This window comes from Lissotriton vulgaris, chromosome 4_1 (genome assembly GCF_964263255.1).
Source record: "Lissotriton vulgaris chromosome 4_1, aLisVul1.2, whole genome shotgun sequence".
Lineage (NCBI taxonomy): Eukaryota > Metazoa > Chordata > Amphibia > Caudata > Salamandridae > Lissotriton > Lissotriton vulgaris.
In genome coordinates this window covers 2,071,338,698-2,071,410,786 of record NC_141691.1, presented here as the reverse complement: position 1 = coordinate 2,071,410,786, position 72,089 = coordinate 2,071,338,698, and the positions used below count along the sequence as shown (strand labels likewise).

Genomic DNA, 72,089 nt, shown 5'->3' with positions numbered 1-72,089 from the left:
CTGAGACCTGCCAAGTACAGGCCTATGGGGGAGGGCGAAAGCTCGCAAGGAGGCGCTGAACTGTCGAATCGGCATGGATATTAAACAAAAGGACCCCATAAAAAGGCAGGTCAACAAGGCGCTCCCCAATATTCTCAGGGAAGACGCCATCCCACAGCCAAGCGGCGTAGTGCAACCGAACCAACCATAGCTCGGCCTAAGGTGTCTGAGGTATCCAGGGGCAAAAGGATAGTAAATTCCGCCAGATCACTGCCGCCACGAATAAGATGGAGAAGGTTGTAGGAAGGGGGAGGCTCTAGTTGGCGCAGTGTAGCACTAGCGACAAGCAGGGACTCTCTCTTCCTCGTCAGGGCTGAGGGTTACCTTCCAGACAACCTCTGCTTACCCTCTAGGTAGTGTGGCTTAAGCAGTCTTAGGCTAATCTTTGGGGCACATAGGGTTAAACATTTGCAATATTACACCATCACAACCAACCCACCACACAATGACACCAAACTGTATTTGTAAAAATATATATCTTTATATAAATTTCAAGCAGGCTTGTAAATACAGTTGTCAAACTTTCAATAGCGGTTCCAGTTTACTCAAGTTCAGGTTGCCACAGTTCTTTCTTAGCAATAAGCAATCTTTTGGGCCTTCTGCCCAGGTTCAACAAGGTTCAGTGTCTCGTAGCGCCTCAATGCGCTTTCCGCTGTCTCCGCTCGCTTCAGAGAGGAGATCGGGCCTCGAGGGCCAGGAGCTGTGCGAGCCTCGGTTTCAGAGGCGGCTCGCGTTGGGAGCAGATAGCGCGGTGCGAGCTCGAGTTGCAGGACGCTCGCACCGTGAGGATACAACACAGTACCTTTCAAATTCTTGTGGAGCGGGCGGCTTCCAGGGGAGCTGTCCCACGTCGCGTTGCTTTTCCGGGGTCGCTGTTCGCTGCGGCTCTCAGCCGGTCAGGTCACGGGTCATCCGGGGCGGCGGTGTTCTGTGGCGGCAGGGTCCTCCCTTCGTCGTTCGCTCCGACCCTGGAGGCGGCGGCTGTGTGGTGGCGGCAAGTGGCAGTACGGTCCCCAAGTGCAGGACGTACCCAGCCAAAGTGCCGGTTGCAGCTGTGCGCTCACAGCTGAGCTGTCGGGCAGGCTACCGACCAGAGGGGGGTTATCACAGGGCGGCTGTCCGTCTTCGCAGGTGGATTGACGGCTTGAAGCGCAGTCAATTCGGGAGCTTGGACCGGACGGGTCCTCCTTCACTTTGCTCTCGGGCTCCCGGTGCAGATGCGGTCACGGTGTTCGGGCCAGCGGCGGCTGGACCTCACTTTGCTCTCGCTGTTGCTTTGGGCCCCGGTCACGGTGCTTGGGGGGATGTCGATGCCTTGGATTACAGGGAGCGTGGCAGGCTTGCCCAGCGCTCCCAAACCCCTCTGTCAGTACTGCAGCGATAAGCAGCACACACAGTCGCTTTCTTCAGGATGTAGCGCCCACTGGTCCTGGGGCGCTGATCAGGGGGCAAGTTCAGCAGCAAGCCCATGGAGATCTTTCAGCAGAGTTTGGCACAAAGTTTCATAAAGCAAAAGTCTTCTTGTAGTCTTTCCTTTTCCTCTCCTTCTGCAGCAAGGCACCAGACACAGGCAAGAGACAGCACTCTTCCTTGTCCTTCCTGGTCCTTCTCGTCGGGTAGAGTTCCTTCTGTAGCCCAAACAGGATCTAATTTACAAGGAGCAAGGCTCCGTCTTTTATACTGCATTTCTTTTGTTCTCGCAGGCCAGGGGGGCCTTTGCATAGCCACTTTCAGTCCTTGAGTACTCTGGTGGGTGTAATCCGGCTTCTGCTTTCAGTGTGAGGGGCAGGCGCATCAGACGCCCCACAGGAGGTGGAGCCAGCATTGTGCGGACAGGGGCAGCCAGAGTACCTTGTTGATGGGGCTTCGCCCTTCCTGGGCCAGGTGTCGGCTGAGTCATCAGTCGCTCCCCAGGAGGGTGGAGCCGGCATTGTGGTGGCAGAGCACAGCAAGATTCAGAGTCAAGAGGCACTCCTACCTCCCACTAAGGTTTAATCTGCGCATTCACCACCTGTCATCCCCCAGCCCTGTCACTCACACATCCCAGACAGTCAGATACACATACCAGCAGAGGCGGGCTGAAATGGTTAGGCAAGCAAATGCTAACTCTCTAAAAGTAGCATTTGCAAACACAGGATATTAAAATAAACTTTACTAAAAGAAATATTTTATTTTTCTGAGTTCAGGCATACTAAACACGACTCTCTACCATGCTCCCTGAGCCTGCTGGGATTATAGAGTGTAATAATTCCAGCAGCCCATTCTGGCCTAGCGGAAGCAGGTAGCCTTACAATAGTGAAATACGAATTTAGTTGTAAGTCACTACTAGGACATGCCACACACATCAGGGCTTGTCCTACTTTACACCGACAATGCACCCTGCCCGCAGGCCTACCATAGGGGTGACTAATATGAAGTTAAGGGAAGGTTTAGGGGCTGGCAAGTGGGTGCACTTGCCCAGCCAGCGTGACAGTACGAGACTGCACGCGGGGTCTGCAATGGCGGACCCCAGACACATCTTAAGGCTGGTTCTGTGGGTGGCGCAACCAGCGCTGCAGGCCCACTAGCAGTATTGGCATCTACAAGCCCTGGCACTCCTGCTGCGCTTTACTAGGGACTAACAGTAAATCCAATGCACCAATCATGGACATCAATCACATGTACAATTTACAGTAGGGAGCACTTGCACTGCGGCACGGGTCGGCCGTGGCGCAGTGCCCTGAGTATCGGAAAACCAGCAAAACATCGGAGGCACACCAGCAAAAAGTGGAAGGGAAACTCACGCCAAGGTGCCAGGTCTAACATGTGTCCCCTCCAGCTGAAATGTGGGGGGAACTACCCTTCCCCAGGGAGTTCCACATCACTAAGGCGGAAAAATCTGGACAGACCGTCAGCGTTGGCGTGATCGGTGCCAGGGCGGTGTTCCACCGTAAAGTCCATACTCTGTAGAGAAATGGACCGCCTCAACAGTTTTGGGTTCTCACCCCTCATTTGCATCAACCATCTGAGGGGCCTGTGGTCCGTCTGAACTCGGAAGTGAGACCCAAACAAGTAGGGTCTTAGCTTCTTCAGCGCCCAGACCACAGCAAATGCTTCTCGCTCTATTGCACTCCACCTACTTTCCCGTGGAAGTAACCTCCTACTGATAAAGGCTACGGGTTGGTCAAAGCCCTCCTCAGTCATCTGTGAAAGAACAGCCCCTACACCATGCTCTGAAGCGTCTGTTTGCACTATGAATTCCTTGGAGAAATCAGGAGCCAGGAGCACGGGCGCCGTGCACATGGCAGTCTTCAGGGTGTCAAAAGCCTTCTGACAGGTGTCAGTCCAAATCACATTCCTGGGCTGCTTCTTCGAAGTCAGCTCTGTCAAGGGGGTCACAATCGTGCCATAGCCCTTGACAAACCTCCTGTAATACCCAGTGAGCCCCAGGAAGGCTCTCACTGCAGTCTGGGTCTTGGGGGGTTCCCAAGCCAGGATGGTCTCGATTTTGGGTTGCAAGGGTGCCACCTTGCCACTCCCCACTTGGTGTCCCAAGTACACCACGGAACCCTGCCCAATCTGGCACTTGCTTGCCTTGATTGTGAGGCCTGCTCTGCGCAGGGCCATCAACACTTCCCAGAGGTGTCGCAGGTGTTCTGGCCAGGTGCCACTGAACACCGCGATGTCATCCAGGTAGGCGGCACTGAACTCATCCAGTCCAGCCAACACCTGGTTGACCAATCTCTGAAAGGTGGCAGGGGCATTCTTCATTCCAAATGGCATAACCCGGAACTGGAAATGCCCATCTGGTGTTGAGAATGCTGACCTCTCCTTTGCCCCATCGGTCAAGGCGATCTGCCAGTACCCAGACGTTAAATCAAACGTGCTGAGGAACCGGGCAGCCCCTAGCCGATCAATGAGCTCATCAGCTCTGGGGATGGGGTGCGCGTCAGTCTTCGTGACTGAATTGAGTCCTCTGTAGTCCACACAGAACCGGAGTTCGGGTGTGGCTCCCGGCGCAGCAGCCTTTGGGACCAAGACCACGGGGCTGGACCAAGGACTGCTGGAAGACTCAACCACCCCAAGGGCAAGCATCTTGGAGACCTCCTCCTTGATGCAGGCCCGGACCCTGTCAGTCACTCTGTAAGCCTTATGCTTCACAGGTAAGCTGTCTCCTGTGTCCACATCATGGACGCACCAATCTGTGACACTAGGAACCAGGGAGAACAGATCTGGAAACTGCCCCAACAACTGGCGGCAGTCTTCCTGTTGTTCGGGGGTCAGGGTGGGTGAGAGGTTAACTCCATCCACTGACCCGTCTTTCTCACAGGCCACTAAGAGGTCAGGAAGAGGCTCCGACTCCTCCTCCATTCCATCATCAGTTGCCAACAACATGCCCACTTCGGACCTTCTTAAGTGGGGCTTGAGGCGGTTGACATGCAGGACCCTCAAAGGGTTCCTGGGCGTTTTCATGTCCACCAAGTATGTCACTGGGCTCTTGCGCTCCACAACCTCAAATGGACCTGTCCACTTACCCTGAAGGGCGCAGGGTTCCACTGGGGCCAGGACATACACCTCTTGTCCAGGCTGAAGCTAGACCAGAGTGGCATTCTGGTCGTACCACCGCTTCATCTCTTCCTGGCTGGCTTCCAGATTTGCCTCGGCAAGTTGTCTGAAGCGCCTGGTTTGGTTTCTGAAGGCCAGCATGTAGCTATATACATTCTGGGGAGGTTTCCTGGGAGATTGCTCCCAGCCTTCCTTTACCAAACTCAGTGGTCCTCTCACGGGGTGACCGTACAGCAGTTCAAAGGGGCTGAACCCTAGGGACTTCTGTGGTACCTCGCGATATGCAAAGAGCAGGCATGGTAAGAGGACGTCCCACTTACGCCTCATTGGACCTTCCAGGGCCATGATCATGCCTTTCAGGGTTCGGTTGAATCTTTCAACCAACCCGTTTCCTTGGGGATGGTAAGGCGTGGTGAACTTGTACGTTACACCACACTCTTGCCAAAGGGACTTCATATACTTGGATATGAAGTTGGTCCCCCTGTCGCTCACCACCTCTAGAGGGAATCCTACTCGTGAGAAAATTCCCATCAGTACACGTCCCACCACGGGGGCCGTCACTGTCCTCAGAGGGATGGCTTCAGGGTACCGGGTGGCATGGTCCACCAAGACCAGGATGAACCTGTTGCCCATGGCTGTCTTGGGGTCCAGAGGCCCAACAATGTCAATACCCACTCGCTGGAATGGTGTACCGACCACAGGGAAGGGTTGGAGGGGAGCCTTGTTCTTCCCTCCGCTCTTCCCACTTGCCTGGCAAGTCAGACAGGTCCTACAATGAGCGTCTGAGCTCTTGTGCATTTGGGGCCAGTAAAAGTGGGTGACAAGCCTGTCATAGGTCTTGTCCATCCCCAAATGTCCTGCTAAAGGCACATCGTGAGCCAGACCCAGTAGGAAGGCTCTGAACTTCTGGGGTACCACCAGCACACGGGCTGACCCAGGTTCAGCAGCCTTAGGCTCTGAATACAGGAGGTCGTTCTCCCAGTACACATAATGTGTTTTGGCCTGAACACCATTGGCCTGGTCTGCAGCCTGCTGCCGCATACCCACGAGAGAAGGGCATTCTTTCTGCTCCTTGCAGAATTCCTCCCTGGAGGGTCCTCCTTCTTGCTGCCAATGGGTCAGCTCAGGCAGGTCCCCCAGTTCGGCAATCTGTTCCCCTGTAGGCTCCAGGGCATCCCCCTCAAGGTCTGCTTCCTCCTGGACCGTGGGAACTTCAGGGGCCGGTTTCCCGCGCCCCCTGCGCCTTCTCCCTAAGGCCGGTTCCTGGGCCTCTCCTTCAGGCCCCAGGACCTCTTGATCACCCCTACTGGCTGCCATCGACCGGGTGGTCACGCACGCCCAGTCAGGCAGACCCATCATCCGTAGGTGAGTCGTCTTCTCCACCTTTTCCCAAGGGGAGTGCTCCAAGTCATTCCCTAGCAAACAGTCAACAGGCATGGTTTTCCTCACACAGACCTGCAGAGTACCAGAGACCCCCCCCCCACTCGAAGGGAACTTGAGCCATCGGACACTGACTCTCTGAATTATCAGCATTGATAACCCTACAGTAGGCATGGGGTACAACCTGCTCTTGAGACACCAGGTGCTGCCTCACTGCAGTCACACTGGCTCCTGTATCTCTAAGAGCCTCAGCTTCCTTACCATTGATGATCACCACCTGCCCATATTTCTTAGTGTTAGAGGGCAGGTAGTTTGTAGGGATCATCTCACTGTCTCCTAGTGAGACTAGGGTCATGTGAACGGGATCTCCACCCCCGGGACCATCACTTCTTCTCCTAAGTGAACACTAGTCACTTGACGGGGCGGAGCACCAGTGGGTGCGGGTTTTCCAAACAGGCGACACTTGGGGTCACTGGATATGTGCCCCGGCTCACCACATTTGAAACAATTGAAGGGCCCCTTTGGAACAGATCTACCTGTCGGGCCCCATTCTGCTTTGGGGGTGGGGGAGGCTGAGAACCTTTCTGCTGGTCCCCTTGGGGATTACTTTGGGGGCCTTTTTGGAACCCTTTCTGTTTTCCCTTGTCCCCCCCACTCTTCTGCTGGGGACCCTGCCCACTCTTGGCGGAGTCTCCCACCGGACCCTTGTGGACCCTGGTGCTGAGCCAGCGGTCCGCCTCCTCAGCAAGCTTCCTCGGGTTGGACAGCTTGCTATCGATCAGGTGTTGGCGTAACTCAGGAAAACAGTGATCAGACAAGTGCTCCCATGCAATTAAATCAAAGAGACCTTGAAAATCATTCACTTTGCTACCCTTCACCCAACCATCCAGTACTCTGCAAAAATAAGTCACATACTCCACATACGTATTCCCAGGCCGCTTAGTACATCCCCTAAACTTCTGTCTATACATTTCAGGGGTAAGCCCGTACCTGTTCATTAAAGCTTCTTTCATGTGGGAATAGGACCTCTGGTTTTCAACGGGCAAATCTAGCAGGGTATCTCGCCCTTCGCTAAGGAACCTTCCCCACAACCCCGCTCCCCAATCCTTGTCAGGGACCCGGTGGGAGGACATGGCTACCTCGTATGCCCTAAACCACTGTCCTATGTCATCCCCCTTAAAGAACTCTTTAACTACATCTTTGGGGATGTGCACTCTTGACTCTACCTGCACCGGCGTTGTGCTGCCACCAGAGGGAGGATGATCCAAGTTTCTCTCCTTTAGACTCATCTCCCTCATTTTCAATTCGTAATCCATTTGGTGCTTTCGCTCTTCCAGCGCCATTCTTTTGGTTTCAAGCTCCAGTTGGATTTTTAATTCTGCCAGCTTCCTTTCATGATCCCTCGTTTCCTTCCTGTCTGCCAGCTCCTCTGGCGACAGGCCTTTACCAAAGCTGTGCATGCTGTCTTGCCTTTCGAGATCCACCAGATCCACAGGTGCCCTCTGCTCCTCAGTGGCATCCTGATCCTCAAGGGCATCTTGATCCTCCGGGGGCTTTCTGGACTCTATCCAGGCTTTCAGGGCCTTGCAGAGCTCTGGTTTGTTCTTGCAACCGGCGTGCGGAACCTTGAGTTTCTTGCAAAAAAACTTCAGTTCATTCTTTGAGTATTTGTCCAGCTTTGCTGCATCCCATTCCACCTCCAACATCTCAGAGGTCGTGGACTCCGCTCCATCCAGGCTCTTTGTGCCCGGCATGGTTTCTTCGCTAGGGATCTTTTCTCGGCAAAATTACAACCAAACCTGTGGCCAAGTAACTGGACTGAAATCACTGTGCAATGGTCAGAAGTTAAGGTATAGACACTGCAAATGTAAATTCGAAAAATCCTCACCGCTGCGTCCAATGTAGGAAGGGGGAGGCTCTAGTTGGCGCAGTGTAGCACTAGCGACAAGCAGGGACTCTCTCTTCCTCGTCAGGGCTGAGGGTTACCTTCCAGACAACCTCTGCTTACCCTCTAGGTAGTGTGGCTTAAGCAGTCTTAGGCTAATCTTTGGGGCACATAGGGTTAAACATTTGCAATATTACACCATCACAACCAACCCACCACACAATGACACCAAACTGTATTTGTAAAAATATATATCTTTATATAAATTTCAAGCAGGCTTGTAAATACAGTTGTCAAACTTTCAATAGCGGTTCCAGTTTACTCAAGTTCAGGTTGCCACAGTTCTTTCTTAGCAATAAGCAATCTTTTGGGCCTTCTGCCCAGGTTCAACAAGGTTCAGTGTCTCGTAGCGCCTCAATGCGCTTTCCGCTGTCTCCGCTCGCTTCAGAGAGGAGATCGGGCCTCGAGGGCCAGGAGCTGTGCGAGCCTCGGTTTCAGAGGCGGCTCGCGTTGGGAGCAGATAGCGCGGTGCGAGCTCGAGTTGCAGGACGCTGGCACCGTGAGGATACAACACAGTACCTTTCAAATTCTTGTGGAGCGGGCGGCTTCCAGGGGAGCTGTCCCACGTCGCGTTGCTTTTCCGGGGTCGCTGTTCGCTGCGGCTCTCAGCCGGTCAGGTCACGGGTCATCCGGGGCGGCGATGTTCTGTGGCGGCAGGGTCCTCCCTTCGTCGTTCGCTCCGACCCTGGAGGCGGCGGCTGTGTGGTGGCGGCAAGTGGCAGTACGGTCCCCAAGTGCAGGACGTACCCAGCCAAAGTGCCGGTTGCAGCTGTGCGCTCACAGCTGAGCTGTCGGGCAGGCTACCGACCAGAGGGGGGTTATCACAGGGCGGCTGTCCGTCTTCGCAGGTGGATTGACGGCTTGAAGCGCAGTCAATTCGGGAGCTTGGACCGGACGGGTCCTCCTTCACTTTCCTCTCGGGCTCCCGGTGCAGATGCGGTCACGGTGTTCGGGCCAGCGGCGGCTGGACCTCACGTTGCTCTCGCTGTTGCTTTGGGCCCCGGTCACGGTGCTTGGGGGGATGTCGATGCCTTGGATTACGGGGAGCGTGGCAGGCTTGCCCAGCGCTCCCAAACCCCTCTGTCAGTACTGCAGCGATAAGCAGCACACACAGTCGCTTTCTTCAGGATGTAGCGCCCACTGGTCCTGGGGCGCTGGTCAGGGGGCAAGTTCAGCAGCAAGCCCTTGGAGATCTTTCAGCAGAGTTTGGCACAAAGTTTCATAAAGCAAAAGTCTTCTTGTAGTCTTTCCTTTTCCTCTCCTTCTGCAGCAAGGCACCAGACACAGGCAAGAGACAGCACTCTTCCTTGTCCTTCCCGGTCCTTCTCGTCGGGTAGAGTTCCTTCTGTAGCCCAAACAGGATCTAATTTACAAGGAGCAAGGCTCCGTCTTTTATACTGCATTTCTTTTGTTCTCGCAGGCCAGGGGGGCCTTTGCATAGCCACTTTCAGTCCTTGAGTACTCTGGTGGGTGTAATCCGGCTTCTGCTTTCAGTGTGAGGGGCAGGCGCATCAGACGCCCCACAGGAGGTGGAGCCAGCATTGTGCGGACAGGGGCAGCCAGAGTACCGTGTTGATGGGGCTTCGCCCTTCCTGGGCCAGGTGTCGGCTGAGTCATCAGTCGCTCCCCAGGAGGGTGGAGCCGGCATTGTGGTGGCAGAGCACAGCAAGATTCAGAGTCAAGAGGCACTCCTACCTCCCACTAAGGTGTAATCTGCGCATTCACCACCTGTCATCCCCCAGCCCTGTCACTCACACATCCCAGACAGTCAGATACACATACCAGCAGAGGCGGGCTGAAATGGTTAGGCAAGCAAATGCTAACTTTCTAAAAGTAGCATTTGCAAACACAGGATATTAAAATAAACTTTACTAAAAGAAATATTTTATTATTCTGAGTTCAGGCATACTAAACACGACTCTCTACCATGCTCCCTGAGCCTGCTGGGATTATAGAGTGTAATAATTCCAGCAGCCCATTCTGGCCTAGCGGAAGCAGGTAGCCTTACAATAGTGAAATACGAATTTAGTTGTAAGTCACTACTAGGACATGCCACACACATCAGGGCTTGTCCTACCTTACACCGACAATGCACCCTGCCCGCAGGCCTACCATAGGGGTGACTAATATGAAGTTAAGGGAAGGTTTAGGGGCTGGCAAGTGGGTGCACTTGCCCAGCCAGCGTGACAGTACGAGACTGCACGCGGGGTCTGCAATGGCGGACCCCAGACACATCTTAAGGCTGCTTCTGTGGGTGGCACAACCAGCGCTGCAGGCCCACTAGCAGTATTGGCATCTACAAGCCCTGGCACTCCTGGTGCCCTTTACTAGGGACTAACAGTAAATCCAATGCACCAATCATGGACATCAATCACATGTACAATTTACAGTAGAGAGCACTTGCACTGCGGCACGGGTCGGCCGTGGCGCAGTGCCCTGAGTATCGGAAAACCAGCAAAACATCGGAGGCACACCAGCAAAAAGTGGAAGGGAAACTCACGCCAAGGTGCCAGGTCTAACAAAGGTCAACACAAGCGCCCGCAGAGGTGGAAGAGAGACGAGACTCGGCACAAGTGGCCCGAGCCAAGGCGCACACCATATTGAGTGAGCAAAGGGCCGCACCAGTGGAGGCGAAAATATTCAACTCCAGCCATCTGGAATCCCGGGATGGAGGAAGCAGCAGCTGAGGCAAGAAAGGAATTGCAGAACAAACCCCTGAACATCTGGATGAACAAATAAGCAAGCTGGATCATTCGGGGCAGGGCGGTGGAGGTGCATGATAGAACAAGCCACCGAATCACCTGATGCTGGCTGAACCCAGGTGCCCAGAAAGGCATCATAAAGAGAGGTTTCGAAAGGCAGAAGCGTCTCAACATTCTCCAAATCGTGGTGGAGGACATCCAACTGGGGGTCAACAGGCTAGGGGACTTAGTATGCGGCTGGCCAAGGAAACAACCCTCATAAATGCCGCACCAGCCTCGGGAGCGCTCCGAGTAGGGGACAGTAACTCCTCCGTGGGTGATGGCTGTAAGTTGTGCATCCCACTCCAAGGGGGTAGTCAGATGAACAGAGGATTAGACCAATGTCCAAATGAAGGAAGCCCCATGGAGAAATGAGGGTCCTGACTGGGCTCTTGAGGAGGCGGAGTCCGCCTTATCCACAAATTCCAAGGGGGGGGGAAGAGGCAACCATGGATCCGACGTCGACGGACGTCGGGGTGACGCCAAACTCCCTCTGGAGAGGAGTCAATTATCCGGCAGCGAGGCGGCACCAGGGTGTCCTTGGCCGGTACCGACTCAGCCTCGTCTGGTGCTGACTCGACCTCAACAACAACTGGCTCCGGTTCTGAAGAAGGGAATGGTGCCAGAGCGGCAAGTCAAAAGCGCCACACCGGTGCAGACTCAGCCTCAACTACAACAGGCTCTGACTCCTAAGTAAGGAACGGAGCCGGAGCCAGGGAGGCACCAAACCGGCACCGGCTCGGCCTCAGAAAAGGCAGCCGCCTGTGCGGAAGGCCGAGGTGGACTCGGAGACGAGCTGCGAGTACCAGCAACCACCTGCGGCGCCACAGGGAGCCCCACTGGACTATGCCCTACTGTAGGGGTGCTATGGGCCAAAGAGGGGGACCCAGCCAGGCCGTGCCCTGACAATGCCATACCTCCATAATCCCTAGAGGCAAGGGGCACAGTCAGTGCCGGGGGCGAACCCACTGGCGAAGCCACCGGAGCCCTCGCACAGAGCGGAGGGTCCAAGGACACCCCAGGGAGAGGGTGGACCCCAGGGAGGCCTGCAGGGCTGCAGCATAAGCTGCCATATGGGTCCAAGTTGCCCCCGTGCCAGGAAAAGGCAGATATGGGAGGGACGACCCTCGGTGGCGCATGAGAAATCCGGGAACTAGTGCCCCTGACAACAGGAGGAAGGGAGGTCGATGACCTCGGCGACAGGACTTACCAGGAATGGGCGAGGGACACACACAGGAACCAGAAGGTGACTTACACCGCAAACGGAACCCGCTGCCAGAGGGACCTGCCACCAAAGAGGAGGCCGGGGGCTGTGACAAATCCAACCAGGACAGGCGAGCCGAAAGTAGCTTTTACCGGCGCTCCCGCCGGGACTTTGGCTTGAGTTGTTGGCAGACGTTGCAATCCGCTGAGTCGTGGTGTTCGCCCAGACACCATATGCAGATATAGTGTGGGTCCATCGCGGACATTTGCCGCGAACAGGAGGCACACGTTTTAAAGCCCGAAGGCATCGCACACTGTTCTAGACTCGAAGTGTCAAAGGGGCCTGAAAACAGGTCAGAGGAACCGCTTACTCTGGATCTGTGTTGCATGCGGAAAAGAAGAAAATGGACGTCGGTGCACTGGGAGGGACTTATATGACCTCGCTGTCGTAACTTCCGTGGATGAAGTCAGGGTGGGGTCGTGTGGCGCCGTCCCCCGGCACGCAGAGGTGCAGCAAACATTTTTTCCCCGGATACAGTCTAACGCTTGGGGATAATTCTAAGTTAAGGAATCTGCGGCTAGATGTCTATCAGATTATCAGCCATTTTGGTTTCTCACTACTGTGGGGCTGCCCTCCCATAGGAATGCATTGGGGATTCACTGATAAGTGTTTCAGTGGTAATTCTGGATATGAGCGGCGCAGCGTGGTTAAGTTTGGTATATTTGGAATAGTGATAATAAATGCTACGCAATGGTGTGCGCAGATTTATTAGAACTATTTTAGAAATGCCACTTTTATAAGTTGGCATTTCTGTGTGCTATGTGTCTGCCTGTCTGATGTGAATTGCATGCCTGGCTTCTGAGTGTCAGGGGCTGGGAGGTGTGTGTGGCTCCTGCAGGGGCAGGGTGAGTCAGCGCTAGGCTGAATGGAACATATGCATTTGGAGTAGGTGGGAGGAGAAGTCCCTGGTCCCTGAATAGGATGGTGCCTGCCCTAGAGAATGCTGGCTCCGCCCCCTGTGATGTGTCCAATGCCGAGCCCCCACCTAACAATGAGGAAGAGGAGACCTGTCAACAGAGTGCTCCAAATCCCCCTGAACCAGTTGCAACTGGTTCCCCCAAAGCCCTGTGCTGACGCAGACAAAGAGAAAAGGTGTATAAATGCTGGGGCTGTGACCCCATGAAAAGGTGCTGTTTCTGGACTGCTGGCGTGTGCTGCTGCTTCTGAGGCCCAGGAGGAACCGCGCTGGGGGCTTCCCTCCCTGCTGGAGTGCCCTGTGTGCTGGCCTCCCTGGGCCCAGCATTGCCCCCTTAATCTTTCAGGACTTTGTGCTGCATTTTTTATTCTCCAAGACAAGGAGCACGAGGGCTCCGTAGTGCTGAGCTGCTGCCTATGGAGGAGAGACTACTGGCGTAGGGATTCCCCCACGATGCAGATGAAGCGGAAGTCCACCCTGCATTTGGATTTTTTAATTGCCTATTTTGTTTGGAGAGTGGATGCCCACCCCGCTCTCATGCTATCCTAAGACAGGTGCCTACCCGGCTTTACGCCTATTTTCAAGGCGGGTGCCCACCCTGTGCTTTTAAAATTGTTGGATGCCTTAAAAAACGAGTGGGAGCCTACCCCACTTTGGTGCCTTGCGGGAGCCCTCCCTGCACTTTGAAATTCCTTTGTGAGCCTGGCTTCTGAAAGCTACCCGGAAGCCAGGCGGCCTGGTTGTGGGCGGGGCTAAGCTGCCGGCCAATGTCAGCACGGCCGAAGGCCAGAGTCCGGAATTAGGTGCAGGCGTATGCGGGGCTCCCGTGACCTGGTGGGAACCCAGGGAGTAGCAGAAGCCAGGCGGGACCCCACCCCGCACTGGCAATGAGCAGAGAGGTGCAGATATTGTTGGGGGGGCTCCCTGAACAACGAGGAGAGTCCTGCGTGTGCAGGCCAGCAGGAGAGTGTGGGTCCAGCGGGAGCCCACACCGCCTTTGTGGTCCTGCCCGCGAGCCTCCCGTAAAAGTCCCGGGTCCCAGGAGGGGGCCCAGGTTAAGTCAGTAGAGTCCTGCCCAGAGCTGAGGAACAGAGTCAGAGGACCAGCGCAGAGAGAAGTACCCGCCCAGCAGTGAGTGGGGGCTGCCTTCCCAGACGTTCTCAGCGGGAGAAGAGCCTGGTGAGTGGGGATTGGAGTTGCTGAAGGAGGGGGTGAAAATCACCCCAGACCCCCAGTAAATAGCATAGTTGGTGCCAGTGACTATTTTTCCCTGAGCGGTCCCGCAGGAGCGCGGACAGTTCCAACGTGGGGGTTATCTGATATCCAGAGTCCCGGAGTGGGGCTCACAGGGCGCTGCAGTGCCAAAGGGTAATGCCACAGCTGCCCACCAGACAGTGGGCAGCTGCAACGTTATGGGCATTTTGTTGTAGAGTCCCAGAGTGGGACCGGAGAGGCACAGTGGTGCCAGGCCTCAGGACACCAGCTGCGCTACACCAGAGCGGGCAGCTGCAATGGTGGGCATCTTTGTTGGAGAAAGGTCCAGTGGGGGCACAGCGAGTGCCAGTGCCCACAGTTTTGCCTGCACAGCTGCACCGCAATTAGCGGCAGCTGCCACGTTTAGGCCTGCGCAATTGCGCACTTCTGGGATTCTGCTTTGGCAGCCAGCCCTGACATTTTGGGACAGAGGGTATATGAGCTTCCAGCAAGAGGCCAGTTGGCCTAGGGTCAGTTGTAAGTTGGTAGGGCGCAGGGCCCTAATGTGATTTGTCTAAAATGCCCCATGTGATTTATACGCCCCGAGTTATGCCCCTTGTGATTGTGATTGCATAATGTGATTTATGTGATGTGATTTATGCACCCTGATTTATGCCTTTAATGATGTTCATGCTCATGAGGTTAATGCATATTGTGTTTATGCTGGTGAGGCTTAATGCAGAATGTGTTTATGCTTAGGAGGGTGTCTAACGCTAATGTGGTTATGCTTAGGAGGGTGTCTTATGCTAATATGATAATGCTTAGGTCATTATGGTACCAGTAGTTACTGGTTGGGTTTTGCATTTACTTACCTAATCTGATGGTTCTGACCGTGGCCAGATTGTTCTGGTCTTGTATATAGTCTCCTGTGAATATTGCCTGTGCTGGTTGCCAGTTGGCACAATGTAAATGTGTGATTATGTTTCTAATGTGTTTGATAGTACAAAGGCTATTTTTTTTCTTATATAACCTTGTGTGGAGTTTCTTTTGTGGTGTGCCTAGTGTGTTGCTCAAATGCTTTACACATTGCCTCTGGGATAAGCCTGACTGCTCGTGCCAAGCTACCAAGGGGGTGAACAGGGTTATCTTCAGTGTGTATCTTCCTTGCTCTGACTAGAGTGGTGGTTTCTGCCTGGCTTTGGCGCAAGCCTTAGCCAACCAGAAATCCCATTTCTAACAGGAAGTAAAAATGGACCACATCTTTTGGTAATTTTGAAGTGTGAGGGAAAACATAGAAATTACAAGGATCAAGACACTTTAATGGAGAGGCACAATTGATATTCACTGAAACACGATGTCCACATAGTATCATCTTTGTGCAATATATTTATTCTGTAACATTGTAGGTCTGTGCAAATTTAGCGATCATTTCAATGAAAAATGTGCTGTGTGTAAATTACAGTGCCGTACTACACGATGCTTTAGTTACATTGATAAAAACACCCATCTCATCTCCATTCAAGCTAGGTGAATTGCAAACTTTTGTCTATCTAAAAAGTGGTTCTGGTTGTGGGAAGCAATGGTCTATATGCAAGTCAGTCTTTCTTTAACCCCACAGGGGCAGCCAGCCCCTACTCACACATCACTACCCCTCTGAATGGGAACACAAATAACCTAAAACCTTTCTTTGGCCTGGTTGGTCCTCGTCAGTGTGGGGAGTAGGTACAAAAGTGTGTATACTCCTCTCAGGTAAGGAGACAAAGGTAACACACCAAGGCTACACAGAGACATGCCACAATAGCACAAGGCTCTTCAGAGCGGGCTCAGAGATACTAGGAATAAGTTCATTATGCTTGGAGCAAAGAAGATTGTGCGAGGACAGATAAAGATCATTCTGCGTAGCTTGAGAAAAAAAGTAATAGAGATGCTAGAGTCAGGTGGGCCTGGAGCACTCAGGACGGTGTTCTGCGTCGCTCAAGGAAGTTGATGACGAATGCTTGACCCTGGGTGAGGTGAACCAGGTATTGGGAACAACAAACTAAGACTCTTATTTATTCAACCCCGCGAACAACCAACTTAACCATTCATCTCCTGCACCCTTCCTGCTCCCTCTCCCCACAAATTCTTCATCCCAAGTTCCATTGCATCATAGAACGCTATGACATGGAATGGGAGCTTAAATCAACTCTACACATATCTTCCCCTTACAAATAACAATAAAGTACAAGACTTGTTTTTCATATATACATACATTTCTCGTACATTAATAATTATTATTAATAATAATATGTATGTGTAGGAAAGTGCTTCTTTTTGCATGGTCAACCCCACTTTATGCCTGGTATACGATGTAACTTTGGACTATAAGTGTGATGGGGCCCTGACAACCAGGTCCCCAACGCCAGATCTCTTTCCCTAAAACTGTACCATGATTGGAAAAGATTCTGTTTTTCCTATAAGTCCTTTTTAAAAAAAAGAATTCTCTTAATTAGATTTTCAAGACAACAAGTACCACATCACTGGCATGCAAGGCAGTACAAGCATCAAACCAACATCAAGCATCAAGTGATTGATCGACCACTCAACGTATCCTGTCATGGGTTACTAGTAATATACATTGCCATTGTCGGACCATGGAGTAGATCTACACAGTAAAATCAATCTTCATCATTCATTGACCCTCCTTGGGCTTGTGAACGCAGATATTGACGCAAAGGTTCCCAAACGTCCTTGGGTTTGGAAGACAACGGAAGTTCTTCTGCATAAAGTTCGAGGTTTTCTTTACATCAGACCAGATCCTTAATCCAGTGGTTCAGATGTGGGGCTAGAATACGCTCCCATGGCAATGCCACCCTGCGTTTTGCCATCAGCAGTGCAATTTTGGCACATCTGCCCACAGTCCCTTTCAGCTGTGGTACGTAGCATATCAAACAAATCTTTGGTGTACATACCAGAGGGATTTCAGTCAAACTATATGCGCCGCACTACTTCTTCCCAAAACCTCAACACTAGTCTGCATTCCCAGGCCAGGAATCTGCGTCCAGCTGGCCACAACGCTTGCAGTTGCTGGTGTCCCGGAGGCCAAACCTGTGCAGTTTAAGGGGTTTGTGGTAGACTTGGTGAATGTATTTAAAATGGATAACACGCAGATTACCATTGGGCTTGAAGGTGCCAGTGAGGTTACAGACATGCTCCCATTCTGTTTGTATTAGCAGAGATGCGAGTCTGTCATTCCAGTGTGCGAGGCTTTTATCAAGACCATTGACCTTCCCGTCTCGCACTGCCCTATACAACTTAGTGACTAGCTTGCGATGGGTAGGCGTGACCAGTAGCAGTTGCAGAGAGTGCAAGGAGGGTGGTTCAGCAGGAAATGTATTATAATGTGCTTTTATAGCGAGCTTCAATCTGTGTCGAGAGAATTGGAATAGTAGCGTTAGGTTAAGAATGTATTGAAGTTCCTTAGGTGTGATGAAACTCCCATTGGGGTAAATGTCTTGCATTTTATTAATACCTGCCTCTCTCAAAGAACGCATCGGGCCTTCCTCCTGCGTTACCGAGAGTGCTGCATGGTGCGCTGGAGCATAAATCGGGAGCTTCGCCGCAAGTTTACGAATGGACTGCCATGCAGCAATGGTGGGGTCTAACGCGATTATTTTGTGCTTTGGAATGCCTCTCTGCAAATGTGTAAGTATGCAATTTAAAGGTATCGGGTGTGCATCTCCATCTTCCACAGCCATATGAGGAGTGAAGGCGTGGGTGTTGTACCAGTAGTGCGCGTATTGCACCTGGGCGCAAAGATAATACATATATAGATCTGGTACGCAAACCCCCCCTTTGGCATAATCTAGCGTAATTGTGTTCCAACCCATCGTAGCTCGTTTGCCTCCCCAGAATAAGAGGACTAACGAGGAGCGTACTGTGTTAAAAAAATGCTTGGTCAATGTTATAGGGATGTTGCAGAAGAGATAAAAAGCACGGTAATACTATCCTTTTTACGATGGCGTTGCGATACGCTAAAGTTAATGGCAACGCCATCCATCTGTCCACTTGTTGCTCCAGGGCAACATACGCCCTCCCATAATTTTCTTTGACCACAAGCTCCGTGTCCCGATGCACCCAGATTTCCAGATACTTAACTGGGTCAGTAGACCACACCAGCAGATACTCCATACTAGGGGGGCTTGTGATCGTGGTCAGCGGTATGACCACCGATTTATCCCAGTTAATAGTCAGACCATACAAAAGGCCGAATCTAATGTATGCACGCAGCACGGGTGCCAGATACCGCTGTGGCTCCCTGATAAAGAGCACCATGTCGTCAGCTTTTAGAGATATGCAAATTGGGCGGTGCATATAATCAAGTGCAGTCTCTCTATGCCACTGACTTATTATGCAAGCCAGGGGATACAGCATGATAGACAACAGCTGTGGCGATAAGGGGCACCCCTGTCTGGTACCTTTCCCAATCTGAAATGGCTCAGAGGTTAGACCACCCAGTCGAACCCGTGCTGAGGGGTCTGTGTGTAACAAACGCACCCACCAATAAAAATCTCAGGGAAATCCATGCGCTGCAGGGTCTGAAACATATAACTCCATTCTATGGAGTTGAATGCTTTAGCTGCATCCAATATTACAGCAGCAGCAGGGTGTGCAGGGTCTAGAACATGATACATCGCAAATATAGTTTGTAAATTGTGGGACGTGGATCTTTCAGGTAAGAAGCCAGATTGGTCCGGTAAGACCAAACATGGCATTAACGGTTGGAGACTGGAGGCTAGAATTTTGGCTAATACATTTGCATCTAGATGATCAGACATAAGAGGTGGTAGGATTCGTAGTAAGAGGGTGACTTATCTTTTTTTATTAAAGTGATTATCAAAGCCTGTCTGAGCGACGGTGGCAGCCAACCAGTCTCATGTGCCCCGCCATATACCTTCAGCAAATGGGGAATCAGGAGCTCAGCGTATGTTTTACAGAATTCTGCTGAGAGGCCATCCGGCCTGGAGCACTTTATTCGGCAGAGCACGTATTGCCGCCTGGATATCAGATGCTTCAATTGACTGACCTAAATATTCTTGGTGTCCGTTCCCCAACCAAGCGTATGCGATGTCTGATAGATACTCATCCAGAGCTGGAGGATCAGTGCTCCCCGCGATATGTACATGTTAGGATAACAGCCAAGAAATTGATCCACTATGGCTTGTGGTGTGTAGTGTTCCTCACCATACGCATCTATGATTTTGGTAATGTTATGGTGCTCAGCGCAAAATTTGAGCTTAGCAGCTACGTTACAGCCTGGCCTGCTGCCCTTGCCATTGGCAAGGGCTATGTGTCTTCTAGACAAGCAGCGTATTTCAGTCTCCGCCATCTCCTCATACTCTAGGATCAACTCGTGCACAAGGCCTGGATTCGTATTCTTTCAAGCTCCGATAGTTCCTTCTCGATCCTCGTGAGCTGTCCCGAATATCTCTTAAAATACCTGCTGCGGTACTGATGCAAACTCCCCTAATAGTGATTTTGAAGGCCTCCCAGAGCGTTGCATTACGGTCCACAGTACCCACATTTAAATCAAAGCATTGCCCTATTGCTTCCCTGATGGCGTTTGCATAGGTAGGTCTAAGAGAGCCTCAGATCGGAATCGCCATGTGAACGGGAGATGGGTATTACCGAGAATAGTAAGGGCGAGCTTAACTGGGTTGTGATCAGATAGTGTGCAAGGGAGAGGGATGACATCTGTCACCCAGAAATTCGCCCCCTTGCTCAACAGACAGTAGTCCAGACGGGACCAGCTGCCATGCGCCATAGAGGAGTGTGTGCCCTCCAGTGTAGCCCAATTACAAACCCTCCAAGCGTCAATCAGCCCAAACTCAAGCATGCTATCCCTGATGCATTGGGCAGTTCTAGGAGTGCATCCACCTTGTTGGCTAGATTTATCCTTGTTCGGATCTAAGTGCACATTGAGATCCCCCCACACAATTTCAGCATCAGGCCAATCACGCAACACCCTAAGAATTTGTGCAAACACCTCAGGTTCGTCCGTGATTGGTCCATAAACATTAACAATAGTCAGTAACAAGACCACCAGCTTCCCATGCACAATAGCATAGCGCCTTTCCTCATCTGTGCATGTTTTTATCAGAGTGAACGCAATGCCCATTTTTATAAGGATGAGAATCCCTCTAGCGTAGGACAAATATGACGAGGCAAGTTTATACCCAGCCCACTTAAGAGAAATCCTGGCCTCCGTCAACTTGGTCAGGTGCGTCTCCTGTAGAAGAGCAATCTGAACCCCTTGCCTATCTAGATAAGTGAAGACCTGTCTTTTTTCTTGGGAGGAATTCTGCCCTCGAACATTCCACGTTAAGCATGTGAACTTACCTTCCTTTGGCGCCACTGAGAGTGAGGACCATTAGCATATTCAGTGCCCAGGTGTGGGATGCTAAATCAATATATATATATATATATATATATATATATATATATATATATATATATATATATATATATATATATATATATGGGACGGACCAGCAAAAGTCAGCAAGATGTTATTTAACAAATCCCACAGAACCAGCGACGCGTTTCAGGCAAAGGTGCCCTTGTTCACGCTGCAACATAGTCCGAGTTTAAATGCTTTTTTATACTTTTGTTGAAGAATATCACCACCCCCTAGTGGTGACCTCCAGTGTCACATGTGCAACAAACAGTGTAAACATACTATCGCTGCAAGTCTTTCTTTAACATTGCACATGAAAAAATTATTACCGGTTGAATCCATGTAATTAAAAGAAGCCATGAATTCCATTCAATAGTAAAACATGTTTGGAGGCTAATATTTGCCAGTCAAAGATCTGAATTTCTTTAACCTAGCAAAATATATACTAACAGTATAAATACAATAGTCATGATCCTCTGAGCAAATAATGTGGAATAATTACACCATCAGGTTATTTGTAGCATTTTTTCAACATGTGCAAATCTATGCATTAGCAGCGAAAGGTAAAGTGCAAAAAGTGTAAAAAAGTGCAAATGTAAGAGTCAAAAGTGCAAAGTGCAAAAATGAGCCGCATTACCATCAGAACGGAGATACCCTCGAATCTCATACATTCATTACTTCTCAGGTCCCTGAGTTCATAAATGACTGTATAACTAAAATATTGGTTCTCTAAAATTGCAAATGGTAAAAAAGTATCAAAAAGTTAAAAATGGGCATATATATAAATAATACCATACCCCATAAATAAGTACATACCATGACACACTACAAACTGATCTAAAATTCTATAGAAAAAGTAGAAGAGATTTCGTAATATTCCAGTATAACCAGTCCATATGTAAACATCAAGGGAAATAAGTTAAAAACTTAAATACAATGATTTTTTTTTTTTTTTTTTTTTTTTTTAAATATATTTTTATTGCAGGAATCAGTAAATCAATACAGTATCGACCAGCATTGTGTTATGAACGACATATACAACAGAAAGCCCACTGACCCCCCTCCATAACGTTTGTACACAGCCAATTAGCCCATATCCCTGGGGTCGGGCGGCAAATAAGCTGGGGTCAGTAGAATGCTGGAGCTGGTCCGGATAACACACTGTCCGTCTTCTGCTTTTCTAAACAAACCCAAAACCCCCACAGTAAACCCCCCCCTCGAACTGCCCATTAACTGCGGAACCCTCCCCCCCCCCCCCCACCATCAGCGCCAGGGAGCTCATCAACATAGGATCCATTGCTTGACCCACGGGGAAGGTAATAGTGCTATCAATGCTAATGTTTATCGGGACTCGGGGCGAGTTGCCTCATCACAATCGGAGTCGCTGGGGGTACAATAATCTCTGAGGGCCTGCACCAGCGTTTCCCACTCTAACGCGGCCTCCTGCGCCTTCTCGTTACCCTGCCTCCAAGCCAGCTGGTATCTTAGCGCGCTCTCACCCGCCGCCCACTTCAAAAGCTCACTGTGCCATCTGCTGCCTGCCGGACCAGCCCGTGCCTTCCAGTTCCTGGTCACCTCTCGCTTAGCAAGTAGGAGCCCCAGGTCAATGAATTTACTGGAGATTTTATTCCGGGGGGTATGGGGGAACCAGTGCAAGAGCCCTACCGCCACATCGAATGATAAATGCCTCCCCGTCACCTCCTCTAAGGTCGCCGCTACCTCCTGCCAGTAGGACGTCAGTCCTGGACAGGTCCATAGCATGTGTAAAAGGTCCGCCTCCTGAGCCGGGCACCTAGGGCATTCCGCTGAAGCCGTGGCAAAATAACGCCTGATCTTTACAAGGGTCAGGTACGCTCTGTGGAGAACATAATAGTGGACCAGTTGGAAACGGGCGCTGCGTGTACCCTTCCAGGCACGCCTCACCAGCTGGGCCCAGGTCGTCTCCGGTATCTCCCTACCAATGTCCTCTTCCCAGCGGGATTTCAATGTGGTGAGAGGAACCAACCCCTCGGTAATCAACCTGCCGTAGAGGCAAGTGACCGCCTTCACCGTGCCCGCCGACATCATCACGTACTGGCATACCTGAGACAATTGGGGTTCCTCTAGCCCGTTCTGCCAGTGCGCCTGGATCGCTCGCACAATGGCCGAATGTAGCAGAAAGTCGCCCCTGGAGATCCCAAAGCGGTCAATGAGATCCTGAAAGGACAAGAGCGCTCCGTCCTCATACAGGTCCCCGACGAGCTGTAAACCTGAGTCCTCCCAGTCCGCCAATCGTGACCAATCCCCTCCGTGGGGGAGGGCCGTCAGCATCCCCAACGGTATTTCAGGTGCATATGGTTTCCGTAAGTGGCCTCTAGCGTGAGCCCGGTTCCAGCACAGTCGGATAGTCCGCTCCTCCATCGATAGGTCCCGTAGGACCAAGCGTTGTCGCAGCGCGATAAAGGAGAGGATGTGCCTGGCCATACCCGTCCCCCTTCCGTCTTCCGGGCCTCTAAATTCCCTGGCTATCTCCCGGGTGTAGGTCTGGAGCTGTGCCGCCAGATAGTACTTCTCGAAATCCGGCACAGCAAGCCCCCCCTCGTCCTTTGGCCTCATCAGGGTGTTGAGGGCCACCCGCCGCCGGCCCGTTCCCCAGAGGAACCCGACCACCATAGAACGCAGGCGACGAAACGTGGCCGGTGGGACACAGATCGGCAAGGTTCGGGAGCGCCACCATTTTGAGCAGGGCAATACGTCCCGCCACTGAGAGCGGCAGCGTGGCCCAGAAGTCCATGCAGCCTCGGAGCGCTCGCATGCAACGGGCAATGTTCCCATCTAGGAGGTCGGGTTGGTCATGATACACAAATACCCCGAGGTATTTAAAGCAGTCGGGCTCCCACCTGATCTCCTTACTTAGCGTAGGAGCGGGGGTGCCCCTGCGCATTGGGAAGAGGCAGGTCTTAGACCAGTTCACTTGGAGACCCGAGACTGCTCCGAACTCCGTTAGCGCTACTTCCGCTCCCCGCAAAGCGTCGACCGGATCCTCCAGGAAGAGCAACAGGTCGTCCGCATAGAGCGAGACATAATGCGGGCCCGCCGCCGTCCATAAGCCCGTGTAGTGGGCTCCCGAGCGGAGGTGCATCGCCAGCGGCTCTACCGCTAGTGCAAAAAGAAGCGGGGATAAGGAGCATCCCTGCCGCGTGCCCCGTTCCACCGGATATCGCGATGAAATCAAAGGACCCGATCTAACCCTGGCCGAAGCGGAAGCGTAGAGGACTGCAGTCCATTTGACAAATCCCTCCCCGAGGCCGAATCTCCGTAATACCGTGCATAGGTAGTCCCATTCCAGGCTATCAAAAGCCTTCTCCAGGTCTACCGACAAGACCACCGGGGACGGGGCTTCCACGAATGGTTCCCCAAGCAAGCGAAACAACCGTCGGATGTTCATAGTTGTATTCCGCCGTGGGATGAAACCGGCTTGGTCCTCATGTACTAGGGAACTCATATGTCCTAGCAGCCTCGAGGCTAAGATGCTGCTCAATATTTTGTAGTCCACCGTCAGCATGGATAGGGGACGGTAAGACCCCGGGTCGGACGAGTCCCGGCCCGGTTTGAGGAGAGGAACCACCAACGCCTCACACATCGAGCCAGGGAGACGACCCAACCTCTTCGCCTCCCTGTAGACCACTAGTAACCGAGGGGCCAAGAGGTCAGCGTAAGCTGCATAGAACTCCACTGGGAGGCCATCTAGGCCCGGAGTCTTGTTTCTCGCCATCCGTTTGATGGCCCCGCGGATCTCCCCTAAGTCGATATCGGATCCCAGGGTTTCAGCCACTTCCTGTCCTACTGTGCGGAGTTCCAGTGGGCTAAGATAGTTATCAAGCCGATCCGGGTCACGCGCGGAGCGACTACGGTACAAACTTTCGTAGTAATGCCGGAAGCAACTAAGAATCTCCGGTTGGGTGCAAACCTCGGTCCCATCTGCCCTACGCATATTTGTCGTTGTCTGGGACTGGCGCGTGGGGTTGGCCAACCACGCCAGCAACGCACTTGACCTGTCTCCCTCCGCAATAGACCGGACCGTATAGGCCTTATAATCAAAACAGCGGAGCCGCTCGACCTCCACCGCTACCTTCTCCCTCGCCTCTACCGTTTGCGTTTGCAATTCCGGGTGCCCGGGACGGCTAACCTCAAGTTCGCGGAGTGCCCGGTCCGCTGTATCTAAATCAGCCAGGATAACACGCCTCATGCCCACCTTCTTAGAGATACAGTAGCCCCTCACCACCACCTTAAAAGCGTCCCATTCGAACGCCCTAGTACTCGCGGAACCGCCGTTGGACGCAAAATAATCCGTGATTTTCTCCCCTAGGTCCGCCTTGAAGACACTGTCCTCGAGGATCTCGGGGCGCATCTTCCAGGTGGGTACTGCCGGCGTCCCGGGGAACCAGCGAACGTCCAGCAGGAGGGGGTTATGGTCCGAGATGGTCCGCGATAGGTACTCCGAACGGACCGCTGCCGAAACTAGTTCGGGCGAACCAAGAAAGCCATCTAGCCTGACATGTAGCTCATGGAGGCTCGAAAAGTATGAATAATCTCTAGTCGCGGGGTGATGCGCCCTCCAAATGTCCGTCAAACCCCAGCGGGTCTGCCAATCCTGACGACCCTTGGCCGTACGCCGGACCGGGGAATCGGGGAGCGGGGGATGCGAGCGGTCCATGTCCACATCTACTACGGAGTTAAAGTCTCCCCCCAGCAGGAGGGGCCCGGCAAAAAAGTGGGCCAGCGAGCCCGATAACCCGGAAAGGAAGGCAGTCTGGTCAACATTAGGAGCATACACACAGCAAACGTTCAGATCCCTCCCTCCTAGGGTGCCTGAGATGGCCACGAAACGCCCCTCTGGGTCCAACACTGTCCTCGTGACCTGAAAGGGGACTCCTGCCCTAATCCATATTAGCGCCCCCCTGGCATAAGCAGAGTACGCCGTGGAGAAGACCTGCCCTCGCCACCTACGCTGAAGCGCCGCCCCTTCCGCATTGTTCAGATGCGTTTCCTGCAGCAGCGCCATTTGCACTCCCCTACGCACTAAATAAGCATGGACCTTATGACGCCTGGACATAGTGTGAAGCCCCCTCACGTTCCAAGTAACACATTTCAAGTTAGCAACATCAGCCATTGTCCCATAGTGTTCTTGCACAGTCTTCCCGTTTGGGTCCCCCCAAAGAAAAAGCATCAATCCTCCCAGCGCTGATGGCGGCCATTTTCCCCAACCAAAACCAAACCACCCAAAAACCAACAAGGCCCCCCCCCAACCACCCCAGAACAGGACCCAAACTGCACCATCTAGATCCCATCCAAACCTCGGCGTGTATCAACCCCAAAACCCCCCCTAGTCCCACGGTCGCCACCGTAGGAAGGCCTTATGGGCCAGGTGCGGGCTGGGCGGAGGCAGTGGGCCCTCGTCGCCCAGGCTACCAGGACTATAGCAAGCCCCCCCCGGTATCAAACCCTCCTGGGGCAAGAGCAGAGGCCCCCCAACCCTCCCTCCTCCGTTGTCAGCAATAAGGAACGGCAACCGCCTCCCCCCTGCCGGGCCCCCACCCAAAACAAGGCAGCGTACCCCGTCACCCTTGTCCGTCTAGAAGGTCCTCCACCGACTTCGGTGTGATCACCGGTGTATGGGTACTGTCTGCCACTGAATCCTCCGAGTCCGATGGTGCCCCCTGGGCACCCGGGTTTTCTTCCTCCTCCTCGAGAGTTTCATCTCTTGCTCCCGATAGTTCCGACAGAACCTCCAACACTCCCCTCCGCTCCGATGATGTCTCCGCAGTCGATGGCCCTCCCGTGCGGCCGCGGCGATTTCTGACTCTCTTGGATCGCCTCCTTTGTTCCGGCTCATCCTCCCGTTGGGTCGAGGCGCCGAAACCATCTTTCCCTGTCCGATACAGTTCGAGCCAGTTACAGACCTCCTCCGGGGTGTCGAAGAACTGGGTTTTGTCGTCGACAATGACGCGGAGCTTCGCGGGGAATAGGAGGGAATATTGGATGCCCTCACTTCTGAGTTCACGCTTAACCGCCAGGAAGGAGAACCGCTTGCGTTGCGTCTCGTAGGTATAGTCAGGGAAGATGTTCACCTGACTGTTCGCGACCTGGAACGGGCCATTGTGCCTGGCGGCGTTTAGGATCAAGTCTCTGTCCCGAAAATGTAGCAACCGCGCCACCACCGGCCTTGGAGTGCGTCCCTGCTGTAGGGGTCGTGCTGGAACTCTGTGGGCCCGTTCCAGAGTGTAGAAGGAGGACAGCCCCTCCGGGACCACCGTGTCTCGGAGCCAGGTCTCCAAGTATCGCACCATATCACCATCCTCGATTTTTTCCGGCAGGCCCACCACTCGGATGTTGTTCCTTCTGTTGCGGCCTTCCGCATCCTCCGCCCTCCGTTCGAGGGTCTCGATTCGGGACATGGCATCCTTTATCGTCGCAGCTAAGGTTCTCTGCGCCGGTTCCAAAGTTTTCACCGTGCCCTCCACCTCCTTGACCCGGTCTGAGAGTTTACCATGGTCCGCCCTAAGGAGGCCCAGGCCTGTCGCCACCTGAGCAATGTCCTGATGGAGGGCCGACCGAGTAGCCTCTATCGCCTCCAGTATTCGGTCGAACTGTTGCTGCAGCGGAGCGCCATCAGGTCTTTTGGGGTCTCCTTGCTCTTCCTTGTCCTGGGCTACAGAGTCCGAGGTGGTCTGGTTGGATCCCTTGGCTCCTCTGGGTTTCCCCATGCTGCCGGGGGCTCTCCGTAGGTGTCCCGGAGTAAGCGTCTCCGCGTACAGGAGTCGATCACGACCTTCCCGGGAATTCCGTCTCACATCGGGTCTGGGCGATCTCCTTCTCCAGAGCCTGTAGGGGCTCCGCCGCCTCGGCTCACACCACCGCCACGTCGTCCGAGGGCACCGATGAAGGGGCGGAGACAACCGTCGCCTGGACGGGCAGGCCCGTTCACCCACTATAGCTCCCGGGTGAGGGCCACCAACTCCCTCGGTTGTTCCGTGGCGCCAGAGTGTCGCGCCTCCCATGTAGTTGGATTGGCCGGGAGGACGTATCTGGCTGCGGAGTCGCGATGCGGACCACCACCTGTAGCCGAAGGCTCCCACACCCGGTGCCCTCCAGTGCGTGGGCACCCGCCCAGTCGTCTAATCGAGTGTGAACCCGTTGTATAAAGTCTGAGCCCGTCAATGTCCACTGTCCAAAACAACCGAGGATGGTGAAGCCGGGTGCCAGCCGACATCCGCGAGTCCTCCTCAGCTCAGTAGCTTCGATCGAGGGGACAAAGGAATCCGGGCGCCATGTTGGGTCGCACTCCGCAACTCCGCAAACTTCGGCATTTCTTCAGAGCAGTCCCCGTCCAAACTCCACTAAGGCCCCCGGCAGGGTGTCGTCGCCTCGCACAACCGAATGCGGGGTTTGGGGTGCCCCTCAGCCTCCGATTTTCAGGATAATCTCGGGCTTAGTCCCGGAGCCGAGCTCTCAGGCGACCATCGCCATCGGCGCCCAAGCCACGCCCCCAAAACTTAAATACAATGATATATACAAAACTATGATATAAACAGAGAAATAGAAGTGTACATTACAGAGAAAATTTCATAGTAAGATCTTTATCTCTTGTAATCACATATTCCTACCACCAAAGGCTCACTAATCACGCTAACAGCTCCACTGGTGTCTAGATCTGGTTTCTCCTAATAGGGAACCTAACTAGGAGGAAAGGCACCAAAAGTGGAGAATCTGATCGGCCAATAGACAAACTCTGGAGTATCTAAATTTATAAAGTAATATACTACAGGAAGTGATGCATTTCTTCGATATTGTTGAGCCCGTTCGGCCAACGGCTATCGAGCTCTAAAATGAATTTGGTCTCCAATTTTCTAAGCTGAAGTTCACGATCACCCCCTCTTTTATGAAATGGGACTGCTCCAATCACAAAGTAACTCAGGCACGTCAGGTCATTGTTGTGGACCCTTTTAAAATGACGGGCGACCGGATAGGCTGGGTCACTATGTAATATTGTCCGTAAATGCTGCAATATCCGGACATGCACCTGGAGCTTAGTGCTGCCAACATATCTAAGCCCACAGGTGCATGTCAGGACGTAAACAGCATGGTCTGTTTTACAAGAGAAGTTGCCCAAAATCGGTTTGGCAATAGTGCTGAAGGGAGTGGAATAATGCGAGATAGTGGTGCCATATTTGCAAGCACGGCAGTTTGAGCATCTGAAAAAACCCCGAGTGGGTCGTAACCAAGGTATTTTAGTTTTGAGGTCAGGGGCTGCTCTATCCAGGGAATTACCCATAGTTTTGGCGCGTCTGAAGGTAACAGTAGGGGAAGCAGGCAATCTGGCATTGAGTACATGGTCACTAAGGACGATGGGCCCGTTTTTATTGATTAGACTTAATTTTCCTATCCTCTCTACTGTATGTAGTGATCAGGCGTGGGCATTCAACTTGAGGCTCTGTTACGATGGGGGTTTCTGCCACAGGAGTTATCATTGGAAAGAGACTTTCTCTGGACCGAGATAAAGATTTTTCAATGGCTGTCTTCAGGATGGTATCTGAATAACCCCTCGCCTTTAACCGTATCATAAGATCTCCTAAACATGTTTCGTAATCAAAAGGAGAACTACAAATCCTCTTCAGCCTTAAAATCTCGCCATAGGGAATTCCTGAGATGGTATGTCTAGGGTGCATGCTAGTTGCGTGCAGTGTGGCGTTGCCCGCAGTAGGTTTTCTGTGAAGAGTGGTATTAAGTGTGCGGTTTGTAACGTACACCTCAACATGTGAAAATTGGATTTTGTTTTTGTCAATATGCGCAGTAAAGTTGAGGTTAAGGGGCTTATTATTTATCTCTTGAATAAATAAAAGGGCTTCCTCTTTGGTACCTCTCCAAGCTATAAAAATATCAATTTATATATATGAATTCCAGCCTGTCATGTAAAGCACTTTCCGTGCGGACAAGAAAACGGGACACCAAATAACGCCACAGCCAGACTTCAGGTAATTTCACATGTTGAAATTTATTCGTGCATGCAGGGTGCAAAACCTCGTCAAACGCGTTTCGGGCACCGGCTGTGCCCTTGCTCACTGACAATTAGCCATAGTTACTCCACCATTTTAAATATACACAGTATTACAAATGCGCGCCAATCTCGCTGTTTGGTAATCAACATAAACAACGGACTCATGCTGTCAAATGCTCCACTGAGTGCATACAAAAGGTCCCGCCATACTGGAACGATATATACACCATTGCCCGATGTAATCATAATATAAACATCACACTATTTAACAATTTGGATATACCAGAATAAACGTAGAAAGATAATAGATCATATAACCGTTAAAAACTGCTTTATGTGCATAGCATTAATCCGGTAATTGATAGTGCGGGCAAAAGATGCATATAAATGTATGTAAAATATTACCCAGACGATGGAATTAATAATAAAATACAATGAGAACAAGGTTTCATTTGTCCATTCACTGGCATAGATGAAAAAGCCCTTTTCTTGCAGTTAGTCCCATTAAAAATATAAAAGCAATTATACTGTACAAATACGTTGAATTGGCATAGCATCATGCATGGAAACTGCAATGTCTCCAGTGGTAAAATATGCCGTTGATTAGTGCAACATTACAATAATAAAGTGCTGATGTGCTTCAAAATGTAAACATGAGACTTGTGCAAATTTAACCATACAATATGGATAAAGTGCATAGTGCAAAATGTAAACAGGGTAAATGTGTCTATGGGACAGTCCTGAGCGGTGCAAAAATTGCAGAGAAATATTGATATGTTGATTCTCATGTGTCCATCCAATGTAGGGTTACATACATTATACATGAAGCTATCACTGTGCACTAATGCGTTTGTAGTACCCGTGGAGTAGAACTATAATATGCGAGTTTTGGCACAATCAATATGTTGTGTTGGTTTGGACAAGTAGGGATGGTGGAGAACATCATTATTGAGACGCTTGCAGAAAAAGAAGACACTTCCTATCAAATTACATAACAAGAAGTGAGAAAAGTGCACAGTGTGATAAAAAATGAATACAATTGTCATTAAAAAACATCAAATGTTTAACAATACATCTTGATTCATAATCTAGTTAACCTGCCCTCAGAGGGTGGGGACTTATATATAAATGTATGTCATAATGTGAGGTCAATACTGTCCTTGATTTGAACTCCAAGCCTGGAGTTCAATATCCTACATTCCCGATTTAGAGAAAATTACTGAGATCTTCTCCCATGTTAAGGCCCCCAGGAGTCTTACTATTAAGTTTAATGATATACTTAGACTCTAACTGGCGTAATCTCTTCTCTATATCACCTCCCCTTTTCGACTGCTCTATTGCATCAATAACAAAGTACTGCAAGTTGGTTAAGTCTTTGTTATGAGTGGTGGCAAAGTGTCGGGCTACGGGGTATGTTAAATCCGTGTTGACAATCGCCCTTATGTGCTGCAGAATGCGAACGTGAGTCAGATGTTTCGTACTGCCCACGTACATTAGATTACAAGTGCACTGTAGCACATATACCGCATTTTCAGTGCGACACGTGAAATGGGCCCTAAGTGGGACCGGAGTTTTTTCGAAAGGGGTGATGTATGTTGTAGTATTAAACCCAAAAGTGCAGGCCCGGCAGGAACTGCACTTAAAGAAACCGTGTATATATATATATATATATATATATATATATATATATACACACACACACACCAGAGCATCGGAACGATCACAGTTAAACCCCAACTTCTAGATTTCAAACCCCCCCTGCCCCCCCCACTTTAGCATACCCAAATGTGATATGGGGCAAAACCCATTGGGGAGCGCTGGAGCACAATCAACTCACTAAATAACAGGGAAGGTGGCCGACTAGTATAAAATGCACTCCCAAGATCATCCATCATTTAGACCCAATACACATAAGAAACCAGAGTTACAAATTTGACAGTATGTCATCCGCGCTGCAACGGGGGATCCCATATGCAAAAAGGATACAGTTACATAATTACAGTGCAGCAGGAGCACCGCGCTACAATTCCCAGGAAAACAATGCAAGCAATAATGTAATGAAAGACAGTTTCTGCTAGAAAAAAACAGTTAGTTTAAGCACAGTACATTGTTCGTTGACTCTTAGCCTTCATCATCCGTGGCATTGAGGGCGGCCTTCTTCTTGCGTCAGAGAGATTTTGTATAGTCCATGGCCTGTTTCGGGTTAGTAAAAATCCTGGCTCCGTCCTCCGCCCAATACGAAGCCGGGCCAGATACAGAATTGCGTATTGTATATTTTCAGCAATCAAGACCTTCTTCACTTGCTGGTACTCCTTTCTCACCGCCTGGACTGCAGTTGTAAAATCAGGATAAATGCCACTGTGTTACCCTGGTAAGTGATGGTGCCTTTCTGACCTGACATACGCAGCACTGAGTCACAGTCCCTGAAATGTATTAAACACGGAATAATCTGTCTGTGTGGAGCACCGGGGGGAGGACAGACCAACGGGGAACGATGAGCTCTCTCCACAATTATTTATTTATTTATTTATTTTTTAGATTTATACAGCGCGTACAATTGCCCGTAGGCGTCTCGGCGCTAGAAACTTTGAATATATTCCTGAGGTTAGGCCGGTGACTATTCCTGATCAAACAGCCAGGTCTTTATCTTTCTGCGGAAATGCATCAGGGATGGGCTGTCTTTAAGTTTGTGATGGGCTGTTGCTGCTATTTTATTTGAGTGGGCCATGAAATTTAATTTATCGTCAAAAATCACCCCCAGATTTCTGACGGTGATGGCTTGTGTAGGTGATGTTCCGTGCGTAGGGGGCCACCAGGTGTTTGACCATCCGGGGGAGAGATGTCCAAATATGACGACCTCCGTTTTTTTCAGCATTTAACTTTAGGCAGTTAGAGGCCATCCACTCACCGATCGCCCGCATGCCCTCTTGGAAGTTTTCAGCTACCTTGTCTCCATTCCCGTTGATGGCCAACACAGGCTGGGTGTCATCTGCGTACGAGGTAAGGCTCATCCCATAGGCCTTGATGACAGAGGCCAGGTCCGACACGTAGATATTAAATAGTGTCGGACTATATACGCAGACGATGTCCTCTTTTTCCTTACTGATTTGCAGCGCTCAGGCCCACGTGTCCTAGAAGTCATGCAACTGTTTGGGGAGGCTTCAGGCTTATATCTGAACCTGCATAAATCCACCCTATGGGTACTAACCGGAGGTACGGTGACAGATCCCTGGGCTTCGGGACTGCGAGTGGCCACAGCTGGCCTGAAATATCTTGGGGTGTTTCTCTCAGACTCGGCGGACACTGCCTGGGAGTGTAACCTGCTGCCCGTCTGGGAGCGGGTCCAGACGGATGTTAAAACTTGGTCTCGTATGCCCCTGTCAATCTTTGGCCGATCTGCTATTTTCAAGATGGTTGCGCGCCCGCGCTTACTCTACCAGCTACAGAACCATCCGTATCCTATCCCACCCCAGTGGTTTAGACAGGTTAATTCAGTGCTGGGCCGCTTTCTTTGGGCTGGAGGTGCCGCTAGGGTAGCACTGCGCACGTGCTTTTTGTCCACCTACTGTGGGGGCTTGGCCACCTCGGATCTGCAGTCGTATTACCAAGCCGCTCATCTTCTCGTTCTAAACGAATGGTGGTATGGTGATGGTGAGGATCCAGCCTATGCCCTTGAACGTACTTTGATGGGCGATAACTCGCTCCACACCATCTTATACTCACCCCGACTGCGTCGTTCGTTGCCGAGGGTTACTAAACTTGTCTTTGCTGTATGGCGACAGGCCTTGCGTCGCATGGGCTGGTGGGGCAGACTGACCGCGGAAACGCCACTGTGGCGTAACGGTATCCTACCCGAACTGTCTAACTTATCAGGCTTCGAGGGCTGGGACGCGATAGGTATCTCGCAGCTGGGTCATGTGATGTCCTGGACGACGCTAAAGTCCTTTCAGGCCCTCAGTACCGAATTCGATATGCCCCAATCTCAATTCTTTCGATACCTACAATTCCGGCATGCATTGACGCCCAGTATTACCAACCTTGACTCACTCCCTGAATTTAGCCCGATTGAGGCGAAGGTCTTCATGGGTGATCTTAGGGATAAAAAAGTATCACGTATTTACCAGACGATGGTCACCCACTGCTCCTCCACCCTTCTTCCACTAAAGACGACCTGGGAGACGGATATCGGTCCATTAGATGAGGATGATTGGCGGGAAGCCTTAGAATCCCTGAGGGGAGCGGCTATCGCGATACTGTTCCGACTCATACAATTCAAGATTCTTCATAGAGCCTACTATACGCATGAGCGTCTGTGGAAGGCGGGCCTGATTGGGTCCCCAGAGTGTCTGCGATGTGGGGCGGAGGTAGGTACGTTGCTCCACACGGTATGGTCGTGCTCCAAACTGGTTGGGTTCCAGAGGGGTGTATGGGGCTGCCTGTCGGAGGTGCTGGGCTGGACCCTCCCCCGTACTCACCGTCTGGGTCTATTGCACATTTTGGAAGGGGTTGGTGGTAATATCTATAAGCGTCACCTGCTCCTCCTGGGGCTAGTGGTAGCCAAAAGAGACCTGGCCCGAGCATGGAAGGACGTGAGGCCCCCCCCCCCCCCCCGAGTGCATGGAAGGCTGGTATGGACTTCTGTATGGGTCTGGAGAGACCAATATTTGAAGCGCGGGGATGCCCCCGCAAACATTTTAAAGTATGGAAGAGATGGGCGGACTACAGGGGCTTGACGCTGGACCCCCCGGCGGAACAAGATGAAGACCTTTAGCCCCATATGGTCCGGCGAAACCCATTCCCACGCACACGATAGCCACGTCAAGAGCTTACATCAGCGCAGTTCGTACACACATGCATGGGGTTAGGGCGGGTTCCAGGGAGGGTTCTGGGAGTTGGGTGGGTGGTTAACTGAAAAGATGAAGGTGGGGTAAATGTTTCCGTGTATCCTTGATTACATTGGTTCCTTGCTTGGACACTCAGTCCTATGTTACGATTGTACCAAAATGTCTGGTGGTATCATCCTGATTGTGGGGTGCCACTTTATTTCATATGCTCATCTTTATCAATAAAATTGTTGTGAAAAAAAAAATAGTGTCGGACTAAGGGATGAGCCTTGGGGTTCCAGGGAGGGTTCTGGGAGTTGGGTGGGTGGTTAACTGAAAAGATGAAGGTGGGGTAAATGTTTCCGTGTATCCTTGATTACATTGGTTCCTTGCTTGGACACTCAGTCCTATGTTACGATTGTACCAAAATGTCTGGTGGTATAATCCTGATTGTGGAGTGCCACTTTATTTCATATGCTCATCTTTATCAATAAAATTGTTATGAAAAAAAAAATAGTGTCGGACTAAGGGATGAGCCTTGGGGTTCCAGGGAGGGTTCTGGGAGTTGGGTGGGTGGTTAACTGAAAAGATGAAGGTGGGGTAAATGTTTCCGTGTATCCTTGATTACATTGGTTCCTTGCTTGGACACTCAGTCCTATGTTACGATTGTACCAAAATGTCTGGTGGTATCATCCTGATTGTGGGGTGCCACTTTATTTCATATGCTCATCTTTATCAATAAAATTGTTGTGAAAAAAAAAATAGTGTCGGACTAAGGGATGAGCCTCGGGGAACCCCACACGGTAGTGACAGCTTGTGCGATTGGAAGGGCCCCAGTGTGACCACCTGTGATCTACCGGCCAAGAAGGAGGAAAGCAGATTTCTAGCCATGTGGCGGATGCCCAGGTTTTCGGCACGGTCGACCAGGATCTTGTGGTCGACCGTGTCGAAGGCTGCCGACAGATCGAGCAGTACGAGTATTGCTGTACCTCCCTGGTCCCGGATCACTCTTATGTCCTCTGTAGCTTTTATTAAGGCAGTTTCGGTTCCGTGGAACTTGCGGAAACCAAATTGGGTGTTGTCCAGTAGTTGATGTTTTTCTATGAACTCTGAGAGTTGTGAGTTCATAGCCTTTTCCACTACCTTGGCTAAAAAGGGGAGACTGGCTATGGGGCGGTAGTTTTTTAGTTGGTCCTTGTCCGGATTAACTTTCTTAAGTAGGGGTTTGACCAAGGTGTTTTTAAGGGAGTCTGGGTATATCCCAGTTCTGAACATTGTATTACAGATTGATACAATGTCAGGGGAGAGATAGTCCATGATCGGACAAATGACTTTTAGAGGGCAAGGATCTAATGCTGAGCCTGATTTGATTGTGGCCGTTATTTCCTTGATTTGTGTTTCTCCAAGGTCTAAGAACTGAGAAAGTTCGATATTGTTAGTCCTGTTGTTAGATGTGGGGGGGCTGATTACTGTTTTTGTGGAGAATGCTTGATATATATCATTCACCTTTGTGAAAAAGAAATCAGCCAGAGAATCACAAAAGACTTGGGATTGTGGAGGATTCAGGTCCGGTGCGTTTCCCGCTAAAACCTTAGTTATCTCAAAAAGTTTTTTACTTGAGTTTTTAGCAGAATTGATTTGTTCAGTGAAATAGTATTTTTTTGTCTCGACTATAAGGGCTTTGTATTGTCCGAGTGCTTCCTTATAGCTGGTCTTGTTTTCAGCGCTGTAGGATCTGCGCCAATGTCTCTCCCTGTTTCTACAGAATTGCCTCATAATACGGAGCTCCTCTGTAAACTATGGGGCTGATGGCGTTGCTCTATTTCTAGAGAATTTTTTAGTTGGGGCTAAGGAGTGGGTGGCGGTACCTATCCACTCCTGAAATTGTCGTGTGGCCAAGTTTGGATCAAATGTTGAGTCAGGACGAGTTTTTTCAAGTAGGCTCGTTAGCTCAGCGTGATCGATGTCCTTCCAAACTTTAATGGTTTGTGGTTTCGGTACAGAGTGGGGTCTGAGTCTATTTAATGTGACTGATATTTTTATTAAAATGGCGAAGTGGTCGGTCCATGGCATTGGTAAGGTATCTATTATATTAACGCCTTGCATATTAGTAAAAATACCATCTAGCGTGTGACCGGCTATATGGGTGGGGGTGGTTACCAGTTGCCGAAGACTCAAGGTGTGCATGTCTGATATCAAGGAATGGGTATCTTTGTCAGCTGCATTCTCACGATGGAAGTTCAAGTCGCCCAATAATGTAAATGAGTCTTCCAGCGCTGGAGCTTCTAGTATTGCACCCAGATTTGCTAGAAAGTTGGTGCGAGAGCCTGGTGGTCCATATAGGAGGATGCCTTTAAAATGAAACGATGGGGTGAGTTTAAGATCGAAAAGAAGGGCTTCGCAGGAGGTGGAGTGAATGTGAGATATTCTGACCGTTATGTGGTCGCGGGCGATGATGGCTAGTCCTCCTCCGCGCTGCCCCACTCTATCTAGGCGATAGGTGTTATAGGCTGGGGGGGTCGCAACTGTAATGTCAAGATCGGATGCTCCATCCGTCCATGTCTCCGTGAGAAAGAGACAATCAAGGTTGTTGTTGATAATAAGATCGTGTATTTCTTGCCGGTGCTTGACAAGGGATCGTGCATTGATCAGTGCAGCGGTGATGTCGGAAGACATAGATGCAGTGACAGCATGCGTTTAGATTTTTTCAATTGTTATCTGTAGCTTCATGTTGCAGTGAGGACATGTAAATTTTGTGGTATATGACCATAAGTGTGGATTATATTGAGCGCAGGCGGTGTTAGGCGTGCGCAGTGCCATCAATGTGGATTTGGGGTAGATGTGGGGAGCCTGTCGCGGAGATTGATCAGAGGTTCTGGCCCTTGGCCCGGTCTCGGCACGGACGAGCACAGACGAGCTTGCCTTATGCGCGCCTTCGGCGCGCATTCGTCGCGCCCGCTGCGCTCGTCCGCTGCGCTTCCGGAACATGCACATATTTGTAGGGAGGGAGCAATGCAAGAGGCGTGGCCTCAAAGTGGGCGTGTAACAGAGATTTTCGCCCCCACAAATGCCTTGGAGCATATTTTTGACGTATGTCTTCAGCCGGCCAACATTTGTTGATTCTGGCATTCTCGCTATGTGCAGATTATTGCGTCGGGCCCTAGCCTCTAGGTCCTCGTTTTTGACCTGGATGACAGCCAGTACCTTCTCCATATCCAGTCCTCCATGTCTGAGATACGTTGTTACACTTCGCCTAGTCTGGTAGGTTGTCTGTCTAATTTGGCTGACATGTGGTCCATACGGCCACTGAGGGCCTCAATTTTGTCATCTATGGACGGAAGACTGGCTTGTATCGCAGATAACGTCTTCTTCATAGAGGATGATGACTCAGCGGGATTGTCTAGTTTAGAGTTAGAGGTTGCCCCCGTGGAGGTTTACCAGGTTTCCGCTATTCAAACGTGGGGCACGCTGGGTTTTGTCAGTTTGCCCCATTTTAAAAGTCCTGTAGTGGCCCGGGCTTTGTAATCACTACGTAGGCAGCTCACGTAGCAGTGGTCTCTGACCCAGTTGCCCTCGTGGTGCACCTGTCTCGCAGCCTTCATGCTTTCATGCTTATTGAAGGGCCAGTAATGCAATATTTACTGTCCTGGCCTGTGCCCACTCTCCCGCACTTCCTACGTCTGTCTTTTTGGGCCGAGTCAGTATATGCAGGCAGATGATGTTGGGGTTAGGTTCAGCCCTGCCATCTTTTGGAGTACCCTGAGGCAGAAAAAGCGGTGTTGCTATCGCCGGCTGCGGGTCCAGTTTCAGGACAAAACAAAGTCGCCATATCACACAACCCTGCGTGCCATGCCTTTCAGGATAACTTTAGATATGGGTAAGTCACTCCTTTAGGTCTTAATAGCGCTAAGGCAGGGTATACCATTTCTCAATTGTGAACACCCCTGCATGAGCAGGGGTGTCCCTACAATGTCCCGGTCAATCTGGAGTATTTTAAGTGCCCAGGGATGCTAAACATGAGCACATGAGCTGAAACCCATCCACACAAGTTTTCTAGCTTCATGATGGCTTCACTGTAGAAGGGGATGTTTGGTACCAAACTTCTTGTCTTAATAATTCCTCACTGATTCTAGAGATGGATTTATTAATACTTTCACAGTATCAGTTAGAGGATCCCCTGAACCTACCCAAACTCTTGTGTGGTACCTGTCTAGTCTTTGCCAGCCGCCCATCACCAGACAGGTTCTAGACACCTGGGTAGAGTCAGAGCTCTCCAGATCCAGAGATAATGCCTGCTCTGGGCAGAGGTTGTCACACGTTCCCCCCTGCAGGATCTGCCCTAGCAGAAACAGGGCCTTCAAAAGCCTTACTGCCTTTGAACCGTGCCCCAACCCTCTACAGTTAAAAGCAGATGGCGACTGCCAGTCCAGCTCCATTTTTGACAGGACAGGCGAGAAAATAAGGTAAATCAAAAGGTGTCTCTACCTTCACCCTGTACCACCCCTCAGGTGGTACAGGCGAGGTAGAACCTACTTTTCACTACACGCCATCTTGAGGATGGTAATAGTAGCTTGTTAGGAGTCAGGGGTAAGCCCACCTCCCCAAGTGGGTTGAACATAAAGAGGTTCTATTGCCCTTTGGCTACTACCTGGACTCTCCAAAAATGCCCTAAAATTCAGTATTTAGGTTTTCAAAGTTTATTGTATGATTAATTAAAATCTTTACAAATATCCCCCCCAAAAAAATCTTTATATTCGCAATTAAAAAACAGACAACATTGATAATGTCCCAGTAGTCAAAAATGTGAGTGCTTAACCAACGCATAAAATGGTATGAATACAATAATTAATATGAAGTCCAACTTGCATGATCCAGGTAACTAAATAGATTCTTGAAATATTTTACTCTCAGTCCATTTATTATGTAGCTGGCTCCGCTGGGCCCAAGCCCGGTCGGTCACACCTCCCTGTTCTACTCCAGGTCGGCTTGACGAAAAAGTTCTCTCACCTCAGCCAGGTATTTTACTCCCTGGCAGGCCAACATTTTGGAGGAACTGTCCAGCCAGCGTATTACAGCTTGCCTACACATACGGATATTCAGTTTGTTAAAAATGGGTTTTAAGTACTGTCTCTTCAGGGCCAAGACTGCTGGGCATAAACATAGTAGGTGGATTAGCGATTCCTTAGGATAGCCACACAGTCGTCACTGTGGTGTTTGTTTGAAATGTTTCTAGGACGGCTGTAGTTCTTTTGAATCGTGCAAGCCCATCCGGTAGTGTGTGTAGCTCTTTTTTAAATGCCGGCTAAAGTGAGATATTAAGTATACTTGCGGCTTTAGTAATTTAGAAGAGGTGATGACCGTCCTCCCATGCCGACGTTTGGAAGTTGTATTTTTGTCCTCCAGAAATGATTTATTTTTTGCTGCGTTATTGGCCGCTTTGCTGATGCTTGCTTTATCAGCCCTATTTTCCCATACGGCTTGTATTTCCAAGTTGGCCAAACAAGTTCTCAAATAACTTCCCCATGAACTTGATGTTTCTTTTGCCTCACCTGGTGCTTAATTTCTTCCCAGCATAAGCTGTCCATTGCCTCTGGGTCTGTGGAGCGAAATTTCTGGAATAGCTTTACAAAGCCACTCATGCCCTGGAATTTCTGGTTTTAGCGACCGAATTCGAGCCGGACTTGCGACGGGGAGGCAGACTTTGGCAGATTGAAAACGGCCTTGTAAATCTTCGTCTGGAGATAGTTTAATAGCTCAACCTCCTTGCCATGCCAAGTGACTAAACCGTATGATAGAGTGGGCAAGCTTTGCGCAGTCATCACTTTTAAAATATGGTTATGATTCGGGCAATCCAATTTAGTTTTTAGTTGTCTATATGCAAAAATTAACAATTGCGCTTTTGCTTTTATGGCCAGTTTGTGCTCCTTGTATGTTGTGCCCTGCCCTATTGTTATGCCAAGGTATTTAGAGGACCCTTGCTCTTCCACCGTCGTTCTTTTACCGAGCATTTGAACTTAATTTAATTGAAATCCACTAAGCGGACAACTTTTGTTTTTTCTTTATTTAGTTCCAAGTTTTCCTGGTACTTCAAGCACCTGACTTACGATTTGACAGACTGAAAGAGGAAAATTACAGCTGGTGGTCCAGGAACTGAGCCCTGCTGCAGACCAACCTGTCAAAAACCTTGCCAACTGCAACAGAACAGGCTTTCTGTCCTTCCTGAACCCTGAAGAGGATTTTCAAAAAAACCTGGAGCCCCTCTAGTCTTTACCTATTGCCAAGAACCACCCTGTGAGCGAGAGGCTCTAGTCCCACCAACTGTCGCTAAAGAAACCATGGTGGTTGAGAACCGGCACTTTGTGTCGACGCGACTCACCACTGTAACAGGACTTCGACATCTGTATGCCTTCATCAACTCGAGAGATCCTCACAGCTAAGTGACTGGCGCTCAAAATGGCCCCACTCCATTGAGCACGACCCCTTCTGGCAGTGGCTTCTACAGCATGAAGCATCATCAGTGGCACAACCTCCTCTTCAGTGATGGACTGCCCCACACCAGTGGCCTGACCGCTGCCAGCCAAGACCTGCCCACGATATCCGGTACACCCAAACCAGGTGAAGTCGCGACAGCCTGCTGTGCCTGAGTCCTGGGCCTACAATGAATCAGCAACCTTGCAATAAACTCAAGCTTCAACCAACAAGTGACCATGGTAACCTGAAACTAGATGGCGGAGTCCTGTCCTCAAGACCACACCATCATCTGCATGGCGATCCTCCGCTATTCAACTCGGCACCTCCTGCCTTCGACCGTGATGGTCCCTGTGTGGCGGTGCTTTGGCTCCATTGAACCCCACTGACCTCCTTCCAGTGACCACAATGGCAATTGTGTTGAACGTCTGACAAACTCCAATTGGTAAGCTTCCTTCTGGCCAGCCTGCAGTGGTATTTTTTCAGGTTTATCGACTGCAGACTGACAAGATTCTAGACGTATTACATTTTTGAACTGCATTGCAGCTATTTATTCCATCATATAAAGTGCACTAAGTATATTTGTATTTTGTAGTCTGGTTATTTTTATACACAATTAGTCGGAAACTTAATGTTGATCGTGTGACTCACTGACTGTGTGTGACAACAAACTCGAACCCGGGATAAGTCTAACTGCACGCTTACACTACCACAAAATAGATCATTAGTACTATCTACTTTACCTCTGAGCACTTTGTGAGGATTCTCGGATTCTCTACGTAGTGTACTTCATTTAAGTGCACTGTACAGAGAGCCATCCTCCTACATTTGGTGGTGCAGTGGCGGACCTAGGACTTTGCATTCGCTGAAACCGCTCTGTCAACAGGTGATTACATGAATAAATCTAAAAAAAATTATTTAGTCTAGTCAGTTTTTGATTGTTCATTTTTTCTAAATCTCTAAAATTAACTGCTAGGGCCTTGGTTAAGTTCCTGAAACTAAGTAGTTAGAAATGCAAAGATTTCTACTCTAGTTAGGACAAAGAAAGTGTTGGTAGATTTTGTTTTTTCCAAAACGGTCCCACCGTTAGTGCAATAATGCCTGAAACCAGTAGCCAGGATCAGGAGCTCAACCTGACCCCTTACATGGACCTGAACCGCGCCCGGTGCAGGACCCTCTGTGAAGGCTACAGTATCAGAACAGGCAAAGTCGTACAACAGCCTATCTCAGAAAACTGCTAGATCAGTTTGAGAAAGATCATCCAGACATGGTAAACGAGTCTGCAGAAGAAGATAATAGGATTAAATCGATGCTGAGAATGGACACTAGTCAGTCCCCTCAGAAACAGCTTAGGTACCCTAGGACGAGGACCTCCAGCTAGAAAGGTTGGCCAAGGGACTTAGCTTAGAAGCCCAACTCTTGGACATAGAAAGACAAGGAAAAGAGATGAGCCTAGGACTCTGGTGGCAGTATACAAGTAAATAGGGAGAGGGAAGGATATAATGACTCTAAACTGCCCACAGGGATTGTCCCTAACTATACAGAGAGTGAGGGTATCACCAAATGGTTTACTGCATTTGAGATAGCCTGCATAGGTAGAAAATTAGCTAACAAAATTGGACTCCTCTCTTGTGGGAGGTATTCTAAGGGAAATGCAGAGATAAACTCCTAACATTACCTGAAAAAGACGCTATGTCTATGCCCTCATAAAGGGTACCCTGGTTGAGGGCTTTGGACTCACTACTGAGGAGTATAGGTTTAGGTTCCGGGAGACTCGAAAAACACAGTCAGTCCCGGATCGATTTTGTCGACTTTTCACAGAAAAAACTGGATGAGTGGTTAACAGGTACAATGTGAATGATTATGAAGGGCTTTACAATTTAATCATGAAAGAACATCTCTTAAATAATTATTACAATGAGAATTTACTGCAGCATCTGTTAGACCTAGGTCCACTTTCTCCTCTAGAGTTGGGGGAAGAAGGCAAACCACTGCGTCAAAACAAGTGTGACCAGAACCCACTGGTGGGGGGACCAAAAGCCCCCCTAAGGCAAGAAAAAGAATCCTAAAAACAAACGCTGTTTGTCAGGCCCCCAAAAAACTTGTTCAGGAGGGTGAGTCCCATGACTATTCACAGCCTAAGTGTGCGTACCAGGTTAAGAATTGGATCTCAAGAAGGCTTGGTGCCAGGACTGTGGGTCCCTACAACACCAAACTAGAGTCCCCGGCTGTAAAAACAAGAAAAACAAGAAAAATGCCTCTAATCCACGTGCAGTACCTGCAATTGCCAATCTCCAGATGGGAACCCAGAAGAGCACTGTCCAGGCCAGATAGCTCCCTGAGGAGACTTTATTAGGGAAGGTGGATTTAGCCACTCTAGCTGTCCGGCCACTTACATGCAAAAATACAAACAGCATCCTGTTGTTAATGGGATAAGGGTGGAAGGGTTGAGAGACATTGGAGCAAGCGTCACCATAGTGACCCAAAATCTAGTCTCCCCCGATCAATTCATTCCTGGAAGGTCCTATTCCGTCACCACAGCTGAAATTGTGATGACAAACCATCCTATGGCAATGGAGTCCTTTGACTGGGGCTGGGGGGTGTTGCTGGAAAGAAAGAGGTGTGGTACAAAAAGTTAATGTCACAGTGGAGAACCGTCACAATACATCAAAAGCAAGAAATGGTCTACGTTATTTAATCAAATTCGGACACCACCATTAAATCATTCCACCAATAGTTGTGTTTTTAATTCATCACAATATTAGAATGAATCAAAACATAAGGCACAATGTATTTCATGTTAATCATTTCTTGAAAGACAGGTGCACAGAGAGTGGGGTGATAAGAGCATGGGAGGGATTAGTGAAAGTGTTGTGAAAAAGGATGGTAGCGCGCATATATACATCAGCAATCAAAATTACCAACCTATCCGTCCAGATGCCTCACATGTACATAAATGACAAATCATAACAGTTAATTAGATGCAGATATAGAATCTTTGTCATCCATGTTTGACAATAAAGCAAAACACTGTTGACGTTTCGAACCCTATATAGAACGGCAAACTTTGCGCCTTGGGGATGGGGTCTTCATCAGGACCGGGATGAGGGAAGATAGTAGGCACCTATGGACAATAGGATGAGGTTAATGCGGTGGTGCGTAAAGAATGAATGTATCAATGAGTTAGACTATTTAGAAACAATTTACCAGTAAAAGTCAGCGAGAAAACTTCAGGCTGGGGATTGGGAAGTTGGGTCTTGTGGGCTCCTACGAAAGAGTGGGGGGGAGAAAAAAGACGAAACCACTAGGATCTATATTCAAACTAGTGGAAGGAGGAGTATAGAAACAGAGCAGAAGCTCACATAAACCTACTCAGAGTTTTCACAGATGTCCTTTGATTTGACTAAGAAGGCCAAGTTTGATCAGTAACCTATGGCTAAAAATAAAATATAACCTGTGTTAAACCGTTGCGCAGGCTACCAGTACTTCAGAAAATGTAGACAACGCGTAACTTGGATAATATAAGATTATCCTACAGGACATTGAAGAGTGAAAACTGCGGAGCTGCGCATCAGCAAGCTTCAAGACAGACTTAAGTTAACTAAGGTATAAGAAGCGTACAGTAAAAACAGTGCCTCCAAAATGGGACGGGAAAATATTCTTAACATTAAAATATTTACGCCGGGTACCCATGATACCATACGTGTTAACTTCTAGCCGAGGGAATGCTAAACGCGCCTTTGATTTGTAATGACAGCGCGTTTAAACTGAAGCGCTAAATCCACCTCGAAAGCAGACTGCTCTAACTGCTGAGAGAGTAAAACAAATAATGCTTCAAAGCCACCCGATCTAACAGAGACCGAAGGTGGGAACATACCTGGGGAGGTCAACAAGACCTTGAAGGGTATGATTATAAGACTCCCTGAAAAACTCCACAGGAGATGGGATGTCCTGTTATCATGTCTGCTTTTCGTCTACAGGGAAATGCCTCAGAAGGGAGTGGGGGTTTTCCCATTCGAACTTCTGTTTTGTCATCCTGTTAAGGGACCATTGTGCCTCATATGGGAAGGATGGAAGTGCTCTCTTGTCCAACCCAAACAGAACATAGTGGACTATGTGCTGGACCTCCACTCTCTGATGACTGAGACCATAGAAAATGCTAATAAAATCCTTCAGGCCAGCAAGAGCTCTAGAAGCAGTGGGATGACCAAATGGATGCAATGGTGAAGTTCGAAGCAGGGCAAAAGATATGGGCGTTCGACGACCTGGATCTTATGGCTCTGGAGTGGGCCCTCTCCCATACTAAAGAAAACAGGGAAAGTCACCTACCTGGTGGACCTTGGTAGTTCCAGAAGCCTCACCCATATAAACAGCCCTAAGCCGTATTATGACAGGGTTGATGTGACCATGCTCATGGTTACAGATGAGGATAAGGAAGCAGAGTGAACCTCTCCTTGACCTCCTCTCCAACAACCGAAAAGATGGGTTACATGAGGTAGTGGTCTTTTAAGACACCCTCACATCCCAATGGCAGACTGATTGTAGGCAAATCCTAAATCAGTTCTGAGCTTTTTTCCTTGACCCCTTGTCAGACCAGCTGGTGTACCCACGACGTGGACACTGGCGAAAGCCTTCCTGTCAAACATTAAATCTATAGGCAGTCTGTTCACATCAAGGGTAGCATCAAAGCTGAAGAAAGCATGTCGCTGGAATTGGGAATCATAGAGTCATCTGAGAGCCCCTAGGCAAGCCCAGTTGTCTTTGTCCCCAAACCTCATACCTAGGGTGGTAAAAAAGAGATGAGGTTCTGCGTGCACCATAGGGGCCTCAATGCTGTGACCAGAACTGATGCGCACCCAATTCCTAGGGCTAATGAATTTATTGACAGGTTATGAATGGCCAAGTATCAGAGTACCTTTGATCTTACAAGGTAGTGGAAGATAGGCTTGACTCCCGGAGCCAAAGAAAAATCAGCACCTTTGACCTCAGATGGAGATTATCAGTTCACTGTGATGCACTTCCTTTTGAAAAATGCACCTGACACTTTTCAGATGTTGGTGAACTTCCTACATTGGAATCCCATAGTGCGGCATATCTTGACAATACTTCTGTCTTTAGCTCTACCTGGCAGGATTACCTGATCTACTTCATGACAGTTTTGGAGGCTTTATGTAACACAGGCCTCACTATCCAGGCAAGCAAGTGCTAGATAGGGCAGGGAAAGGTTGAATACTTGGGACACCTTGGTGGAGGCCAGGTTTAACCTCTACAGCCCATTGATCCAGACAATTCTGGACTGGGTGGTTCCAAGTACTCAGACTCAAGTCAGGGCCTACCTTGGCTTGACTGGGTACTGCCGGAGGTTCATGAAGGATTATGGCACCATAGTCACTGAACTGGTCTTGAAAAGAATGCCCAAAAAGGTGAACTGGACAGTGAGCTGTCAAAAGGCTTTTGATGCTCTGAAGAAAGCAATGTGCTCATCACCTGTTCTGCAAGCTCCAGATTATAACAAGAAATACATTGTGCAGACTGATGCCTCTGAACATTGGATAGGAGCTGTCCTATCCCAAATAAATTACCTCGGTCATGACTAGCCTGTGGCTTTCATTAGTAGGAGGCTACTGACCTGGGAATAGCGTTGAAGTGCCACTGAGAGGGAAGCCTTCACTGTGGTTTGGTCCCTGAAGAAGCTGAGACCCAACCAGTTTGGGTCCCACTTCCGTATTCAAACTGACCACAGACCTCTCAGATGACTTACGCAAATGAAAGGTGAAAATCCCAAACTGCTAAGGTGGTCCGTCTCCCTACAGGGCATGGCCATTAAAGTGGAACAAAACCTGGGACTGCCAATGCCAACGCAGATGGCCTTTCCAGGTTCTTCCACTTAGACAATGAAGACTCTCTAAGGGAAGGTTGGTCTCATTCTCTTTCGTTTGCAGGGGCCATGTAGAAAATTGCATCTTTTTGCATGGTTAGATCTCACTTCTTGGCGGTAAGTGTGCTGGGGTCCTGCCAACCAGGAGGACAAAGGATGGCATCCGGTGATAAATTTAAGATATTTGAATTGGTTTCTTGAATATCATTTCACAATGGCGGGTAATTCAACTAGTTAGCGATATCCTTCAGGAGGAAGATTGATTAGTGAAACTAGATCTGAAGGATGCATATTTTACGATTTATATGGATTACGGAAGTCAGAGTTATCTCCAACTCAGTTGGGATGTCATCTTTACCAATTCTCTTGTCTACCTTTTGGCATGGTATCAGCACCATTGTGTTTCCCAAAGGTAATGAGGCCAGTAACAGCATGGTCGAGCGAGAGAGGTGTGCATTTGATTATGTATCAGGGCGACTTACTAATAACGTCTTAGAATTGGTAGATCATTTGAGAATTAGCAAAGATGCTGCAGGATTTGGGTTTTCTAATACATTTGAAGAAATCAATCATAGTTCCAAGCAGAATAGTAGAGTTCCTTGGTTTGCAGCACTGTTTAGTCTTCCTTTCAAGAAAGTGAAATAAATCATTGCTTGTTAAATCTGGATCGATTTCCTTTAGGAATACTCGCTCCTCGCCTCAGGCAGAGAGGTCGCTCCCAGTGTCTCCTGCAGGCATCTGGTATTAATCGCGCTGCACTGCTTAACTTGCCTTTAAAAACGCTCTCTCATTGCCTGCTGTGTTTATTATATCGTAGCGCTGCTGTGTTTATCTACCATTTCCTTGTGTGCTTTATATCCTAGCGCCGCTCCGCTTGGACTGGTCAAACTGCGCAATCTGATTTTGTTTTTGCCACATTTCGCCAGCTGTGTAGATTATTTTGCGCTCTGCCTCGCTAGCGCTTGATTGTGTAATTGCCCTCTGCTGTTGTAGCCCTCTTAGCGCATTTGTCTCCAGCGCTCCGCTCTGCTCCCCCCTCCGCCTCCATTTTGTTTGTTGTTGTCCTCGTGTGCCCGCCCGCCTCCCAGCTGAGACGCCCTCCCACAGAGTACAGATAGCGCTCCTCTCCCTTCACTCGTTGTGACTCGCTCCTCGCCTCAGGCAGAGAGGTCGCTCCCAGTGTCTCCTGCAGGCATCTGGTATTAATCGCGCTGCACTGCTTAACTTGCCTTTAAAAACGCTCTCTCATTGCCTGCTGTGTTTATTATATCGTAGCGCTGCTGTGTTTATCTGCCATTTCCTTGTGTGCTTTATATCCTAGCGCCGCTCCGCTTGGACTGGTCAAACTGCGCAATCTGATTTTGTTTTTGCCACATTTCGCCAGCTGTGTAGATTATTTTGCGCTCTGCCTCGCTAGCGCTTGATTGTGTAATTGCCCTCTGCTGTTGTAGCCCTCTTAGCGCATTTGTCTCCAGCGCTCCGCTCTGCTCCCCCCTCCGCCTCCATTTTGTTTGTTGTTGTCCTCGTGTGCCCGCCCCGCCTCCCAGCTGAGACGCCCTCGCCCCTCCACTATCCATATATGACAGGAGTTCCCGCGCGCAGCGTTCACGCGCAGCGACCGCGCCCAACCCGCGCCGAAGGTGCGCCAAAGGTAAGCCCGTCTACGCCCGTCCGCGCCTGGACCGCGCCCAGCACCAGACCCCCTGCCCCTCGCGCTGCCCAGCCCCCCCGCGTTACCTACGATGCCGCCACCCTCCTAGCCCTCAACCCCGGTCGCGCCCCCAACTGCGTCCAAGCCGCTCCTGGACACACCCATGGACCTTTCTCCTGCTTCTCCTGCAAATTCATCGGCACCGACAACATCTCCGCTACGACCACAACACAGATTCTTGACCCCAACCACCTACAATGCATCCTCCTCAACACCCGCTCGATCCACAGACACGCCATTGACCTATGGAATCTACTAGACACCATCTCTCCAGACGTCGCCTTCCTAACGGAAACTTGGATGAACGCTTCCTCCGCCCCTGACATCGCCATCGCTATCCCTGATGACTATAAAATCACACGCAAGGACCGCACCGACCATACAGGAGGAGGAATCGCTATCGTTCATAAGAAATCCATCCGCATCTCTACCAGCTCCGACGCCAACCTCGCTAACTCCGAACACCTTCACTTCCAGATCCACATCGACCCCAAGACAACTCTTAGAGGCACCCTCCTCTACAGACCACCAGGACCCCGCGCAAAATTCAGTGAAGACATTACGGACTTCATCACCCCACACGCGCTCCCCTCCAAAGACTACATCCTTCTGGGAGACCTCAACTTTCACCTTGAAAAGATCAACGACCGCAACACCGCCACCCTCTTAGACAACCTCGCCAACCTCGGACTTAAACAACTGGTCACTTCCCCCACCCACATCGCAGGTCACACACTCGACCCCATCTTCACCTCCAGCAACCATGTTTCCTTCAACCACACTACGGATCTCCTCTGGACTGACCACAGCTGCGTTCACTTCACCTACAACAAGCCGAAACCCATCATCCACCTCCAACCAACTCTACAAAGAAACTGGAACAAAATCACCACGGATCAGATCTCCACATCGCTCCTTCGAACCTCCCCAGCCCTCTCTTCTAACGCCAACGAAGCCGCCTCCAACCTCACCCTTTGGTTATCCAACACGGCCGACACCTTAGCACCACTGAAAAAACGTCAACACAAACTTGGCAACAAGAAGGCCTCATGGTTCAACGATGATCTCAAGAAGTCCAAGAAACTGTGCCGCTCCCTTGAAAAGGCCTGGAAAAAAGACCCATCCACCAGCAACAAGGACGCCTTCAAAAGCGCCACCCGTACTCACCACCAACTGATCCGAAAAGCCAAGAAAACAGCATTCAAGGATCGACTTGACAACAACGCCCACAACAGCAAGGAACTTTTTAACATCGTCAAGGAATTTTCCAACCCCTCGGCCAACTCCAACGACATCACCCCCTCTCAAACCCTCTGCGACTCCCTAGCCTCTTTTTTCCACAACAAGATTGCTGACATCCACAACAGCTTTGACAACCAACCCGGAAGCCAACCCACCCTACCATCTGCTGACCATCTTCCCCCCGTAAACACCCTTAACGCCTGGAACCCAATCTCCACTGAGGACACCATCCGCCTGATGAATTCCATCCACTCTGGATCCCCCACAGACCCATGCCCTCACCACATCTTCAACAAAGCAGACTCCGTCATAGCTCCGCACCTCCGAGACGTCATCAACTGCTCCTTCAACTCCGCTACCTTCCCAGAAGACTGGAAACACGCTGAACTCACCGCCCTTCTGAAAAAACCAACAGCAGACCCCACCGAACTCAAAAACTACCGCCCCATCTCGCTTCTTCCATTCCCGGCCAAAGTCATCGAGAAAGCCGTCAACAACCAGCTCGCCGCCTTCCTCGAAGCCAACAAATCCCTCGACCCCTCACAATCTGGCTTCCGAGCCAAACACAGCACTGAGACCGCCCTCATCGCAGCAACAGACGACATTCGAACTCTACTGGACAATGGAGACACAGTCGCCCTCATCCTCCTCGACCTCTCTGCAGCCTTCGACACAATCTGCCACAGCACCCTCTTACAACGCCTCAGAAACATCGGAATCCAAGGAAAAGCACTGGAATGGATCACCTCGTTCCTCACCGGAAGAACCCAGAGAGTCCGCCTCCCACCTTTCAAGTCCGAGGCCTCCGAAGTCATCTGCGGCGTACCTCAAGGATCCTCACTCAGTCCCACCCTCTTCAACGTATACATGAGCCCCCTCGCGGCCATCGCCCGCCAACACAACCTCAACATCATCTCTTACGCGGATGACACTCAACTGATCCTTTCTCTCACCAAGGACCCCAGCACCGCCAAAACTAACCTACACGAAGGAATGAAAGAAGTCGCCGAATGGATGAAACAAAGCCGTCTGAAACTGAACTCAGACAAAACAGAAGTCCTCATCTTAGGTACATCCCCCTCTGCATGGGACGACTCCTGGTGGCCGGAAGCCCTCGGAAAAGCACCCATCCCGACTGACCACGCACGGAACCTTGGCGTCATCCTGGATTCTTCACTCTCAATGAACAGACAAGTCAGCGCCGTATCCTCTTCCTGCTTTAACATTCTTCGCATGCTCAGAAAAACATTTCGCTGGATCCCCTCCGAAACAAGGAAAACAGTCACCCACGCTCTAGTCACGTGCCGACTGGACTACGGAAACACCCTCTACGCAGGTACCACCGCTAAACTCCAGAAGAAACTACAACGAATCCAAAACGCCTCAGCCAGGCTCATATTAGACATCCCACGCAACGAACACATCTCTGGTCACCTTAAAGACCTCCACTGGCTACCCGTCAATAAGAGGATCACTTTCCGACTGCTTACCCACGCACACAAATCACTCTACGACATCGGACCAGACTGCCTCAACTCTCGACTGTCCTTCTACACCCCCTCCCGCCAACTTCGCTCTTCCAGCCTAGCCTTCGCCACTGTACCTCGCATCAACAAGACCACCATGGGAGGCAGATCCTTTTCGTACCTGGCTGCCAAAACATGGAACTCACTCCCCGCTTACCTTCGCCTCACCCAGAATCACCTAGCATTCAGAAAGCAGCTTAAAACGTGGATATTTGACAAATAATCATCCTCCCCTTCCTAAGCGCCTTGAAACCCTCTGGGTATGTAGTGCGCTATACAAATTTTATGACTTGACTTGACTTGAGTTTTGGGTCTCCTAACTTCTTCTGTTCAGGCTGTTCCCTTCATTACTGGTGTGTTCAAAAGTTGAAAGGGGGTCAACTTTGGAAGGGAGCTTGGTGCGGCTATTTGTCTTCGTCAAAAGAAGCCAGAGAGGAACTGGCATGATACTTAGACAACTTTGAAGCCTAGAGCGGGGAGCTGTATTTGGTGTGTCCTCGGAGTATGTTGTAGAATTGGATGACAGCCAAATTGGTTGATGCGTAAGATTAGACAGTTTAAGCATTGGGGGTAAATGGAAGAAAAGAGATTATCTTGTGTAAATTTTTTGGGCTTGTTTGCAGTTCAGTGCTTTTCAGACCATGCAGACAAATTTGAAATTTTTCCACAATAAATAATTTGTGAAATTAACAGCTAAAATATTGTCTAAGGGAGAAGTAGATCAAAGAAGCTGACAGATTTGGCACTAGAGTTTTGGAATTATTGTCGTAAGTACAAAATGTCTGATGGCAGAGTTTTTACCAGGTCAGTGTAATGTGATAGCTGTGGAGTTCTCAAGAAATCCGGGATTACAGTGATTGGAAATTGAATCAATTGGTATTTAGAATTCAGAAAGTTTGGTGTCCTTTGAGGGTAGATCGATCGATTACGTCAAAGTTGACAACCCAGCTTCAAATAAATTTCAGCTGGAGACTGGCTCAGAGTACAGAAGCAGTGGATGCTTTTCTGTAGGACTGCAGTTTCGGAAGGGTATGCTTTTCTACCCCATTCAGGAATTCAGAGTTTATTGAGAAAGGTCAGGGAGCACAGGTGTTAATATTGGTGACTCCTGCTTGGAAAGGTCAACTGTAGCAAAAGAAGGTCTTTGGAATGAGTTTGCAACACCTATCGTCAAGTAACTCTCTTTAATGAGCAATGGAAACGAGTGTTCAGATTGCTTCCCAACCACCAGCAACTGATGACGAATCTCAAACTCCATTCCCTTTCATCCACCTCTTACATGCTACCACACCCTTCCACCAACTCCCACGGATACACAAAGTCAACGTGGGAGGAGTCTGGGATGACATATAAGTCTACACATCCTATCACCCTCAGACCAATGAGCTTGTTAAGATATTCAACAAGACCCTTAAAGGCATAATATGGGCCTACTAGAGCCCATGAGGCGGAAGTGGGATGTCCTCTTGCTATGCTTTCTTTCCGTCAAGAGAGAGGGGCCATAGAAAGGAGTAGGGTTCAGTCTTCTTGAACTCCTGTATAGCAACCCTACTAGGGGGCCTCTCAGTCTGGTGAAGGAGGGGTGGCGGCAAACTCCCATGAAGCCTGACTAGGATGTAGTTAGCTACATGTTGGCTCTTAGAAACCAGTTGCAGTGCTTCTGGAAGAAGGCCTCTAAGAATCTGGAGACATCCAGGAGGTAATGAAGCTCTGGCATGACCAGAAAGTCACTCTGGTGGTATTTCAGCATGGAAAACATGTTTGGGTTATGGAGCGGGTTGATCCCAGGGCCCTCCAAGACTGCTGATCAGGGCCTTCTGAGGTGACAGAGAAAAAGAAAAAGGTCACCAACAAGGTGGACCTCATGACCCCCAGTCACCCTTTAAGGTAGGGGTCTTCAAACTGGGGTTGTGCCTCAGGTGATTCGGGGGGCTCCAGGCTCTAAACCAAAAGAATCATTATGCCTTGTAATGGGCCATCACTAACATCTTTTGTCATTTACATCTTTGCTGAGAGTATGGGTCAAAAGTGAAGGGACTCCAAATATTCTTCACAACCGGCAGCCACGCAATACAATTTAATAGAATAATTGTGAATAATTCTGAGGGGGCCGATAATTTTTTTTCCTACTAAAGTATCCAGGGCATAGGTACACCAGGGGTCTCCCATGGGCTGAAGCATGCATTATGCCACCCATGAGAGACTACTCAAATTGTAACAACAGGCCATTGGTAGCTAGCACAACATTCAGCTGCGGAGAACACGTTAGACCAGACAGCCTTTGGTGTGCTCTTCCACCAAATGTTTTGCCTGCTCCCCTCCAATTTCCTGAAATTAATTGTTGTTGAACTTAGGACAATGTGCACTTCATCGCTGCTAACCAGTGCTAAAGTGCTTGCAACTTAAAACATGGTAGAACTGGCTTACAACAATTGGCCCATTTTACTTACTCATATGTCCCTAGTAAAGTGGTACTACATGTACCCAGGGCCTGTATATTAAAATGCTATTACTGGGCCTGCAGCATATATTGTGTCACTCACTTAATAACCCTCTAAAACATATCTCAGACTGCCATTGCAGCATGTGTGCAGTTTTAAACTGCCAATTCGCTTGCCAAAATGAACCTTTTCCCAAGCCTAAACTTTCCATCAGAAAACTTCTCATCCCTAATGAGACCATAGGGTAGGTGGCATAGTATTTGAAAAGTGGGAAATCTACTTAAAAATTTTACGTGTCCTGGTAGTGAAAAAACGCATAGATTGTTTTTTCACTACTGCGATACCTAGGTCTTCCATAGGATAACGGGCTACCTTATAACATCAATTAAGTGCTAACTTTTGTTTGAGAATAGGTAGAAATGTCATGTTTGGTCTGTAAAGAATTGTAATTTTAAATCGTCTTTAATAGTAAAGTCAGATTTAATGTCAGAGTTCTGAAAGTACCACTTTTAAGAAACTTGGTATTTTCATTTTCTAGCCATTTGGTTCCTGCAACATGTAACATGACTGTTTTTGCATTCCTCCCAGACAGTGAGACAAATGGAGGACTAGGTGATGGAAGGATAGATGGGTCGGAGCTGTTCCTTGGCAGATTTACATTTCAAAAGGCTACCTCCATTATACTCACAAAGACCTTGACACCAGTCTTTTGTCACCCTAGACCTCTTGGAGCCTGGACAGGTGAATCTGAGAAATTTTGAGAACCAGATGTAGAAAGACCTACTAGTCTCTCCCACTTTAAATGCTGGAACCAGGTATAAATATTGGACACTCAGACCCACTATTCAGTTTACTGCCTTGCTGTTTGAAAATAGGATTACCAGAGAGACCCCAAGGACTAGCTGGTTGGCCTCCTGTTCTGAGCTACAGGGACACAACAACCTTCAACAACCTTGGAAGTGGTGCTAAAGGTTCTCTTCTGTACCAGCCTAACCCTAAAACTTGGGATTTATGACATTTTCCACCAAAAAGTGACCTGAAAACTAACTGGAGACTGGCTCCTACCTGCTTGCCGAACTGTTTGAGGTGCATCACCTGTCAGACTGATTTTGCGGTAGCTCTGCCTATATTTTTTGCAGCAGCAAATCCTGTTCAGCCCCTCTTTGAAGGGGTATCTGGCCTAATGATGCCATCGTCAGCCACAGCCTGCAGCTTTATCAATCTAGATATTTGACTTCTAAAAAATGGACAAAGTCAGAACGTAGAAATCTTCACTGAGCCTTTGTCAAGCTGCTCCCTGGCGACGATGTGGGGCAAGGCAACTCGGAGTACACCACCTACCTTACCCCGCTGAACTTTGCAGTCCCAGCAACTTTTACTTCTAGATCTGAAGGTAAACAAGTACCAGGCCCAATCTATTTTATGTAGCCAAACCATGCTCCATCGCCCTGGTTTTGTGCATCTAGACACCAGTAGTGGGCGCTTAGTTCTTTTTGATGCTATTTTCCACCTTAAACATTGAAAATTAATAACTCCGGTTCTACTGCTTCAATTTACTTTGTTTTTGAGTAATTTTATTTATTAAAAGCTATTCTATTTATTGTGTGGGATTTTTCTTGCATTGTGTTTCCACTTGATTACGGTTTGTGTGCAGCATAAATACCCAACAAAGTGCCTCTAAGTTAGGCCTGACAGCTTTTGTGCCACGCTACCCCTAAGAACCGGTAAATTTGGTGACCTTTTCTGGTTCACCTGACGAGGATTGTGGTTGTTGCTTGAGAAGTGTTAACACCCCACAAAACAAAAAAAAACAATTTCTTACATGTGGCATTTAGATTACACCTTTTTGCCGACTCCAACATGGTTGGGCCTTTCTGTGCGTGGGGGGGGGCTCTAACCCATCCAATAGGTGTGGCTACCTGGGGGCTACACTCCCCTTGGAAAAACTGTTTGACAACAGCTTTTCCAAAGAAACAAGCTTGTTTGTCTAAACATAAGAGCAAGCCCTTCCTAATGGGACTGCCAATTGCCATTCAAAGGTGGAAAACAGTGAAACAAGTAAGTGGCAGTCAAGAACACAACACACTCAACCCTCTCAGGGATCGTGAAAATAGGACACACCTTTTCGTTCTCTCACTCGTACTTGTCAACAATAAGATAAAGACACGAAGGAAGTTTATAATAATTATTTAAGCTGTTGTGTTCTAAGTTGCAGGATTGTGCTACAATTATACAACAAATGCATACCAAAAATATAATTAGCATGGTTAACAAACCATACACCATCAAAAGGCCTGTCATGTTATATGACAGTTTAGCCAACCCCTCCTTTCTACTGAAGCTAAATGATGATATATTATAGATCTCTGTGCTAAGTGGCGGACCTGTATCTTAGCACACATAGGTGGATGTTCTACATGTCATCTGGGACAGCACTCTTGCTCCAGTACCTTCGCTCAGTGTGTTTATTCAGAACCCTGTCCTCAGATACATGACAAGATATGTGTGCTCACAAACAGCAGTTGCATTCTCTTGCGCTGTCTAAGTGCTAATGACTGACCAAAGAGAGTAACAAGGGGCAGTACGGTTGGACTTCGTCTAGTGTGTTCAGACTAAATTCCAGGAAAAGAATAAAATACGAAAACATGTGCAGGTACTGTGTAAAAATACAATGTGGCTCAAATGCAAGCGGGTTATGTAGTAACATGAGCAAAAGAAAAGCGCCCTAAAACGTGCACAGTTAGGCTAAAATAGGGAAAGCACCAAAGGCCATGCAAAAAATACACACAACAGTGGCTTCCCCTTTCAAGCTCGCCTTCTGGGCTCACCCCCCCGCCCCTCTGGCCGTCCTGCCAGTAGATCATACCTCTTCCCCAGGGCAGGTCCTTAGTTCTCCTTCCTGAGAGTCGTTCTCACCTCTCCCTAGGAGGGCAGCAGGCTATCTCGAGGAAAGCAGTTGTGTGCAACCAAAGACGTGTACTGGAAAGTCTTAGGCAACAGATCGACAATTTTCAACAATTGCCATGTATAAAATAGTTACATTAAACTCAACTTGCGCATCAAGTTAGATTTAATGCAGATTCTTTTGATACCTTAAAGCTTCAACTTTAGTAGTCCCATTTGGAAGTTAGCAATCCTGAGTGGTCAGTGTGCAACTTCACACTTACCAATGGGGCTACCTGTCTTAATACAGTGAACATGACAATGCAGGGATTTTGCTTTCCAGACATGTAAAACATAACTGATGTCCCTCTCTTTAATATAATGCACCCTGCCTTTGAGGCTCGTTAGACCTACCTTCGATGTGACTTACAAATGTTAAAAAGGAAGGTTTTGGCTTTGCCACAGGTTGAAATGGCACAGTCGAGTTAGCAGTTTTAATGCTACTCTGCCAGCCTGCAATGGCAGTGTGGGAGAGATGTTACACCTTGTCCCACTCGTGGTAGCACAATAAGTGTTGCAGTCCATGAGGAAAACTTAATGTGTAGGCCCCGGGTACATCGGGTATCATACAGTAGAGATGAATGTAGTAGTAAACTTATGCCAATTGGAGATAAGCCAATTAAACATACACTTTTAAGGGTCAGAGTACATGCCCCTGTAATGCAGGGTCCACAGGCACTACAGAGTCATTACACAGCATTAAATCCAGAAAAGTAGGGCAAAAAGTATACCGGGGAGCTTGCAAAAAGAGTCTCTCACACATAATATTAATAATTAAGCATTGCTTTTATTCTTTTACAACAAATAACCAAACAGTATAGCATTCCATCTACTCCTAAAATAAAATAAAGTCTTAAAAAAAAAACCAATGATAATAAACAGAATATTACATGTTACGGATCTCCATACTCCATGGTGTTATCTAACGAGAATGAGTCACATCAGTCACATTGCATTGAGGCTATAACAAGGAATTTTGTCATAGTAAGAAATTTTTGATTTTTGCTTTGTTGTTGCAAATGTGTTATAGGACATTTATTTTCACAGGTGCGTGTCTAAGTGTGCATATGAGTTTATGAAACAAGTAGTATTTATTATACAGCTGTCATGGAGAGGAAATCTTAGAAAGCGAGTGAATGGGGTAATTCGGACTTCTTGATAGGACACCATGGCGATGATGATCTTTACCTTTATTCTTTCAACAATTCCGCACACATTTATATTTACCAGTCACATACCCTTGTGCAAGGCAAGATGGCAATGTTTATAATATGAAGAATTGGTAAAAATAATCGAATAAGTAAGGTGAAAGAGAGGATTCTTATTTAGAAGTGGTCTTCCTGATTCGCTTTTGTATCCATTCTATCTCCCAAATGCTGATATATTTCAAGTCCCCTTTCTTCACTAGTATTACACATTCTAAGTTATGAATTTTCTAAAATGAACAGATTCTCTGATTATTTTACAATATATGCATTCTTGTAAAGCTTCTCATGTTTGCTACAATGAATTGCCTTTATTGAGGGTATCTGAGTGAAGTTTTTCATAGATTCAGAACAATGTAAAGGTTTCTCATCAGTATGGATTCTCGGACAGTAATTGCTAATCTGCAAAGCTTTCCCCACATTCTGTGCATAGATACGGTTTCTCATCAGTGAGTTATTTGATGTCTTAAGATTGCTTTCTTTATAGTGAAACCTCTACCAGATTGAGTACACCAATGCGGTTTCTAAGCACTGTGGATTCCTTGATGTATCAACAGTGTACCTTTCATAGTAAAGCTTTCCCCAATTCTGTACACTGATAGGGTTTTTCACCAGTGTGGATTCTAAGATGAATTAAAAAATTGCATTTCACAGTAAATCTTTTCCCGCGTACTGTACACTGGTAGGGTTTCTCACCAGTATGGATTCTCTGATGGCTCAACAAATTGCCCTCCTGAGTAAAGCTTTTGCCGCATTCTGTACACTGGTAGGGTTTCTCACCAGTGTGGATTCTCTGATGGCTCAACAGCGTGCCCTTCTCAGTAAAGCTTTTCCCCGCATTCTGTACACTGATAGGGTTTCTCACCAGTGTGGATTCTCTGATGGCTCAACAGCGTGCCCTCCTGAGTAAAGCTTTTTCGCATTGTGTACACTGGTAGGGTTTCTCACTGGTAGGGTTTCTCACCAGTATGGATTCTCTGATGGCTCAACAGCGTGCCCTTCTGAGTAAAGCTTTTCCCGCATTCTGTACACTGATGGGGTTTCTCACCAGTGTGGATTCTCTGATGCCTCAACAGTGTACCCTTCTCGGTAAAGCTTTTCCCGCATTCTGTACACTGATAGGGTTTTTCACCAGTGTGAATTCTCTGGTGCTTCAACAAATTGCTTTTCACAGTAAAGCTTTTCCCGCATTCTGTACACTGATGGGGTTTCACACCAATATGGATTCTCTGATGCCTCAATAGTGTACCCTTCTCGGTAAAGCTTTTCCCGCATTCTGTACACTGATAGGGTTTCTCACCAGTGTGGATTCTCTGATGCTTCAACAAATTGCTTTTCACAGTAAAGCTTTTCATGCATTCTGTACACTGATGGGGTTTCTCACCAATATGGATTCTCTGATGCATCAACAGTGTACCCTTCTCGGTAAAGCTTTTCCCGCATTCTGTACACTGGTAGGGTTTCTCACCAGTGTGGATTCTCTGATGGCTCAACAGCGTGCCCTTCTCAGTAAAGCTTTTCCCGCATTCTGTACACTGATGGGGTTTCTCACCAATATGGATTCTCTGATGCTTCAACAGTGTACCCTTCTCGGTAAAGCTTTTCCCGCATTCTGTACACTGGTAGGGTTTCTCACCAGTGTGGATTCTCTGATGGCTCAACAGCGTGCCCTTCTCAGTAAAGCTTTTCCCGCATTCTGTACACTGATGGGGTTTCACACCAGTGTGGATTATCTGATGCTTCAACAGATTGCTTTTCACAGTAAAGCTTTTCATGCATTCTGTACACTGATAGGGTTTCTCACCAGTGTGGATTCTCTGATGCTTCAACAAATTGCTTTTCACAGTAAAGCTTTTCATGCATTCTGTACACTGATGGGGTTTCTCACCAATATGGATTCTCTGATGCCTCAACAGTGTACCCTTCTCGGTAAAGCTTTTCCCGGCTTCTGTACACTGATAGGGTTTGTCACCAGTATGGATTCTCTGATGCCTCAACATCGTACCCTTCTGAGTGAACCTTTTTTCACTTTCTGTGCAGTGGAAGGGTTTCTCTCCAGTATGGAATTTCTGGTGCTTCAAAAAAAATTGTATGTCTTAATGAAGCTTTTCCCACATTCTGTATACTGATAGGGTTTATCAGCGGATTTGCATGTCTGATGCCTCATCAGTGTGCCGTTCTCACTGAAGCATTTCCTAAATTCTGTACAGTTATAAAGTTTCTAACCAGTATGGGTACTCTGATGAATATGCTGTATGCTAATGAAAATGAAGATTTTCTCACATTTGGTACACTGATAGGGTTCCTCATCAGTATACAATATCTTATGCTTCACACTTTTTTTCCACTTTCTGTGCAGTCACATGGTTTCTAACCAGTATGGGCCATATGAAAACCGTGATTTCTTCACAGCGAAGGTTTTCTCACATTCATTACACTGTAAAGGTTTCTCGTGAGCACGGCTTAGGAGTTGCTTTACAAGTATGTCATTCTAAGTGTAGCTAATCCCACATTCTGGACAAATATAGCACTCATCACCTGTATGGACTCTCTGGTCTCTCAACAGCTTCTTTGGTTCAGAGGAGCTTTTTCCACATTCTGTACACTGGTACTACCTATCCTTTGAATGAACCATTTGATGCCTGTGCAGCAATGAAACCTCAGTGCAGGTTTATCCACATTCCATATATAGCTAGATTCTCTCCCCAGTAAGCATTTTATGGTATTTCAACAGAAATGTTCTAGGGTCATGCTGTTCTCACACTCCTTACACTGGTATGGCCTATCCTCAGGATATTCAGATTAAGTGCTCTAATTTCGCATTAGAATTACATTTGTGGGAGTGCTGATTAAAGCAAAGGTGTTCACACTCTGCATACTCAAAGAGATGATCTCTGGTGTGCATCTTTATAAACTGTCCATAAAAATGAGCTCTGCTTGAGCTTTTTCACAGGTCTGTGTTTCTCCCCTGAACGTATATATCATAGGGTGTGTATCCAGGTCCAACCTCCAGCCGAGGTTTTTCTCAGACTCTACACACTGATATGGTTGATCATCTGGTGATGCTGCCAAGGCCTTTTCTGGGGCGGGGTGCTGCAGGTCTTTTAATCAGGTTCTTTGATTCTGTGAATGAGAAACAAAACTCTGTGAGGATGGGAATAAAATCAAAGGGACTATAAAAGGGGATATAAAAAAAGGGACTATAAAAGACAGAAACTGGATGAGGACGGAGTGATTTTGAAGGGGAAAGGCAGAGAAGGAGGGAGGAGAAAACCAACAGGGTCTGCACTCAAGATATTAAGGTTTAATGTCAGTTCGAGCATAAATGTAAAATACACTTTTCTGATTGCAACTAGTGACCTAGTCGATGCAGTTGATGCCTCCGCCAATCAGATCAGAACTGTTGAGTTTTAAAAAAATGTGTGCCCCTTAACATGACACTTAACTGGTTGCTAGTCCAGCTACAGCAATAGTACACACATTAAATTTACCAGTAACTTCTAGGATTAGTAGAGTGTGGTGACGGTCCCTCCACAGACTCCAAATACCGGATCCCTGGAAGCTTAGAATCTTACAGACTTTGTGAAATAAACTTCCATAATGCAAGTAATATTGGAATTCTTCTCGGAGCAAATTAAGTGTATTTCAAATCTAAGGAGCTGTTTGATAACATTGTAGATACACAATGTCCTAAGCAAGTTAGTTATCTCCCATAAAGCAGCGATGTGAGGGTGTGTCATGACATTTCAAAAATCCATATAGAGATTCAGCAGTTGAATCTTTCTCCTCTTGTCTCTCATTGACTAACTGGGTAAGGAAGCATAAAACAACCAACTGAGAACAGACACCGACAACTGGTCTCTGGAGGAAAATATTCTATATTTATGAACCCACTACTATAAAAAAACACACATCAGTGAATCATAAATCACCCAAGCATACATGGTAGTACAAAGCCAAAAATTATTTATGATCCCAACACAGACAGCCCTACCTCGCAGAGCAAATGTGGGATCCAAGCCAGCCAATGCCTGGTACTGTTAGGAAGAGTAGACAACATCCTTCTCTCGCCAGATAAGTATCCACGACCATGAGAGCCTCCCCAGCCTTGTAAGCTATACCCCTTTGGAGGCCAACTCTCACCCATCAGCCATCATTTCCTGATGGTGTTCCCCCACCATCACACCATGATGTTCCAAGGGAATAGGGGTTGCGGTAAGATTTGTTATAAAGGTTCAGAGGGATCTGAAAGGGTGACACTCACCTCTGCCAAGAACCACTGAGCATGCTCACCATAGAATTGACTGCTGGGCAAAGAGTCCCCTCCCTAAGACTGAGCATGACGAGGAGTGTCTGACCACCTCCCCCGTGCATGGTCTAAATCTTTTTACCTTAGTAAAGAGGGGATTTTCGAAACACAAAATAGAGACCTGGTCCTTAACACACAACTGGCCCTAGACTAACCCCAGACAACCTTCCCTCACTCATTATGCACACATTCCCAACAGACCAATAATTATTTACCAGCTCTCTATCCATTCCACACATACCAAGGTAGAAAAATGAACATTCCAAAGTTGATAGACCACAGGGAAAAAGGCACTTTCCAGAGAGAGTTCAGATCTACAACCATGTAGGGTCTAACATGACATGCACCCTTAGGTGCCGGGGCAGGGCAGAAATCATCACCCTCCTCAGCACACCAAGAAACACAATGTGCCTAGTAATCAGCCCTGGCAGAGGGGTAGCGCGCAGCCAGGATAACGTCTGCCACTTTAACTGCAAATCAAGAGTGCTCATATATCCTTGCTCAGTCTCAAACCATGAAGGAGGAGAAATGTTTTTTCAGGTTGTATTTCTTTAACCCACACCAGGCCTATTCTGACTTTGAGGCACTTTACGATTCAATACAATTTAAAGTGAACACCAGATGTGCAAGTGATTTCAGAAGTACCTTCTAATGTGAGATGATTAGAAAAAGAACACTGGATGTATACAGTGATTACAAAGGTATAGTATAGGATCAGTATAGTGTATGCACTAGTCTGTGACCAATTAACATTTTTGTATAGGTGAAACTTACAATCAGGGTCCGCACCTATTCTCAAGGATGCCTCATCCTCCTCCTCAGTAATATCCAGCCACAATCCCACGTGGGGGTTGTGCCCCATCTATCGGAGATGTCTCATTTCTCTTATGACCCATGGAAAAACGTCAAAGTCATCCCTCTTTTAAAACTACGCTCACTTGACACAGCTCGGCCATGAAACTATCAACCAATTTCTCTCCTAGCATTTCCATTCTTCTGAGCTCCTCTGATGCTGTAGAGAGATGAGAGGAGCACTGGGGCTGCAGGGAGCTCAGATGAGCACTGGGGCTGCAGGGAGCTAAGAGGAGCACTGGGGCTGCACAGAGTTCAGAGGAGCACTGGGGCTGCACAGATGGGCACTGAGGATGCAGGGGGCTCAGAGGCTGAGGCTGCAGGGGGCTCAGAGGAGCACTGAGGCTGCAGGGGCCTCAGAGGAGCACTGAGGTTGGGGGTAGCGCAAAGGACCGCTGGGGCTAAGAGGAGCACTGTGGCTCCAGGGGGCTCAGAGGAGCACGGAGGCTGCAGGGAGCTCAGAGGAACACTGAGGCTGCAGAGGCTCGAAGGAGCACTGAGGCTGCAGGGAGCTCAGAACGGATACCAAGGCTGCATGGAGCTTAGGGGAGCACGGAGGCTGCAGGGAGCTCAGGGAAGCACTGAGGCTACAGGGCGCTCAGAAGACCACTGAGGCTGTAGAGGGCCCGGAGACATACTGATGGTGCAGTGGGCTCAGAGGAGCAGTGAGGCTGTGGGGGTTCAGAGGAGAACAGAAGTGTCAGGAGGCTCAATGGAGCACTGAGGCTGCAGGTAGCATAGAGGAGCACCGGGGCTGCAGAGGGTTGAGAGGAACACTGAGGCTGCAGGAAGCTCAGAGGAGCACTGAGCAGACCCCCAAGGATATTGCGGCATACATGTGCCAATTGTGGAGCACACAAAGCTAAATTTTGGGGCACAAAAATGGAATTTTTAGGGCATGTTTGCAGCACTTTCTTTTATTAGTAATCATTCATTTTCAGCCTTAAAACAATGGAAACTTTTTTAGCAGAGTGTTCCACTTTGTAAAATGCACATCTAAAGTGTCTGAGAGTGTTTTCTATTTAGCAGTTTATACCACAGTTAGGACCTTCAAATAAGGATTTATTATCAGTAAAACTATTATAATCTGGTACTTTTGTGGAAATAGAGTGACCAAACACTACTGTCACAGAACACAGTGCTTTGTTAAATGAGGTTAAAGGACTCCATTTCTCCGGGATAGCTGTCAATACATTATCAAAAGCAGTTTTGTCTTAACCTCAGACAGATGAAAGGCAGAGTAGACCCTGCCAGGTTCTAACTTGTGACCTCTAGGTTATGGATAATTCTTCACAACAAATTCTCAAAGTACTGAACTACCTTCTCAAAAATGAATGATCATTTTAATCAAATCTCTCAATAACAGCATCACCCCAAATAGGACTTGCAGTCCACAGTACCACCAGCTGTCTTCAGACATGCACTCATAGGTAGGGATGAACCACCTACAGAAATTCAATTCAATTCAATTCAATTAATTTATGTAGCGCGCTACATACCCAGAGGGTCCCAAGGCGCTTGGAGAAGGGTGGGGGATTACTTGTCGAATATCCAGGTTTTAAGTTGCTTTCTGAATGCTAGGTGGTTCTGAGTGAGGCGAAGGTGAATGGGAAGTGAGTTCCAGGTTTTAGCCGCCAGGTAGGAGAAGGATCTTCCTCCCATGGTGGTTTTGTTGATACGAGGTACAGCAGCAAGGGCTTGGTTGGAGGAACGTAGCTGGTGGGAGGGGGTGTAGAAGGAGAGTCGTGTGTTGAGGCATTCTGGTCCAAGTTCGTAAAGTGCTTTGTGTGCGTGAGTTAGGAGACGGAATGTTATCCGTCTCCTAACCCACATATGATGGATAGAGGGTATGCAACAAATCTGCTCTCCATGGAACAAGCTTTGAAATTTGGTCTGTCTGTACATCTAATGCACAATCCAAATTGTTAATTACGACTGAAGTCAAAGAATCAATAACAAGTGACCCCATATTATGACATTTTTTCACAACAATATTTTGCATTATGGTGTACGCAGATTTACTTTTCCTTTTTAAGGCACAGGCCTCTGAGGTCCTCCACACAAGTGGTGTTGCTTAAAATTCAGATTTGTACGTTTGAGCTTCACATTCAAGCTTTGAAAACAAAAAAAAGAATCTTATCAACCAAAAAAGATTAGCTGTGCATACTTCACACTCAATACAGAGCGTTTCAGACTGCTAAGAGTCTGCACAGCGTACACCTTACTTGTGCAATAGGCCGACGACCCACATGTAAACAACAAAAGCAGCGCCTTTAAACCCTTGGCCACGGCGCAAATCCCGCCGCGGCGCTGGGGGGCTAGGGGTGGGTGCGGGGCTCATGACGGAACAATGCAGTCATGACTCATGGGCGGTGTGTGCTTATGACAGCGTGGTTCCGTCACGACCCCACCCGCTCATTAATTCGCCCGCACAGGTGAGGAACTAATGCCACGTGGGCGGAACGGCAGCCGCATGACAGAACCACGCCATCATGAGCACACGCCGCACGTGGCACATGGCGGCGTGGTTCGCCATAAGCAGGCAAGGGGTTAATTTGGATGAAAAGTTTACAATGTCATCCCTGCCAAGCCTAAAACAACTGAGGTGTGCACTAATATAATACATTTTGTAGACATCGGTATGCAACAAATCTTAGTTCTTTCCAACAATTTATACAAAAAAACACTTTTTGAGTCATAATGCAAATGTGCATAAAAATGTATATTTTATCTCTAAATGTTTTTTCTGGCTCAGAGGTTTCAATTCTTTACTGAACCAACTTTCCTTTATGGAAGGAACTCTCTTTACAGGGAGTATTCAATGCGTGGTAGAAAAACAAGGATTGAAAAGACCTGCTGTAGATGCACGTCTGTTGCCCGCTTCTTGGAAACTGGACTGGAAGAGCAAAGGAGAACAAGTGATGGACGTCCCTGAGCTTGATCTACCACTTCTTGGACCCCATGAAATCCATCTTTTATCACAAGCAGAGGTGGCAGCTGGGCGCTGCAGAATGTGAGATGTGAACATAGCTCGAGGAGCAGGGGAGGGTGGCAACTTCTAAGGTATTCTTCTCCCTGCCAACAGGTGTCATGTGTGATGGCTGTTTGCTGCGTGGTACTCCACTCCAGCCTTGGCTGCCCTGAGGTCTGAGGGAAGCTTCTAATTCTGCCTCAGTGCAGCACCTGTGAGAAGCTCACGTAGAGTGAGCCGGCCAGGCTGATCAGTGCCACAAATCACGTGTTACCATGACAGTCTTGAGCTATACTCGACGATGGGTACGATCACAGAGCTGCAAGCAAGATAACAAACAGGGAAGTGACAGTCGCCATGCTCAGAGAGCCAACAACACTGTTACACAATCACGCAGTGACGTGTGCGCGTAAAGCCAATCAGACAGGACCATTTCTGCCAGAGACTTTTTTGCGGCCAAGAAGATAAATATAGCAGTCATTGTGCTCCTCACCTGCTTTCGTGATTATTTCGCACATCGCGAAATCACAAAATGGTGGAGGGTCTGAAAGGCTCTAGGAGGGTCAGAGGAGCACTGGGGCTTTAGGAGCTCATAGGAGCACTGAGACAGCAAGGGCTCAGAGGAGCACTGAGGCTCCAGGAGCTCAGAGGAGCACTGAGGCTGCAGGGGGTTCAGAGGAGCACTGAGGCTCCAGGAGCTCAGAGGAGCACTGAGGCTGCTGGGGGCTCAGAGGAGCACTGAGGCTGCAGGGGGCTCAGAGGAGCACTGAGGCTGCAGGGGGCTCAGAGGAGCACTGAGGCTGCAGGGGGCTCAGAGGAGCACTGAGGCTCCAGGAGCTCAGAGGAGCACCGAGTATGCAGGGGGCTCAGAGGAGCACCGAGTATGCAGGGGGCTCAGAGGAGCACTGAGTCTGCAGGGGGCTCAGAGGAGCACTGAGGCTGCAGGGGGCTCAGAGGAGCACTGAGGCTGCAGGGGGCTCAGAGGAGCACTGAGGCTGCAGGGGGCTCAGAGGAGCACTGAGGCTGCAGGGGGCTCAGAGGAGCACTGAGGCGCCTGGGGGCTCAGAGGAGCACCGAGGCTGCAGGGGGCTCAGAGGAGCACTGAGGCTGCAGGGGGCTCAGAGGAGCACTGAGGCTGCAGGGGGCTCAGAGGAGCACTGAGGCTGCAGGGGGCTCAGAGGAGCACTGAGGCTGCAGGGGGCTCAGAGGAGCATTGAGGCTGAAGGGGGCTCAGAGGAGCACTGAGGCTGCAGGGGGTTCAGAGGAGCACTGAGGCTGCAGGGGGCTCCGAGGAGCACTGAGGCTGCGAGGGCACAGAGGGGCACTGAGGCTGCGAGGGCACAGAGGAGTACTGAGGCTGCGAGGGCACAGAGGAGTACTGAGGCTGCGAGGGCACAGAGAAGCACTGAGACAGCGAGGGCTCAAAGGAGAACGGAGACTGCGAGGGCTCAGAGAAGCACTCACGCTCTAGGAGGTCAGAGGAGCGCTGAGACTGCAGGAGGAAGGGTCAGAGAAGCACTGAGGCTGCAAGGGCGCAAAGCAGCACTGAGGCTGCGAGGAGCTCAGAGGAGCTGTCACATGGTTACAGAGGGCATTGTCAACATCTTTAAGTTAGCATCAGCCCGGTAGCCATGATGCTGCTTTTGCACACACTACTAGACGCTTTCTCTTATGCAAGACTGCTTACACTGTTCACATGAGAACGGTCTGCTGCGACCATTCTCTGCTTATTCCTGGAGTTTAGTCTGAACATTGTAAGCAAGGTCAAACAACAATGCCCCTTATTATTCTGTTCTGGTCAGGCCATAGCAGCTGCAGGGTATTTTTGTCTATATGCTGTTTGTGGAACACTCACATGTTTGATATTAGGAGAATGCATGTTTAACAGACACACACTTGGAGAGGGACCTTTCCAGGGAGAAGAGCAACACGCACCTGTGATGTAGAAATACGATCTATGTCCTAAGGTATGGGGTCTGCTGACAAAGCCCAGAGATCTTCAATTATATAATACATATTCTGTCCACGGGGAGGGAGCTTAGGCATTATAGTCCCGTCTCCATTGTCTTTAGAAAAGGAGATCTCTTTTCATAATGTATGGGCTTGCTGCGATGCGGACACTATTTGTATTATGCATTATTACTCTAGTAGTGGCATGTATACTGCATTTTAGAGCACGTTAGTTGAAATAAATATTTTAAACTAATTCAGTGACACTGTCAGATCTGGTTGTGGACAGGTACGAGAGTGTGAGCGAAAGTGAATGTCTTGTTACCGCGATTCTGGAGAGATCAGGGAGTCTTGTCTTCTGGGTTGTCTAATCATTTGTTTCTCCATTTGTGAGTAGGAGAGCAAATGAGACACTATAGCTAGTCGGTCTTGGGCTCGTGGGTACTAAGGGAAGACTTTACCCCATACACCCAGGTCCCATATTCTTGTGCATAGTTCTGTATATATGCAGAATCCCTACAAGAGAGCACTGAGAGTACAGGAGGAGGGTAGAGGTGAGGCACGCAAGGCGATCGAGTTGACGGTGCAGGAGAGCCACGGATCACAGCGGCCCGGACACGGACCTGGGTCCACTTTGCCCTAACCCACGCGGAGAAAAATCCCCAGGGGGTTACATTTTAACCAACCGGAAGCAGTGACTGCGGAGGTCCTGCCTGAGAGCCAGGTAGAGCGGCGAGGCAGGATGCCGGAGACAGGCCTCGGCAGGCAAGTGGAAGGTTTCAAGCGGGGGCGTCTAGAGCGTAAGCATGAGAGCGCTGCCTCCCTTAGCAGTGGCCGAGGAGTGAAGTGCCTGGGAGTGTCCCGCAGAGGCGGCCCAACTAGGTTGGGTGTGGCTTGCGGCAACCCCAGTGAACCCTGCTCTCGCGCCTCCCCGTAAACGGGCCTGGAATCTGCTCCCGCTCAGTGCTTGTCCATAACATACAACAAAACAGGCAGCAAACCAGGAAGAGGGCTTGGGAAAAGCTGGGGGGACTTCCAACTGGCACTAGCAGCCTGCACAATACTCCAATAATTTCAACGGTCACCTGACTCATACCAAATGAAGATACGACCATCGCCACTCCCACCCCGGGTACCACAGCTCATATTAGCAAAGGAGGGTCATGCATTACCATAGCATCTTCCCTTGAGCTCGACCCGGAGACAATAGATGCCATCGCTCCTGCCATTCGAGCTCTCATGTGCTTAGGACAACTTGTTAAGATCAGTCTGGACATCCCTCTCCACTGCCATAAACGTGTTATCATGGCAATCAGAGAAACTTGAACTGCAAATACATGCCCTGCAAATCATGGGATCTAAAATGGCAGAGATGGCCAAACGAATTGACAAGTTGGCCGCAAATAGTGACAACCCTCTTCTTCCCCTGCCTCCCCCCCGATTGCTGATGTCCTGTCCAAATTGACAAACTGGCTTTACTCCAGACGGTACTCACCTCGCTGGTGGAGGAACTAAAGTACAGTATTAGAATACACCTAGTCGCAGTTAGCACGGAGCGGTGTACCAGGAGCCACACGCCAGTGGTCTGGGACGTAAATCTGGAGCCCATACAATTACCTAAGCGGCCAACAACAAAGGCAACCCAGCCCTCCCCTCCCACACCTCTAGAAGGCTCGATGGGGTGGGGGGAGGGTTTTGTGGGGGAGTGGGTGGAGTAACCCCAGAGGGGACTCCACCCTCTTTAATTCAGGGTCCACCAGTCGGTCGGAAGTTGCCCAGGACGCTCCGCCAATAACACTGATAGAGAAGAAACACTTCAAAAAACAAAAGAAGCAAGCCAGGAGTCTAGCACTAAGAAATCGCCAGTGCACTACTATGGCCAAAGAACAAACAAATGCAGCAGTCAATCAGACAAATGAGCCGGGCAACAATCAGCCTTTTTTTTTCAATATTTTGTAAGAAGTCAAACAGCAAACCCTCACATGCCCTAATCGAACACGCAATCAATTAACCAGCCCTCAGTAGTGGATGCAGCGACAGGGGACGGTTCTAAGAAGTCGAGGAGCCACATCTTTGGGGGGCCAGACACAGTAGGGCTTGCCCCAACATTGAACCAGCGCAGACAGCCTGCCACCTCCACCTTAAATGCCATCAATGATGGGATGTCCGGCGCACAAAGCGCTGATCCAGCAGGGTGGCTGTCACCCGGGAACACCGCAACCAACTGGCCCCCTACCTGGTCTCCATTCTCTCCTACTAGAGCCCAGAACGACATTCAGAACTACACCAAGTATGAAGGGCATTTAACAACTTCCCCGGGTAATGTACAAGGCCAACCAATGGGACATCCCCACTAGCCAAATGGCTGGACTCTAACCTCCCCCACTAACACCCAGAACAAAACCAGGCAAGGGGGAAATTTACCAACTTGAACGGGTAACTTTCAAGAACAACCAACAGGTCATTATTATCAGTCCAACGCTGCTCCTACTAGAATTGAACCCCCAAGGTTAAAACAATGGATGGAATTTGACCCTCCAGGCCTCCTGCAACCCCATCAGCCCAGGTCGACTCACGTGAGCACATCTATCATCACACAACGGCCCTCCCATAATGCTGGGACACTCAGGGCCCCCCCATGGGAACTCTGGGAGAGGATAAATCGCCAAAAAAGAGTAAGATTCCAAGCTATACCTCAAAGGCCAATCATGATTCTCTTAATAGAATAAACAGATTGACACTCACCACCACATACAGACACTCTCCCATATTATAACCGGGGACATTGTCAGGGTCCAATTCGCCTCCCTGCCTTTACAACCTGGGAAGAAACAAACAATTGTAACTTGGGCCAATGCGGACACCGCCGACAGAGTCCTTATGGAAAAAGAACAATTTGCAGAATGGGGAAATCGACGTGCGGAGGTTGGAACAGGAAAAGTATCTATTCTCCAGGCTCCTACAAAGGACCCTCCTACAGTTAGCATACTGAAGGAGATTCGTGGTGGTAAGGGCACCCTTGCACAAGCAAACTTGAACATTCAGTGCAGGGTCGACGGGCCTTGGGAGGGAGACAGGTTATTTCTGGTATACAACTGTTACAACACATCTTTTACCACGCATCTTTTACAACGTAAAGACTATTACCACGCATACGTTTAGAACGCATACTATTACAACGCAAGTACCTTTACAACGCATGTACATTTACAACGCATTATATGTATAAATTAATACTAGAGTATTATTTGTAAATAATCTTTTTTTATGCTTAAATATTAATACTAGAGTATTTTATTGAAGTATTATTTTAATGATAATAAAGAATTGGGAAAAAAATGGGTAATTTTTAAAAATTTTAAAGGCATTTAATAAACGTTAGTTTTTGGTGAAAAATGAATACTAGAGTATTATTTGTAATTAATCTTTTTTTTGCTTAAATATTAATACTAGAGTATTTTTAAAAGTATTATTATTTTAAATATATGAAATCTAAAAAATTATAAAATAATAATACATTTTAATGATACTAAAGATTACAAAAAAATACTTTGGTAATTTAAAAAAAAATGGCATTTAATAAACTTAAGTATTTGCAGAAAATGTAATACTAGTCTATTATTTCTTATTATTCTTTTTATTTTGCTTAAATATTTACACTAGAGTATTTTTTAAAGTATTTTAAATAGTATAAATGTATTGAAGATCAATACATTTATAAAATTATGTACATTTTGTATAACTAGTATAATTTTTAGAAAAATATATATTTTCTATTTATTTTTTTCTAAAAAATATAATAATTAAAATAAACTTTATTATTTAAAAAAGGCAATGTGCAAAATAATTATAGAGTTATTTAAAACAGTTTTTTTAGAAAATATTTTTAAAGACATTAATTATTTTTATTATTATTAATAAAGTTAAAAAATGTTTTAAAACATTTTGGGTTTATTTAACATTAAAAAATGGTTTGATTTAAAATTTTAAAATGTATACATATTTATGTAAATGGATCATATAAGTTTAAAAAAAATATATAATTACATTTTTACAAAAAAGAATGTAATAGATGAAATTAATGAAAGATTTGGTTCCCACGTTTTAACATTGAATCCAATGGCAAACATTGTCCTTCTTTTATTTTCATGTTAGATGCTATGAGTCCCACGGAACAGAAAAAGAATGTTGGAAAGAAAAAGACAGAAGATATAAAGAAGGGAAAAGGAAACAGAAAACAGGTAAGGAGACAAATATATAATTTTTCAAAATA

The 72,089-nt window shown here is 48.5% G+C and overlaps 1 protein-coding gene across 1 annotated transcript; it reads right to left on the bottom strand.

Moving 5' to 3' along the window:
- Nucleotides 1-57,296: 57,296 nt before the first annotated feature.
- Nucleotides 57,297-60,852, bottom strand: LOC147725035 (uncharacterized). Its single transcript, XM_086966498.1, has one exon. It carries the CDS (start codon nt 59,732-59,734, stop codon nt 58,679-58,681), a length of 1,056 nt encoding a protein of 351 aa, XP_086822624.1. The 5' UTR covers nt 59,735-60,852; the 3' UTR covers nt 57,297-58,678.
- Nucleotides 60,853-72,089: the final 11,237 nt, after the last annotated feature.

Excerpts from the sequence above, each read along its gene's own strand:
- LOC147725035 (XM_086966498.1), bottom strand. The coding sequence starts at position 59,734 with ATGTTGAGGCATCAGAGAATCCATACTGGTGACAAACCCTATCAGTGT.